This window comes from Adiantum capillus-veneris, chromosome 16 (assembly GCF_014529385.1).
Source record: "Adiantum capillus-veneris isolate H3 chromosome 16, ASM1452938v2, whole genome shotgun sequence".
Classification (NCBI taxonomy): Eukaryota; Viridiplantae; Streptophyta; class Polypodiopsida; order Polypodiales; family Pteridaceae; genus Adiantum; species Adiantum capillus-veneris.
The window spans coordinates 20,168,100-20,240,188 of NC_140946.1; the positions used below are offsets into that span (position 1 = coordinate 20,168,100).

The following is a 72,089-nucleotide window of genomic DNA, read 5'->3' on the forward strand; positions in this document are numbered from 1 at the left end:
CAAGGCTTGTAATACGGAGTCCCACTCAATTCTATCATAGGCTTTATCAAAGTCAACTTTGAAAAAAAGGAAATCTTGATCAGTTTCATTAGCATATTCCATACCTTCCCATAGAGAAATAATAGCATCCAGAATAAATCTCCCTTTAATGAACCCTTTTTGCTCTTTAAGAATGATAGTGTCCATTAGGGGGCTAAGTCTTCTGGCTAGAGCTAGAGCATAGATTTTATAAATAGAAGTCAGACATGTAATGGGTCTCCAATCGTTCAACCCCTCCTTGTTGCCTTTTTTATGGAGGATCTTGACCACCCCTGCATTAATACAGGATGGAAGAGATCCTTTCTTAACAGCTTCTTGCCACACCAACATCAGGTAAGGGGGTCACAAAATCTTTGTACATTTTAAAGAATTCATTTGGAACTCCATCTAGCCTAGGAGACTTACCAGCTTTCAAGTTATCAATGCATTCTTTGAGCTCCCCTTCAAAGATAGGTGCTTCAAGGGAGATGGCCATTTCAAAAGGAACAGTCTTCCCTGTTAGCAAGGCTATTTGTGGCCTTGCTTCCCGAGTCTTCTTGTCTCTTATGGGAGCTTCAGAGAATATTTTGATAAAGTGATCATGAGCTATGGTTAAGTTCTCCTTTTGGGTCTGGGCCAGGAGACCTCCCTGCCCCCTAAGGGGGGGAATGAATTCCTTAGCCTTTTGCTTTTTTAAAAGCTGAAACATATTTTTAGTAGACCTGTCTCTCTTACCAGCCCAGTATTCCCTAGTGAAAGCAAGGGCACTGTTGGCTTCAAGGATCTCTTCTAGCCTGAGTTCATTTCTGAGCTCAGTGCGTCTCTTGGAGGGATGGCCAGAACTGACTGAGCTTTTCTCCAACCTGGAGAGCTCCCCATGAATCATCATTCTTTTTTTAGCTCTAAGGTCTTTGGCCATTTTTTATACATGGTCAGAGTCTGTTGAATCTGATACAGAGCTACCTCCCAAGCTTTCCCAGGGGATCTATTAGTACTAAAAGCACAATGCATAATGATTTTGACCTTTTCCTTTATGCAGTTAATGCCTAGCAAGGATTGATCAAGGTGGGGCCAACCAACTCTATATGTAGTATCAGATCTTAACAGATCAAACATCACAGGCTTATGGTCAGACAGAGTTAGAGGCCTATGGTAACCAGTGATCCTGCAGCACATTGACAGACATGTAAACTTTGTCCCACCTAGCTGCCCTGAAGCATTCTCCTATCTGGTTGTTGTTCCAGGTAAACTCACAGTCTTTTGATACATCTATTACATTCAAAGCATCCAATAAATCTGTCCGACATAGCTTTTTAGACCCTGCTAAAGTTTGGCCAAGTAATCTTGATCTGTCAGAGATGTGTTCAACCATATTGAAATCACCTGCAAGAATGATATTTTTGGGCTAACTTGCAATCTCTTTCCAGCATAGGGAACGTTCAGAGATAGAGTTGGGAGCATAGACACTTACAATAGTGTAGTTGAAGGGATCTGCTAGGGTGACAACAATCCAAGTACCTTTTGTTGAGGACTGGGAGCTGGATATTAGTTTGGCTCACTTGGAAGCAACCCCAACAGCACAGACTCCCTTGCCACCACTGTGGTTAGTGTAGTACCAATTATATCCTGAGTTGATTCTGTTTAGATTCATTTCTAGTGTCTTCCCTGCTACTTTGAGTTCCTGTAGAAATAAAAAGTCAGGTTGCATAGATAAATCAGATAACCACTTCTTGATTACCATAGGCCTGACTGCATCTGTCAGCCCTTTACAGTTCAAAGTAAGGCCTTTAAGATTAGGACACTTCATTTTTTTGAATTCTTATTTGGTTTAACTAGGGACACAGAGGCTCTGTTAGGATCAATTGACTTTCCAAATTTTCTCTTATGTTTACGAACCTTGAAGTTGGGCAGACTCTCTTCTTCTGCTTGTGACATCAAGATGTCCATAGAGGGGTTAGGTGTACTGTCAAGATCCATAGAGGGGTTAGGTGTACTGTCAAGATGTCCATAGAGGGGTTAGGTGTACTGTCAAGATCCATTATTTTTTTTTTGGTCTTCCAAATCCAATTCCTTGGCAAATTTGAGCATTTCTTCTAAGGCCCCTGTCTAATACCTTGAGTACTCTGAACATACTCGCCATCACTTTCTGCTTCAGATGAACTTGATGAGTTGGTTAGAGGGATGGGGACAGGTACTTGTTGTACCTTTTTTCTGGGGCAGTGGGGAAGTGGTTGTCATTGTTAAGGGAGGCTCCAATGGCTTCTTTGCTTGGTTCTTCCTTAGGAAGCTCAGTAGGACCTGCAAAGGGTTCAAACACATCCTCAAGCAAGACATCAAAATAATTGCTATTAGTAGAGGGCTGATTCTTTTTCTTGGCAGTTTTATTCACTGGTTTTTTGACAACTTGGTTGGTCCCCTTTTGCTGCTGAGCTCTAGATTCTTTATCTGGTTGATGTGTAGCTTTTTCTTTGAACGGAATGGGACACTCCCTTATCAGGTGACCTTGCTGGAAGCAATGAAAGCATGAGTTAGGTAGGTTTCTGTAAAGAATTTTTTGCTCATGCAACACTAGCCCAGTACAGTCTTTGATCGGGATTTTGGTCGGAGGAGTTCTGCTCAGATCTACTTCAATTAGGAGTTGTGGGTCCCATTTAGGGTTAATGCCTCCCCTAGCCTTTTGCCCTAAAACATTTCCAATAGAATTTCCCAAATTACGTAGCCAGGGTAATATTCAACTGGCAAGTCAGGGAAATCGACCCAGACAGGCACCTTAGTAGGCTTTTCTCTTTTAGGGTTAAAGCCCTTATACCATTTGTAGAAGCATATGGGGGTGTTTTTAATGAGCCATTGGCCTTCAGAGATCACCTGCAGAGCACCGTTAGCATCTTCAAAGAAGAAAAGGTAGTAATTATTAGGGAGATATTGAATATGCTGAGGGTAGAGGTTTCTACTCTCCCAGTTGGAGGCAACCCAAGCTTTTAGGGAATCCAATGAAGGTCTAGGCCCATGACATAGCCCTATGACAACTCTATCAGACAGTAGGGAGAGCCAGGCTTGGAGGTCCTGCTGCTTAATGACGATCCCTTCTACTACTGCCTCTAGGGAGGTGTCATTTATAGTGGAATCTTGCCCTAAGCCCTGAGTGGCCTTTTTAATTGGTGATTTTGATTTATCCCCAATATCATTTCCTTCAGTTTCTGCACCTTTACCTGGGCCATGCCACTGAAGGTCATGGGGCAAAGTGGGGACAAAGGGGCCATTATGGTCTGGGAGGGGCTCTCTGTCTTCCAAAGGGAGACCTTCATGGATGTTCCATGTTGGGCTATGGTATTTGGCCGAGAGAGGGAACATACCTGAGTAACCTTGATGAAGCACGTTCGTGAATGTTTTGTCCTGGTGGCCTCAACATACGATTGCTTGGGGGAGCTTGCAAATGCTTGGAGAGGAGTTCTCTGCATGTGCTCCATGTTGCTAGTATAAGTTGGAGAGCTTCCCCACTGAGCCTGCGGGATTTCCCCTAGATGTTGGAGCTGTGAATGAGCCTTGGGGCTGCCTTGGGGCTTCCAACCCTCTGCTAGTTTGGCATGGAGTGATTGATGCAAGCTAGAGAGGAGGGACTGGGGAGCTCCATGATGCGTGAGGGACCATGAGTCCGTTTCTCAGTGCCTCATGCAAAGCCATGTCACAGCCCCCCCTCGGGGGGAGGGTGCGAGCCAGACAGGTGCAGAGGTGGAGGGCCTGGGAGGAAGACGATAGGAGGTGCAGAGGTTAGGTGCCAGCTAGGCTAGTGTGACATGCAAGCGGGAGCAGGGGTTCCTGCTACTCAGATTCTCATCGTTACCACAATGTAATTGGTTTTGCCTTTTCTTTTCAAAACTTGAGCTTTGCATACCAGAAGCCATTATTCGACATCGGTTGACCATGACGAACTCCCAAACATGTTCTCACCCAGCTTCCCGAGCTGGACCAAGTACATATCACACTCTCTTGTTGCCACATAATCCTATAACATTTTACCATGTTCTCCATGTGTGCTGGGCCCTCTAAAAACACCCCTATCGGGTCTATGTGCGTATCATCGAATGAAGGGAAAGGATATGGTATCATTGGCGTACCTAGTCGCTCCACGACTCTTAATCCTTGATGATGAGAGGGGCAGTAAATTTGCCGCCAGTATGTGGCACCCAATCCTAAAAATTCCAAAAATAATGGGATTAATTTGAAGTGGAAAAGCGAAGGGTTTACTTTGGAAGGAAAAAGGAAAGGGAGAGGGAGCGCATGGTGGCGAGTCAGCAAGGTGTGTGTTGTGGGGGAGGGGGGGGGGGGGGGGGGGGGGGTTGCAATGCAGGCAAGCAAGGCGGGAGGCAAGGTAGGCAAGCAAGGCGGGATAGGAGGGGATGGGTAGAGCCGATACAGCCTGCTGCATGCACATCTGAGGACATAGTTTTTTTTGTAATAAAAAAGTTACCTATGAGGGCAGCAACTGCGAGATGCTAAGGTGGTCAAGAAGTATTCTTCAGCTTGTGCGCACCAACGTTCAAGTTGCATTCTTGCACGATCACGTCAGTTTTGCTTGAGGGTCTATCGGATGATGCCATGAGGAGGAATCTAGAGAGATTTGGGCTGATAAGATTACGAAGCTGCCAGAGAGAGAGAGAGAGAGAGAGAGAGAGAGAGAGAGAGAGAGAGAGAGAGAGAGAGAGAGAGAGAGAGAGAGAGAGAGAGAGAGAGAGAGAGAGAGAGAGAGATCACTCTATAATTCATCCATGCTTTTGCGAGCAGCAATATTTGCAAGGTAGCATCTTGAAATGGCGATGGCGATTTTTCCATCCAGAAAACGGCTGCTATTTTTTTGTGGAACCCTTCTACTCACGAAATTATGTTTGAAAAACACACCTAGTGGGCCTAGCCTCAATCCCAAGATCTCATACACCTTCAAAGATGGTGAGAGCTAGCAAGGAATGATGAAAGATTGAGAGGAAGAAGATGTATCTTATGAGAAACAAGTGTTCTCCTCACATAATCACTCTAATAGAATAGATTAGCTTAGTAATTAGGATAGTAGAGGAGATGAGCATGCCATTGAAGCTTGGCTCTTGGTTGGATTTGCATTCCATAGCCAAGAGTTGTTGGTGTAGGCCTCTACTTCTCAATGCTTGGAGAAGGATATTGAGTTCTTGGCTCAACACATGATTAGTGTGTGTGTGTGTGTGTGTGTGTGTGTGTGTGTGTGTGTGTGTGTAGCAAAAATTGGTTAGTCTAAAACGCCAACCTCTCTCTCTTCTTGCTCGACCCTTCTTCCCAATTGCTCTTGCTCCCATTGGCTCCTACATAGCTTATCCAATAACAATTAAGAAGCATAGTTGATAGGCTTGTGACAAGTGTCTCCCTTTCCCCGTTTGTGAGAGATTTAAGGTATTTAAAATAATTTAAATAAACTCTCATTGGACCTTTTAGTCTTCTAGACAATAGGAATCGAGTAAGCCATTGGGTTGTTGGATGCTCATTGGACCCCATGGTAGACTGTGCAATATTCTTTTAGGGAGCTTAATTTCTATTGGTTCTTTTATCAAGAATTTTTAAATTGATTAGACTAATTTTACTTTAGCCTAATTCTCATTGGTCCACCTCTAGTTCCATCCAATAGGATTTAAGGGGAGCTTGGGGGCAAATGGGCTAGAAGCTTGCCATGTGTCCATTCTTCCCTTTGTCTAAGGGAGAGCTTGGGAGTGTGTGTGTGTGTGTGTGTGTTTCTCTCTCTTCCCCTACCATTAGGGCTTGCCCCCTCCTTCCTAGGGATGTGGGAAGACTTTTTAGTCTTCCCATGACCATCCAATTTTCCCCACTTTTGGCCAATGGACTTTTTAATCAATTTTTGGAATCTTAGCCTATGGAAGTCTTGATGGAGCTGAACCTTAGGTCTATTAAGCTCCTTGATGCACATTGCTCTTTTGTAGACTGTCCCTCTTTGGATCCCTATTTTCCCTCCTTTGTACCCCTGTTGAGACCAATCTAGCAGCCTTACCAATATTCTAGCTTTTACTCCCCTAGTACCTCCCCATATTTGATTAGATTAACATGAGAAAATCATTTGGGAGGATTAGATATTAGTTTTTATAACATAGAACAACACACCATTCACCTTGCATGCTGATGCAATGAAACATCCCTCCTCTTGCCCATGTCTACCATAAAGCCCTTCCCATTGTATGACAAGTTCTTCGGGCACTTGCATAGTTGCTACCCATGGGTTGCAATTGAAACTGTATGGTGCTCACATATTCGACGACCAACCAAGTAACCATCTTGACTCTCGGTGCCTCTAACATGCATTCTTGCTTGTGCACCATGGATTCTCTACCTTGCACTACCAATGCACTCTTAGGATTGTTGCACCTCTTATCTTGTTGGATAACCACTTTGCCAAGCCCAATTGCGTCCTCGCGACTATCTCCTCATGTATTAGTCAGGCCAACATCATACTACTCAAACTCTAACATAAAATCTAATATCCAGCCGACCTTAATGATTTTCTCAGATTAAACTGATCATTTAACGTGGGAGAATAAACGAGAACAAAAGTTAGAATATAGACACGTGCTTATGGATTTATCTCAACACGGGGCCAAGGTTAAAGGGGTCCAAATGACAAATGGTATGTCAAAGAGGAACGCTACGTAATGGAGCTTAAAGACCTTAGGGATAGCTTCAATAAAGACCTCCAAAGGTTAGTGTTAAAAGTCCTTTGACCTTAGGCAAGGTAGGGCTGTGCTTGAAGTGGGAACCCGGCCCAAGCTTGAGGTGCTTGCTGACTAAGGTGCTTGAGGTGCTTGTCGTGCGCGGCTGACTAAGGTACTTGAGGTGATCAATGACTAAGGTGCTAAGGTGCTCCATGACCAAGGTGCTTGAGGTAATCCATATTCCTACTCATGAGGGGGTGATCCCTCATTGTAGGAGCATGAGAAAGAACACACACACCCTCACACAATCAAAGCTTGGTCTAAAGAAGCAACTAGGACACTTGTCAAGTTCCTCTTCATCTTGCCCTCAAGGTGTGCCTAAAGCCTATTGGTTGGCCTCTCAAGGGGTCCAATGATAATTTAGTTAATTAAATTAATTGATTATGCATTTATCAAGTCCTCTCTCTCAAAGGGGAAAGGGGGACACTTGTTCCAAGGCTAGCATGCTTGCTTGATATGCACGTTGGATGCGATTGGCCAGGCTTGTAGGGGCCCAATGAGCTTCCATCTTGAGCTAGAAGAGGGGGCCGCCGACCAAAGAAAGGAGGGGGACTAGCTTTGGGGGGGTATACTCTTCCCCCCCCCCCCACACACACACCCCACACACACACACACACACACACACACACACACACACACACACACACACACTCACTGTGAAGTGCAAAGTGCAAGAGCTCCATCTCCTTCTCCAAGCTTCCTGAGAAGTTGAGAGTCTACACCAACACTCTTGGCTATAGAATGCAAATCCAAACAAGATCCATGCTCCAATGCTTAAGGCTTGCCATCTTCTCCATCTTTATGCTAACGAAGAAGAGTGATGATAAGTGATGAACTATTTATTTCTCATATGAATGCTTCTTCTTCCTCTACCCTACCCTCATTCCCCGCTAGTCTCTCCACCTTTGAAGGTGTTTGAGGCCTTGGGATTGAGGTCGGGGATGGTTAATGCTTTTTGCAAAGATTATGTTATGCTCGTGATGCATGAAGTTTCCCATCTTCATTGCATCAGCTAGGTCACAAGGAACACAAAGATTGTATTGTACCAAGTCTCTCTTGATGGGAGAATCTATAATACAAAAGCCTATTGGAGGGGGGACCGGCTGCACATAAATCCGGTCCTCAACTTTTTTCAAGTTCTCTAACTCTCTCTCTTGCAAAAGTATTGTTCATGCCAAGTTAATTAAGTATTATGGTTATGTTACTAATGCTAATTAAGTTCACCCTCTATGTTCTCAAAGTAGTCTCACAAAAATGCTCACTCTAATTCTCGTAATTCCGCTACTCTCAAAGTTCATAGGCCATTTCCATTACATTGGTATTAGAGCTATTGGTTTCTCTTTTTCTTGCTTATATGAAAGGTTGGGCATGTTTATTGCAATAGGGTAAGTGGGACAGGGATCTATTATCTTGATTGAGAAGGAAACTTGTCCCAAGGCTACCCTTGCTGCTTGATATGTACTAAGCCTATGATTGGCCAAGCTTGAGGAGGTGCAATCAGGGGCTAGATAATGCTAGAAGAGGGGGAACACAGCAAGGAGAGGGCAAGCTTGGGGGGTATACTCTCCCACTCTCTCTCTCTCTCTCTCTCATTGTGTGAAGTATAAAGTGCAAGAGCTCCATCTCCTTCTTCAAGCTAGTAGAGAAGTTGAGAGCCTACAACCACACTCTTGGCTATGGAATGCAAATCCAACCAAGAGCCATGCTTCAATGATTAAGCTTGCCATCTTCTTCATCTTCATTATTATGCTATTATTTATGCTAGCAAGAAGAGTAATGATAAGTGAGGAACTATTTCTTTCTCCTATGAATGTTTCTTCTTCCTCTCCCCTACCGTCATTCCCCCCTAGGTCTCTCCACCTTTGAAGGTGTTTGAGGCCTTGGGACTGAGACTGGGGATGGTTAATACTTTTTACAAAGTCTATGTTATGCTCGTGAAGCATAAAGCTTTCCATCTTCATTGCATCACCTAGATCACAAGGAACACAAAGATTGTATTGTACCAAGTGTCTATTGATGGGAGGATCTATAATACAAAAGCCTATTGAAGGGGAGACCGGCTCTACATAAATCCGGTCCTCAACTATTGTCACGTTCTCTAAACTCTCTCTCTTGCAAAAGTATTATTCATGCCAAGTTAATTAAGTATTATGATTAAGTTGCTACGGCTACATAAGTTCACCCTCTATGTTCTCAAAGTAGTCTCACAAATATGATCTCTTTAGTTCTCATAATTCTTCTATTCTCAAAGTTCATAGACCATTTCCATTACATTGGTATCTGAGCTATTGGTTTCTCTTTTCTTGCTTAAGAAGAGAGGTCCTTAAGGTGTCCATGAAAGGTTGGGCATGTTTATTGCAATAGGGTAAGTGGGACATGGATCTATTATCTTGGTTGAGAAGGATTTAGTTTGAGGTACACCGTTGGGAACTATAGTCTTAATAATGGAGCCTCTCAGGGCTTGACTTTGGCATAACCATTATTGAGCTACGAGCAAGCTCAACAGGAACCATGCTAATCAATCGAGCAATGTTAGAACCTCTCCACTAGTCTTTGCAATCAACAATGTCTAAACCATGGGTGTAGCTACTTGAGAACTAATTTTCAAAGGTAAAGAAGAGTAGCGACTAAGGTTTTTGAGGGTACCAAAGCACAAAGTAATCTATACATAAGTTTAATTAGCATGGATGTCAATAACCAAGAGAGTAGAATGAACATTGATAACTTCGATTTTGCACATGAAGGTGCTGATGATGATGCCCCCATGTTTCTCAATTATCTTGTTACTAAGTTTCAACAAGCTATGGGCAACCTTGCTTTGTAAGCCGAAGTTACTCAAAAGCTTCATGCTTATGGGATTTTCCTTCCTCTCCAAGAGGAGAGAGAGCTTAGGAGGCCTCTTGATGAGACTCATAAAAGAAGACTCTCTCCCATAAGAGAGAAGGAATCCAAAGAATGAGAAAGAAATGAACCCCTAAGTTCCTCTGAAGATGTGGCTCCATGAAGACGGCGGTCTAGACGATCGCCAACTCCTCCCAAGAGGAAACGGTCAACCCACAGTCCTTCTCCTTGTCACTACAAAAAGGGAAGAGAGAAAACAAAGGAAGAAAAGGGCAAGAAAGAGGTCACCCTCTTCTCCTTCTTCTTCACTTTCCTCCTCTTCCGACAAAAGAAATATCTATTCTTCTAGAGAATACAAGAGGAGAGGACATCACAAATTTTACCCTGCATGGGTCCCAAAAGCTCAAGAAGTTCAAAGAGGGAGGAAAGAGTATCTCTTTTCTCACCTATGATGGCACCTTTGGTGCTACCGACTAAGTATTGGCCTTCATCCAGCAATTTGATGCGGCCTTTGGAGACGAGGGCCTCACAGAGTCCTCTAAGCTACGTCATGTAGCTATGCACTTCCAGAAGTCTGCTCGTCAATGGTGGGCTAGCCTTTGTGGCAACAGTGAGGCCCCAAAGACATGGAAAACTCTACGAGTTTCCATCATGAAGCAATTTCTTGCAAGCGATGGAAAGGACAAAGTGCTTACCAAATGGTGGAGCTTGAAGCTACTCTCCAACGAGTCTATCCACAAATACGTGGACAAGTTTTGGGAATTACATCTCAAGGCTATTGTATTTCAAAAGATAGGATTTGCCGAGCAAAAAGAACAATTATGTTTGGGATTACCTAAAGAGATAGACGAGTACTTCAACTCCCATTAACCTGGTTCTATCACCGAATTAACTACCACACTATGGTTGATCTGCACATCAATTTCCAACAAGGGGCTAGAAGGAATGCCAAGCCCATGGAAAGCAAAGGCAAAAGTGATGCAAAGGGGAAAACCAATGCCCAAAATTCTCCCCACTGCAATTCCAACAACAACAACAACAACAATCGGTCCAAGGATAAGGGAGTTTATAAAGGTAAAAATAAAATCTCTTCTGAAGAGCTTGAAGCTTTTTGTAAGGACTGCAAATGTTTTAAGTGTGGGGAGCAAGGACATGGCTATTGTTCTTGCCCCAAGGGAAGTGCCTGGAATGAGACTCCTAGAGATTCCACGATCGAAGCTCCAAAAGAGGAGGCTCATTGCAAAGGGTCACCTCTCTCCTATGCTTGGGAAAAAGTAAGGGAGCATGATGCCTTCATCGTGTTTGACCCTGGGTCTACTCATAACTTCATATCAACGGAGTTGGCCACTAAGTTAGGCATTCAAGCTTTCGAGATGGGAGATACTGTAACTGCCGATGCATCTTTCAAGGGACAGTAAGCCTCCGTTACTCCCTTCATTGGGAAGTTGAGGCTTCATCTCCAAATTTATGTGGACAAAGAAGACTTTTTTATCTCTCCTCTCCAACATGAGGATGTTATCCTAGGGGCACCATGGTTCAACCGCAGGGTTGCCAACATCAAGTTCCCTGAAAGGAGAATCTACTTCACCTACAGGGAAAATAGCATGTATATTGCATTTATCAAGTCCTCTCTGTTAAAGGGAAAAGGGGGACACTTGTCCCAAGGCTAGCATGCTTGCTTGATATGCACTCTGCATGTGATTGGCCAGGCTTGCAGGGGTCCAATCGGAGCTTCCACCTTGAGCTAGAAGAGGGGGCCGACCAAAGCAAGGAGGGGGCTAGCTTGGGGGGTATACTCTCCTGCCCCCCTCCCCCCCCCACACACACTCTCATTGTGTGAAGTGCAAAGTGCAAGATCTCCATCTCCTTCTCCAAGCTTGTTAAGAAAGTTGAGAGCCTACACCAACACTCTTGGCTATAGAATGCAAATCCAACCAAGAGCCGTGCTCCAATGCTTAAGCTTGCCATCTTCTCCATCTTCATTACTATGCTTATGTATGCTAAGCAAGAAGATCAGTGATGATAAGTGAGAAACTATTTATATCTCCGACTATGAATGCTTCTTCTTCCTCTACTCTACCCTCATTCTCCGCTAGCTCTCTCCACCTTTGAAGGTGTTTAAGGCGTTGGGACTGAGGCCGGGGATGGTTAATGCTTTTTGCAAAGATTATGTTATGCTCGTGACGCATAAGGTTTTCCATCTTCATTGCATCACTTAGGTCACAAGGAACACAGAGATTGTATTGTACAAAGTCTCTCTTGATGGGAGAATTTATAATACAAAAGCCTATTAGAGGGGGACGACTCCACATAAATCCGGTCCTCAACTGTTGTCAAGTTCTCTAACTCTCTCTCTTGCAAAAGTATTGTTCATGCCAAGTTAATTAAGTAATATGATTATTATCCAACCTAAGCATGATGTACTTCCATATTGAGTTATTTGCATCTTTTCCAAACTTGAGCTTTGCATACCAAAAGCCATCTTTTGACATCGGTTGACCCATGACGAACTCCCAAGCATGTTCTCACCGAGCTTCCCGAGGTGGACCAAGTCCATATCGCAATCTCTTGTTGCCACAGAATTCTATAACATTTTACCATGTTCTCCATGTGTGCTGGGCCCTCTAAATACACCCCTTGAACTTTGAAGGTGCTCTTACGTATCATCGAACGAAGGGAAAGAATATGGTATCATTGGCGTACCTAGTCACTCCACCACTCTTAATCCTTGATGATGAGAGGGGCGGTAAATTTGTCGCCACAGAGAGAGAGAGAGAGAGAGAGAGAGAGAGAGAGAGAGAGAGATCGCTCTATAATTCATCCATGCTTGCATGATAGCATCTTGAAATGGCGATGGCGATTTTTCCATCCAGAAAACGGGTGCTACTGTCTTGAGGAACGTTAATCCTTCTGCCCACCGTAGTTTTCTGCAGCGCAGCTCACCCCAACGACGTCCCAAAAATTGTATGCTCAGGCTCTCTTCCAGATATCCATGTCCATGGCGACGATGCCCTGCACCAATATGCAGCTCATCTATCCTCCTGCCGGCCATGAGCCCCAGGTCGGCACCATCATCGTCACTCCCATTCAAAGTGGCACGTATCCTGTCATTCTCTTCAAACACGGTTTCAATCTTGCCACATGCTTCTACTCCCAACTCTTTCAGTACCTGGCTTTCTCTGGCTACATTGTTGTGGCACCGCAGGTCAATATGCACACACCTTCTCTTTCATTTGATTTCATTCAAATTGCAAGGGCAAGTCAATACTGTAATTGAATTAATGCACCTGCAATGTTACCCACATACATTAGTCTAATAATTGGCATGGAGATCAGTTCTCTGAAGTCATTTAATGCACATAGCAAGATATAACCATCTCATGCATAGACCAATCCTTTTGGTTCCCATGCTATGGTGCAGACCCTTGACGCTAAATCGAGGAGACAGCACGAGTGGTGACCTGGATCTTGGCAAGCTTGGCAGTAGTGTTGAATGCAGTGGTGCCAAATGTGGATCTTCTCCACGACGTGTCAAAGCTGGTGCTGGCCGGCCATGGCCGGGGAGGCAAAATCGCGTTTGCTATGGCACTAGGGAAGGCAACATCGATAGAGCTTCCAAGCTTCTCCACACTTGTGATGCTCGACCCTGTCGATGATATGAGATCGAACTTAGACCTCGTAGCCCACAAGGTTGGAGCGGCCGGATGCAATGCAACAGATAGTGTATTGTCAATTCCTGTTCTCATCCTTGACAGGGTATGGGAGCATGCGCAACGGTCCCTTTGCATTAATGCCTCCTTGCGCACCTGTATGTTGCAGCCATGAAAGCTACTTCAATTGCTCATCCTCTCCCCCGATGTACCATTTTTCTGCTTTGGATTACGGCCATCTAGACTTCTTGGATGACTCTGAGTATTGGACATCCATTATGTGTGCTTCAGGGAGCTCGAAACCACCGATGCGCAACTTCTCGAGGCGCCTCATGGTTGCGTTCCTGCGGGCTACATTGGACGGAAATGAGGAAGACATGGAGTATATGCTGAGAAACTGGGAGATTGGCTCTGTCAAATTAGACGAGCCTCAAATCTACAAAGGTGAGGAAGCCAGCCTCTCAAAGGTTCCCAAAGAAAAACTTAATCTGGGATGGGTGTATTATTTGTGTAGGTTTTTCCTACACAAATTTAGTAGTGTATTTTGTGCCTTTCCAGTTGTTTTAATATAGACAAACATTTCAGGTTCTTTGGGCTTTAGCTGCATGGTACGAGTCATTGCATTAAACCCTTTTTGTGTGTGTTTAAGTGAGGTAGTTGTATTTCGCTTTTAAATTAACTAGGTAGTTGTTACCTAGTTAACAAAAGCGATAAAAGGCCAACATTTTCTTGCATTTTTAGCTATTTTGAATCCTTTCGTTGGCTTGTTTCAATATAGTGGAGTAAAATGATGACATGGCCTACTCTTATATTTTAGTGATAGCTAACTTGATCATTTTAACATTAATCTCCTAATGGTTTTGAAGAATAAAAAATTCAATACATATAGGGCACGAAAACTCTTACGGAGAAAAATACAAAAAAGAAAAGATAAGGAAATACTATTAACGAGATGACGAGTCACAAAGACATAAGGAGCAATATATTATACATTGTATAAAGCCAGACCATGTTTCATCCATAATTTATAAGAAAATGTCAGTAGCTAAACAACACTTTGTTGATAACAATGTTAGGTTGTAAGTAGTCAAATGTTTGAATGGTAACTTCATAAGGTCAATTGCAACAATTTTTTGTTAGAGGGATACATCGCATTGGAAAAAAGTACAGGGAGGGAGAGAGAGAGATATATAGAAACAATAAGGACTCATAATCTTATACTAATGTGTTTGGAGTTTACTATAACCTGTCTCCTCTCTTCTTCTCTTTTCTCCATTACTATGCACGCGCATCCACACACACTCTTGCTTGCACACTTCAAGTGGTATCAGAGCTTGCGGATTGAAGAGCACCATTGGAGCTTGACATGGGAGCAGGCGGGGAAGTAGGCAAAACTTCAATACGTTTCTACAGATTTGTTTTGATCTGTCAAAATATTTTTGTTCAGGCCAATTTCTTTCCCGATTGGTTTTTTGTGCTCTTTAACTTTGCAGAAGAAGTTTTCTCAAAATTCTCATTGATTTTGGATACATTACTTAGATTGCGAATAGGTCATGTAGGACAGGTTGTAGATTTTGCAGATAAGATTTCTCTTGGTTAGAATCAATGTTTCAGGTCGATTCTCGTGATTTCTAACCATTTTTGCGTATTGTAAAACTTCGCAAAAGAAAATTTGTACGAATTTCGCACGGCTTGGAAGTTATCTATTTTAGACAGCAGGGTGGTCTACTTTGTTTCTTCTTCTACGTACAAGTTTTGTTTACAGACTCTTTCTCCAATCTCTATTACATTCATATTTGATGTAAGATCTTGAGGGTCTGTTAAGTCTGACAGACCATCGTAGCGATTTATAGAAAAAGGGTTTTCGTGGTTGATGTAAGATCTTATGCGGTTTATATATTGACGAAAATATGCAAAGCCTATTGTTGAAGATCGTAAAGTTTTGTTGAGCTAACGGATTCTCAAATATGGAGATCTTTTCGATGATACAGGATTTGAAGCGATTCTTCAACTTTCCCATAGTTTTAGCATTGACATAGAATGTATGTTTATGCAGTTAGTGTAATATTAGTGTGCATCTACAAATCCGTTATTGTTGACATTGCTGTTATTTTTATGTGTATGTGTTCAGTTGGCTAGAGACACTCTTTTAGAGTTGAAGACATTGACAGTGACAATTATTAGAGGTTTTATCTTGCAGTTCGGTCACTTTGATCAACATTTAAGTTATTATACACAATTATTCTTGATTCAAAAGTCAGTTTTGCACGGAAGACTATCAACGATTTTTAGATTTTCTATCTTGTTTAGTTCAACGGATCAATCACTTTTGTTCCTTGTCGAGTGATGGCTTTATCATCAGAGAACTCTTTGTTCAACATTAAGAAGTTAGATGGCACTAACTTCCCATTTTGGAAGGAATAGATTTATAATATATTAGTATATATATAAAAAATTGATCGATAAAGATGAAGAAGATAAAGCATAAGGATATGGATAATTATGATTGGCAAGAGTTGGATGAGCTTGCCAGATCTACTATTATACCGAGTTTGTCAAAGAATGTGTACTTCAATGTAAACATGGAAAATGCTAGGTATGAGTTGTGAAAAAAGTTATGTGACTTATATGAGAAGCAAAGTCTAATGTCACATGTTTATTGGCTGAAAAAGTTAGTTGAATTGAAGATTGATGAGGGCACATCCATCTGCAACCATCTCAATGAGTTCAACACAATTTTTAGTCAGCTTTCTACGTAGGGAGTTAATTTTGACGATTCGATCAAAACAATGTTTTTGCTAGTTACGTTGTCAGAAAGTTGGGATACTTTTTGCACAACGATAAGTAACTCAACACCTCCTAATGTTTTAACATGTGATGATATTGAGGAAAATTTGCTTACTGAAGATATTAGTAGAAAGAATCTTGATGCTTCTCGTGGCACTAGCAATACTCTCCTTGTTCGTGGTCGATCACAGGAAAGGCAATGCAGAATTAGAGAGGAAAATCTCGTAGCAAATCACGTGATTGAAAAGAAATTGAGTGCTATCATTGTCACAAAGAGGGTCACATGAAGAAAGACTATCTGAACTGAAAACAAGAGAAAGGTAAAAAGAAAAAGCAAGACTAAAGAAAGCAGTATGAAGATTAAGAGATTAATAATGTTTTTGTTGAAGATTCTGATGGAGATATCTATCTCACATCTACCATGGATTCAACATTTTTGGTTGCCACTGATGACTATACTTTACACGATTGGGTTCTTTACTCGAGTGCATATTTTCATGTGACTTCTCACAGCGAGTGATTCCGTACATATGATGCATTCCATAAAGGTCATATTCATCTTGGCAATGATTTTGCTTGTGACACAGTTGGTGTCGGTAATGTGCAACTAAAATTTCAGAATGGTTATTCTTTCATGCTCAAGAATGTGAGATATGTATTGAAGCTTACTAAAATCTTGATTAGTGCATGACAATTGGATGCCACAGGATATTACTGCCCATTTGGTGATAGTTTGTGAAAGATGAACAAAGGTTTTTTAGTGGTATTACATGGTTCAAAGTTTAGAACTTTGTATTTGCTATATGTATCCAATATTGAAAACCATGTAATATGTATAACCGAGCAACTAAGTGTTTCTTTGTGGCATTTCCGTTTAGGACATTTGTCTCAAAAGAGAATGAAAATTTATCTTGTTTTGGTGTTGTTCCTAGATTCAATTTCTTAAATTTTTCAGTTTGTAAACATTATCTTTATGGTAAAAAAACACAATCACCACACAAAAGGCCATCACTTGAAAAAGTGAGCCATTAGAGTTAGTACATAGTGATGTATATGGACCTATGCTTAACGTATGTATGAAAGGTTCATTGTACTTTGTTACATTCATCGATGACTTCTCAAGGAAAGTGTAGTTATATCCTCTCACAAAAAAGGATGAAGTTATTTCAAAATCTAAGAATTTTGTGGCATTAGTGGAGAATCAGTCTGGCAAGAAAGTCAAGTGCTTAAGATCATCAGACAATGGTGGTGAGTCTGTCACTAAAGCCTTTCAAAATTTTGTGATTCCAAAGGCATCAAAAGAGAGTTGATTGCTCCATATAACCGTCCACACAAAATGGTATTGCTAAGAGGATGAACCATACCATTTAAGAGAAGTTACGTAGCATGTTGTCTAATGTAGAGTTAACATTGCCTAATGGATTTTGGATGGAAGCAACTGTTGTCCATCTTATAAATAGATATCCTAACAAGGATTTGGATGAGAAGGTACCTGAAGAGCTTTGGTTTGGAAAGCCACCTTCTTACAAACATTTTAGGGTCTTTGGTTGTGAAGCATATTGCCATGTTTCAAAGGAGTTCTGAAGCAAGTTGGTTCCTAAGTTTAAGAAATACATATTTCTTGGCTATGGTAAGCCTGACAAGATGAGATTTTGGTTATGGGATCCATAAGCTAAGAAGATTGTTCGTAGCAATGACGTACATACTTCAATGAAGAGAAGATGCATAAGAATCCTGTACATACAGTGGAGGTCATGAGAGTTATCATCCAAGAAGATGGAGTTGTTCACAATAGGACTGAAGTGCCTAATTTTAGACAACAAGGCTAGAATCCTCCTGTAGTACAAGATGTCGTTGAGGGTTAACAAGCTCAACCACTTATTAGAAAGTCTACAAGAGTTTCAAGACCTCCTGATAGATTTACTCCCTCATTGGACTACATTATGCTTTTCCTTAAACTACCCTTCTTTTTTTATTTACTTATGTTTTCTTTATTTTTGAATTTTTTTTTTTTTTTTTTTTTGGCCAACAAGATAAAGTGTGGTTTTTGTGGCCTATGCGTGTTACATAAGTCCTATGCAAATATTTCATGCTATCTAGAATACAGAAAACAATGGACACACAAAACTTTGCAGATGCATATATTTTACAGAACTTACCCAGAATAGAGTGACACAGAAATTGAAAAGAAATGCAGAATTTAACAAAACTTGCCCAAAAAACAGAGGGACACAAAAATTGAACAAAAATGCAAAATTTAACAGAACTTGCCTAATGGTTCTTGACTACCTCTATCGGTTGTCTGTTCACACAAGCCAAAAGCAAAAAACAACAATGTAATTGCGGGAATGATACTCACCCAGCAGCCACACTTCAGTGGCAACATGTTGAGCACACACAGATCATGGTTCGACTTGTGCCGCCCGCGTTTTGCACTGAAAAGTGCCTTGTAACCTAGTTTTTCCAAGGAGGGAGGGAGGTGGTCGGCCAAGCAACGGTGGGTCTGGAGAAAACCTATGATTCTTTTGCTCGATCCGTGCGTGCCATGCAAGATGCACACACTTGTGCCTCTCTCTATCGTCGGCTCGTATAAACCTAGCCTGAGATTACAATTTGAAAGTTTTTAGATTCATCAAAGAAATTCGACATTGTAGTAAACTAGGATATGTGAAAAATGGCATACTCTCTCTCTCTCTCTCTCTCTCTCTCTCTCTCTCTAATTTGCACTAGCTTGGATGCATATTGAAACAATGATGACCAAGTTTAAATTCTAGATGTTGCAACCTTTTAATCTTATACGTTTAAATTTTGAACACTTAAAAAAAAACTAGTCTTGCTTGGTGGGCCTTGCTATATTACATCTATAGAATATAACAGGACATGCAAATTGACTTTTAACAGCTAGCACTGAAGGAACAAGAGCAAGGCTAATTTGGGAAGGGTGGCATTGCATGAAATCGATATACACTCCGATGACAAAGCGCCCAACAATAACACAGAAGTGAGGGAAAAAGGAGTGTATATTCACTACTATGATACACCACATGCATTCACTACTTGTGTATTCACTACTATAATACATCACATACATTTGGCAAGCAACCGTATGCAAAAATTTGTATGTAACTCATGTGCAGATGTTGGTCGACATTGAGTGTATAGTTTTGAAAATGAGATCCAATAAACCACAGTAAAGGAAGTAATGCAGAAAATTCTAAAACAAGCAAGCAGATAAAGCATGAATGAACTACAACAATAAATGAGGTACTTTACTCACCTGCAATGTTTTACTCCTGTTTTTTGATTGTCCAATCAACAGGCCGATATGTGAGTCAAGTTACAACAAAAGTAATGTGAATAGTTACATATCGTCTTGCAATGAAATGTCACACTGAAAGTACAAAGTATATTGTGCACATCATACAGAGGTGCCATACAAAAGTATGGTCGAGAGCTGGCACTATGGTCTCTCCAAAAAATTATAAGAAACGGAAGCAGTGCCCTGCCCCTTAGCATTTAAGTGTTGCACCAAGCAAACGCATGCGCATAGAAATTTGGATGCAAATAATGGACCTTGCAATGTTGTCCAACTCGATCGTGCTTGTGTAATTGGAACGTGCAGTGTTGTGAATATATGTCCTCCCTGCCATACACAAAACATGCAAATGTAACTTTATGCTATATGTCCTATAATCAATATTACCTTCTCTCTCTCTCTCTCTCTCTCTCTCTCTCTCTCTCTCTCTCTCTCTCTCTCTTTACAAGCCGCAATATTGGCCATATTGTCTGTAAAATTTCTGCTATCCCACCCAGATGTTGAATGGCCAACAGTGAACTACTGCTGGAGGCTAATAGGTGCTGACATATTGGTGTGTCTGTCTCTGGAAATGCCATTACTCTGTAGTCCTTGTTCTTCGGCTTCTCCAACATCAAAGCTCTTTGTGTGGAAAAAAGAACTAGCTTCCTCCTCTGCTCTTTTGACTATTCTTTTGATCCTGGTCGCCAACGTAGGCACCTGTATGATTGACTACTTGACTTCCACTGCAATGCTGCTACATCTCCTTGGAGCTACACATTAACCAACTCCCACGGACACCATATTCTGTGTTGAGTTGGTCATGAGAGATGTTTCTGTTTGTTTGCAGATCGTTCTGAAATGCTTGCCTCATCAAATTTTTAGATAGGCTATCAACAGAGTTGGACGAGGAGTGCGACTAAAGTAAACAACTCATCAGACCATGACTTGCACTAGTGGAAATATTCCCCAATGCCTTCCCCTCGACGTTAGGTTGTCTGCCGCTAATCCCCTCACACTCTTTGCTAATTAAAAGCGCAAGCAGCTAGCATTGAAGCTGCTGGCTTAATTACTTGAGGATAACCATCATAAGGTTTTCTGCCCATATGTCCACTTCGATGTTTATTCTTTCCATTTCTTCGGTCTCTTCCGTCTGCATCGCCAACACCCTGATAACAGCAACAGAAAAATGTGTTGAACGGGCATGCAAAGGCAATGAGCTTCGGTGGTTCGGGTGCGGATTAGGCCAACTGATCATTGATTGAAATTTGATTATCTTCTCTTTTAGTAGCACTAGAACAAACCTCTGCCATTTAATTGGTTGGTCGCACGAAATATATGATCTTTGAGAATGCTCATCACTTCGGCAAGCATCCGAAGTACTCTCCAGCTTGATGATCTACGAAATATAACAAGGGTTTGAAAGGTCTTTGGTACTCCTTTCCGATTCTGACTGGCTTACTGCTGCAAAGGCAAACCGCGTGGAAAAGAATTGGTGTGAATCTTGAGAATTAGGCATGGGGAAACGAGCTGAGTCATACTCAGTTAGCCATTGGGTCTTGTTGCACACAAAGCTGCTATGATCGCTATTGGCGAACCTGCGAACTGCTCGTGGAGAAGATCACTTGGTAGCTTTTTGCACGGAGTTTTATTTAGAGCGTTTCATGCTGCTTTTCTGTGTTGCAGACAGCGCATGGTGCTGCTTTACAAAGCTTTTTCATGGCACAGCTTTAGCTTTGCTCGTTTTTTTTTAATTTTAAAAAAATATTTTTCCCATGCCACGTGGTTGCCTGTGGCTACAGATAGGGGAAAAATAACCTTTGGCTCACCAAGTTTTTTTTAAAAAAATCTGTCTCTAGCCATCTGTGCCGGCGCGGACAGCTACAGATAGGTTTGTTTTCACTATAAAAGTGACGATGAAGCCCGCGCAGGCGAGCCTCATGGACAATCGCATCAATCGAATGGCATGGCCATGCATTGGCATGGTGACGGCCACAAGCGGAGTTGTGTGCTGCGGCCTCTCCTGCAGTCCAAGATGCTGCACCAGACGGGTACTCCCCAGCATCACTGTTACAATTGCTTCTTCTCTATCGCCTTCTTCTTGTTATCCCCCCTCTCTCTCTCTCTCTCTGTACTAACGCACATAGGAGAGAGAGAGAGAGAGAGAGAGAGAGAGAGAGAGAGAGAGAGAGAGAGAGAGAGAGAGAGAGAGAGAGAGAGAGAGAGAGAGAGAGAGAGAGAGAGCACGCGGCAGGCCCCTCGTGTTCCAACTTCCGTGTGCGAGGGTGGGGGGCGGCCGAGGGGGGCACAGTAGGGGCTAGAGGACTCTAGCCTATATGATATCAGTTCTGCCTGGAGACGCTGTGTCGACTCTGCACGCTGCCAACCCTTGATTCAGGCACCCTTGCACAGAGAGAAGCTTGATAGGACCAATACGTGACAGGTCTTATTACTACTTTAGGTTCAGGTAGAGATCGAGGGTATGCATGCTGCTGTGCAGGGTTGAAAAAAAAAAAGTCTCTAGCCATTTGCGCTGGTGCGGACCGCTACAGACTGTTTTTTTTTTCATTCATGCTCTTTGAAGGTGTTCAAAATCCCTCAGGCTTCTTTGCCTCTCTCTAGCCATCAGCGCCTGGAGAGAGAGAGAGAGAGAGAGAGAGAGAGAGAGAGAGAGAGAGGATAGAGAGAGATAGATAGAGAGAGAGAGAGAGAGAGAGAGAGAGAGAGAGAGAGAGAGAGAGAGAGAGAGAGAGGAGAGAGAGAGAGAGAGAGAGAGAGAGAGAGAGAGAGAGAGAGAGAGAGAGAGAGTTAGCAATAGCCTTTTCTCTCAGCTTCCAAAACACCGTGTGGATGCGCTACTCTGCTCCACTGGACGACTTCATAGAGCTCTTCGTGTTTGCTATGTCCTTTCGGAGTCAGACAACCGTCCTTCCAACCTAGTCCTAGTCTTCTTTCTTCAGAACCCTGGGAAGGTGCCAGCCTTTCCATTCTCCTGAGTCCCTCATGATCCTTGCCCCTTTCTAGTCTTAGCTTGAAAACCCCATTAGGGGTGCGTCCCCGCAAGTGGAGCTTCAATTTATATCACTCAGGCGCATCTTGATAGTATTCACCTGAGAGAGGGAGTCGAATCAACCAGATATTCCTACAGTGGCCGACTCTCAATCTTTGCCATTGGTTCTCGTTTTCCAAGCACAATAGTGCTACTGCATGCACTCCTTGGCCAACTCTACCTCTTGGACATGATGCCAACTCTAGCTGAGCTATGGATATGTCGCCTCTCTGTTGAGCATCACTTCTGAGCCGTGCAAGCAATTGTCGGCTCACCATGTCCCATGCAGCAAGCACATAAGACCACGGAATGTCTGCCGATGGTTGTCTTGTTGAGGAATCGGATGAAGTATGCCTTGACCTATCGTGAAGTGGTTGCCATTGTGATACAGCGACTCATCTCTATTGATGGGAAAGTAAGGACAGACAAGTGTTACCGTGTTGGGTTTATGGATGTTGTGTCCATTGCAAAAACCGGAGGGAACCTCCGGTTGCTTTAGGATAGCAAGGGAAGATTCACTTTGCACTCCATCAGCCTTGAAGAGTCTAAGTACAAGCTATGCAAGGTCTGAGCTGCTTGCTTCGATGAGAAGGGGATTCCCTACATCACTACATTTGATAGGTGCACCATTGGCTATCTAGATCCCCTTATCAAGGCCAATGACACCATTAAAATTGAAATTGAGTCTGGAAAGGTTGTAGAGTTCATCAAGTTTGACATTGGCAACATTGTTATGGTTACTGTGGTCGCAATAGAGGCAGGATTGGGATTATCAAGCACCGTGAAAAGCATAAGGGAAGTTTTGAAATTTTGCACGTACAAGATACTGCCGATCAAGAGTTTGCCACCCAGCTTGGCAATGTGTTTACTAATGGTAAGGAATAAAGCCTTGGGTGACACTACCAAGAGGCAAGGGTATTAAGCTGTCTATTGTTTAAGCGAAGAAAAGAAAAAAGCAGGAGCTCTAAAGGGAACTGTGGCTTGAGTTTCTTTTTTGAGCAGGCTTCTCTTTTGAAGATTGATGTTCCCTTTTGAGGTATATTACTAGGGTCTCTTGACACAAAGAGTCATTTGAATCAGGCTTGGCTTATGCTCATGTGAAATTTTTGAGCTCAAGCTAATTTTGAATGCTACGATTTCTTTTACTTTTGGGACATTTTAATATGAGTGTATCCAAGCTTGTTACTAGGATTAAGGTTGTGCTTTTGATATCTCAAATGAGGAATTTTGAAGAGGTGTATCTAAGTTTTATATTGTGCTATTATGGTGAGCAAGAGTCTTCAGAGCTGCTTTTTACTCCGAGAGAGAGAGAGAGAGAGAGAGAGAGAGAGAGAGAGAGAGAGAGAGAGAGAGAGAGAGAGAGAGAGAGAGAGAGAGAGAGAGAGAGAGAGAGAGAGAGAGAGAGAACATCTATGTGGGAAAGCAGTTAGTATCATAGAGAACAAGAAGTTGATTTCAACATGCAAGAATCTAACTACAAATGACCATAAATGAAGAGAAGTGCATGATGAGGCAGGTCGATGCAGGCGATGGTGATCAGATGCAGCTTCCGTTGTTGCCGAAGATGATGCAGGCGATCTTGATGTTGAGGCCAGGGCAGGTGGTGAGCGATAGGTTGGGCAAGGTAAGCTTCACACATAGAGACTCAGAGCCTAGCAGGCCGGCACCAGATTCAGTAGGGACGTGCAATGTAGTGCCGGAGGAGGCGGCTATGCTGCGGCACCACTCAGTCCGGACATCGCCACCATTAGCACCAGAAACACTGTGACCATGCGCTTGCCAGAAGCCATCTCTCTCTCTCTCTCTCTCTCTCTCTCTCTCTCTCTCTCTCTCTCTCTCTCTCTCTCTCTCTCTCTCTCTCCCCCCATCATGCTAGCTCGCTCATGTACTACTTTTTTTAGCAAATTTGCATTGACGCTTCCTTCTCATTTTAAAAGAGAGAGAGAGAGAGAGAGAGAGAGAGAGAGAGAGAGAGGAGAGTGAGGGTTTCTGTGTGTGTGTGTGTGTGTGTTGTTGCAGCCATCTCACTCATCATCACTTTTCTCTCTCGTCGGTAAGCTGTGTAAAGTTGCCTTGCTATCACCTCTACCTCTCTCTTCTTGTCCATCCAAGTGATTTTTGGTACAGGCTGTCCAATGCCCAACTGTATCGTGCAACTCTGTTTCTATAGTATGAGGTATTGTACGTGCAAGTGCCAGCTTTGATCGCTCAACCCTAGCCAATCCCAATCCGTATTCTTTACAAAAAAATTTACTCAAACATATGAAGCCCAAGCGAGAAAAATCCAAGCCAAAGAAGAGTAGAAGCAGAGGCGATTATAGTTAAATAAATAGAGATTAAGCCAGAAGATAATATTTTCAAATATTGTGTTACTTTTTTTAAAAGTAAACTTTGATCTTTTGGAATTCAGGAGGTAGTCTATCCATTAAAAAAACTTTTTGTTGTAGTGCATCAATATATAACAAGCAATAAATATTTTGTTGATGATAAAATTTACTAATTGCGTACAAGCACTTGCTCGGGTTTGTCTTTGCTCAGAAAAACTCGCTCGGTGCATGGTAAGACTCTTTTGCATGACATCTCTTTGTGTCTTATCAAGAGCTTCAAAAGGGTGTTTATGAATCATGGGAGATTCATCCTATATGATCAATGAAGTTATTTTGCATGAGACAAATACTTCCACACTTTTTGGAGCAATGTACTACCAACCATTTGTATGTTTCTCAATAATGACGATCCTAATCTCAAGAATATTGGAAGTTTGAACCATTGTAGAAAAATGCTTAGCAGCTTAAACATACCAATTTACTTGATGCATCATAGATTGAAAGCTCTTAAAAACATCTTGTTTGAGTTTAGAATCATGACGCATTCTATTTTGCAACTCATTCTCAATGTCAAAAAAATACAACTGAACAAAGCAAGGAATTCAATTTGATAGTTCTTCTAGCATCAATGGATCAATTTTATGACAAATAGACCCATGCACTTTGAAGATACATACTCTTTTTCTTTGATAGAGAGATTCATCTATATGAGCTCCCAAAGAAACAAATGCCAACACACTATTGGATGCTTTGATATGTTTCAAGAATATTTGCTTCTAGTATTATTTTTGTGCATTAATTCTCTTAATCTTAAAGGAGGTTCACTTTATGGCAACAAAGAAACATTTCCTGAGTTGCAAAAACTCTTTCCCACAAATGTGTGAATGGACTTTGCTTCTATCTTCCAAGCTAAAGCACCACATAAGAAACATGCAAAATCAAAACTGCCTATGTTGTGAAGTATACAATTTAATGAAAAAGTAATAGCACAAAGATATGCATCAAGGAAGTGGTTTCATGGTAGAATTAGGTGATAGATATGCAATGTGTCTCAGCTTTGGGGTAGTCTCCCTCTCTCTAGAAAATTATGGGCTCCTCATGAACATCTCTATTAATGGCTTCCAAATTGCTTCTCACTTCAATCTCTTCAAATTTTGTGTGAGCATTGGATCCATATCTACATCCATTGTAATCCTTCCTTGAGGAAATTTATTGCATCTATTCACAATTATCAAATTCTAGAAAGCATCTACGCAAGCTACATTAATCTCCCATGGAGAACGTCAAACTCTATCTCTCGTAGATTGAGATGCCTGAAAAATACCACTATGCTTTGCATGTCTAGGAGAAAACATCTTTGGTGCAATAGCCAAAAGAACTCTTATAAGTAATCACAAATGTATAGGTTAGTATGTGGAGAATTAAGAAGAGAGTATGGTCAAAGTTGTGGAAGAAGAGAGGATTTTCCAACTATGTCCATCTCTCTTTGATGATGGAAACTATGAGAGAGGGAGGGAGAATCTTGCCAACCCACATGGTAAATCTCTATATAATTATATATCTATTTATTTATATTATATTTTATCTTATCAAGTATATAATTGAGGGAGGGAGAGGCAGAGAGAGAGAGAGAGAGAAAGTGAGTACGGTCAAAATTGTGGAAGGAAACTATGAGGGAGAGGGAGGGAGATAAAGGGAGAATCAATGTAGATAGGGGCACATGTTAAAGAAAGAAAAAAATGTTGAAAACCCCACATAGAAAATGTCTCTAAGGTGTTTTGAGAGTGCACTATTATAAGATATATCTATATAATTTTATACTTATTATATATATATATATATATATATATATTTATATTACTTAGTATAATGGGAGAGCGAAAGAGGGGGGGGGGGGGGGGGGGGGGGGGGGGTTTTTGTGCACGCTTCCATCTTGAACCCTACTGTGTGTGTGTGTGTGTGTGTGTGTGTTGTGTGTGAGTGAGAGAGAGAGAGAGAGAGAGAGGAGAGAGAGAGAGAGAGAGAGAGAGAGAGAGAGAGAGAGTGAGTTTAGGTGCATAAGACAACTTTGGAGAGGAGTTCTTTCAACATGTTATATGGACTTAATTATTATGAGAGACAGAGGGGGATACAATAATCATGTACGTCACTTTGGAAAGAAGTTCCTTAAAAGGGTCTTGAAAAAATTATATTCACTACAACATAACCACATAGAGAGAGAGAGAGAGAGAGAGAGAGAGCGAGAGAGAGAGAGAGAGAGAGAGAGAGAGAGAGAGAGAGAGAGAGAGAGAGAGAGAGAGAGACTCAAAAGACATATTGGAAACAAAAACAACACAATTATGGATATCCTCTACTATATAATTATTTAATGCCTCAAAATGTAGTATCCAAAGATGAAAACCAAGAGTTGTGAGAAAATTGGTATCCAATACATACATGAGATGGATCAAAATGTGGTCAATATCCGCAAAGCCACCAAAATGTAGATCCACAAAGCCTATAAATGAGAAGAAGTGAGTATTACTATCCACTATATAATTCACTTCTTGCAAGGGTCACCTTGCTTTGAGCCGGATGGAACATCTCCAACCACATTAAGCCCCTTCTTGGGCCAATGGTCATTATCAATGCATTTAGCTTGTTTGCAATAAATTTGACTCCAAAGACACATGCACTATGTTCTATTGCTAATATAATTGATTTTTTTCTAGTGATTTGTAATTCAGGCACAATTCTTTTGAATCCATGCTATTTCAGGTTTGTTATCAACAAGAGACATCTCTAAGAGATTCTTCATTTTTGCCTGGTTACTTTCTATGCGAGAAAGTTGTTCTTGCATTGAGCTTTGCTACTATAATATATCATTGATCTATAGTTGAATCTGCTCCTCTAGACGATGAAGATAGACCTCTTGTTCATCTTGTGAATGACTCAATCTGTGAATGCTCTCTTTGTAGGAAACCTGTGATGCCTCCACTCTCTCACACGCTTAGCATTTCATACATTGTTGACTTGGTCTCTCTCTAGGGTACAAAAGAACACCTCCAAAGAATCTCCTCTTGACTTGCTCCATTACTATAAGATTAGCAATAGTCATATATGTTTTCCTCTCTATCTATTTCCCTCTCTCTCTATCTCTTTTTTTTCCTACCTATCTCTCTATCTCTCTCCCTCTCCCTACCTCTTTTTCTTCTATCTACCCCTTTCTCTCTCTCGCTCTCTCTCTCTCTCTCTCTCTCTCTCTCTCTCTCTCTCTAGATTTCCCTCTTATTTCCTTTTTCTTCTCTTTCTCTTTTCTCAATTTCACTCTCTCTCTAAACTAATTTTAATTTTAAGAATAAATTAAAATTTAAACTAAAATTAACTAATCAAAATCCCATTTATCTCTAGATATTTATTCTATTTTCCTCTCTCTTTCTCTATCCACCTATCTTCTCTCTCTCTCTCTCTCTCTCTATCCCTATATATTTATATTTACCTCTCTCAATTCCTTCATATTTCTCTCTCTATCCCTATCTATTTATATTTACCTCTCTCTCTCTCTCTCTCTCTCTCTCTCTCTCTCTCTCTTCCCCCACTTCCTTGCACATTGGCATCACTGGTTAAAGGAGAGCAAGAGGAAAAGATAGTGCCCTCATGAGTCACACGCCTTGTGTTCAAGACTCATCAGATAGATCTATGAGGTCACTTGAACTTGTTCCTAAGATGTTAAACGTTCTCTTCTTCCCCCCCCCCCCCCCCCCCCCCCCCCCCCCCCCTCCCCCCCCCCCCCCCCCCCCCCCCCCCCCCCCCCCCCCCTTCTCTCTCCCTCTCTCTCTCTCTCTCTCTCACTCACACACACACACACACACACACACACACACACACACAACACACACACACACACACACACACACACACACCTCTCAACTTGTACTTGTGTAATGACAATTAGGAGCAAGAGGAGAAAGGAAGTATTTTGCCTAAAATTTGAAGAAAATAAAGAACAAATTTGAAAATGCCAAACAAATGAATTATGACAATGGTTTTGATTGAACTTGAGCAACTTGGAGCTCCCAATTTTACTTGTTGGTCTAAGAGCATGCAAGCATGAGATGTTATTGAAAGCTGAATTTTCATAAGAGACGCTTGTGCATGGTAGCATGAGATCCCTCTCCAAACCATTCTTTTTGTCCACATTGTTCCAAGCCATGATTACAAGTGCCAGAGTCCCTACCAAGCTTAACCATCATAATTTTGAAGGCTTTTCTAACATGATGCAATCAACAACACGTACTTTGGCAGTCTTAGTTTGTAGTTGTTGGCAGCCACAAACACACTACATCACACCTTCTTACTCATCACAGGTCAAATCCTTTCCAAACCTTGGGGTCGACCTGCCTCTCTATATTCATTCAAACATGGTCTATAACGGAGTAGGCATGGTGTGTTTTCTCTCTCTTCTCCCTCAATCTCTTTTTCTCCTCCTCCACCTCTCTCTCTAACCCCTATCTACCTATGTGTGTGTGTGACAAATGTGTAATGGTAGTTAGGAGCAAAAGGAGAAAGGAAATATTCCATGTAAATTTGAAGAAAATAAAGTACAAAACTTGAAAGCGCTTCTAAAATTTTCTCCTTGGAAAAGCATGGAGAGGAATTTATATTTAGGGATATAATTTTCTCCCCAAGACACACACATGCTCTTTGGTAGACAAATGAATTGTGACAATGGCTTCGATGGAGCTTGAGAAACTTGAACTTGCCGATTTCCACTCACTGTTCTGAGGGCATGGAAGCATGAGACACTATTCAATGCTGAATTTTGCTGAGAGAAGTTTGTGCATGGCAGCATGAGATCCTTCTCCAACCCATTCTTTCTGTCCATATCATTCCAAGCCATAATTTTTGCATGGTTTCTTTCTATACAAGAAAGTTGTTCTCTTGGTTGTTCTTGCATTGAGCTCTATTGTTGCAAATTAATGTTGATTTGTAGTTGCATACTCTCCTCTAGATGACGAAGATAAACCCTTGCTCATCTTGTGAATGGCTCAACTTGCTCTATAGGAAACATTTGATGCCTCCACTATCTCACATGAGGCTTGGATGTTGGAGCATACTCTGTGGATGGTACATAGCCCACCGCGGCTGGTATAGTCATGTACAAGCTAGTTGCCTCTTTCTCGCTCCTGGCACAACGCCATAATTCAACACATACATTTGTGCTCCTCTTGGAAATCTTTATGATTGTATTCCATGGTGTGAATGTGCAAGCTCTAATCTCAATGAAACAAGCACGAGTGCTCTCTTCCTCACATAACATTTTCAAGTCCTCCATTGTATACAGTTTGAATAGCTTTCAGTTGGACGATGTTCGTTTTCCAACAACGCCACATTCATCAATTCCCAAAACATGATTTGTGCTTGTGTGTCTTCTTCTTTCATCTCACAGACGGCAATTGTTTGCATCTCTTGAATCTTGCAAAGATAAAAGATAAATCAATGCTACAAAGGAACAAAGAGGAGGGTATAAGATGTCTTCGTAGGCCTTACGCAAGATTGTAGACATGTGCTGCCATTGTTGTCTACCCCACTACTCTACACACGTGGTCAAAAGATACCCAACTTCTATGAAAGTCCCCATTCCCGTCTTGTCGCATTCTATTGACCAGCTTGACACCAGAACCGGGTCCATTGATGAACATTTTTCATACATGATGTCTTTTGTTGGGGTCTGTGGATTGTCCTGGGAATAGCATGTTGTGGAAAAACTTATATTTGCAACTGTTTTTTAGCTGAAGCAATTGAGACTCTGCCCCAAACCCAATCTGTGTAGTAGTTGATTCTCCCATCCAGTGTTTAAACTTGAGATTAAAATCAAATACAAGGATGTCAACCAGAAGAACAATTAACACATTCGTAGTCAAGAAGCCGAAACGACACCTTTGTGTATGGATCAATAGCCGCATTTCCTCCACTAAAGAGAGAAGTTCTTTGTTGTTTAGTTGCTCCCCATTTTCTCAAACCACTGATCCCATTACCATCTGCTTTGCAAGATTTAATTGCAAATGCCTAGGTCTAGTTGTTGGAGATTTGGACACCACATGAGACACAAGTTCTCTCGTTTGTTGTATTGCTAATCGTAAGACTCCCTTTGCAACGTGGGTGATAATGGCTTCCAATGTGGATGAACAACCGGGTCCAATTGTTCTCGACTAGTAAGTAGTAGACAGTTTAGGAGCACTCTTGAAGCAGAACTAGACTTTGACCAAATGGAAGCACCTTAGTGTTTTGTTTTCTGAGCTCAACATACCAACTTGCGTAATTGATGTAAGCAACTTCCTTGTCCGAGAAGTCTTGTTTGGCCGTCCGATTATTGCATTGATTGAGCACAAACTATTTTTGCAGGCAAGATGTTCTCCACATTTACATTTACTTTTCTTGATTAAAGTTGGCAGATACCTCATTTAGGAATGAACAAGCTTAACCCAACAATGGCCATCATACTTTTAATCCATCCCTAACATTTTAGGAACACCATCTGGCATAGGATCCAACTCATAAATGCAATCCCCACTCTACACCTGGGGAGCTTCAACAACCTTCTTCTTAAGCAAACACCTAGAAATCATACAGCTAAGCTTAGGGTACTTGTGTCTATTTAGCACAATGTGCTCCACTGTACTCTCTATTTTCTCTACCTGGTTTGAACCCGAAGATATGTTTTTGTCTTTCTTCTCCTCTTCAATCCAAACATCTTGCACTAATTCTTCACACACAAGAAATATATCATGAAGGTTCTTGGTTGAGGATAACAAAACCTTCTTCTTCATCAAAGGAGCTATCGAATAACTCAATCATTGCTACATTTGATCTTGAGGAACCACACCCATGTTGGTGAACAAAAGATATTTTGTAGTCAAGGTTGAATCCAATATAAATTGAGATTGGTCATCTAATGTTACACCATCTTTCACCTGAGCCTGAATGTCACCATCAGTGGAAATGACGGCAAACATCTCGCTGTTACTACTGCCCCCATAGTCTCTAGGATTGACCATGGAAAATCTTACAAGGCAATCAAGCAACAAAGGTTCACCACAAATAGTGTTCAAGAACAAACTTATCTTGTAGGATGAAGAGGAAGCTGTTACTAGGAGAAACTTCTTAACCTTAGTAGCTAGATATAATTTATTTGACACCTTGGCCTATATTTATAGACAAACAACACACTCAAATCCAAACATTAAGGCTCTCTTTATGTCACCATATATAGCATCAAGTATATCCTATGAGGTCTATATTAGCCCTCCCACCCTCTCTCTCTTCTCTCCACCTCCCAGTCACTCTATCTATACCACTATCTCTCTCTCTCTCTCTCTCTCTCTCTCTCTCTCTCCCCCCCCCTTCTCCCCTCTCTCCTCTCTCTCTCTCTCTTCTCTCTCTCCCCTCTCCCCTTTTATCTTCTCTCACTCTTTCTCTCTAACAACGCTCCCACCCTCTCTCTCTTCCCTCCACCTCCCAATCACTCTCTCTCTCTCTCTCTCTCTCTCTCTCTCTCTCTTTATATATATATATATATTTCCATCTCTCTCAATATCAATCTATATCTCTCTCTACCCCCTATCCTCTCTCTCTCTCTCTCTCTCTTCATTACTCCTCTCTCTATCTCTCTCTAAACCTCTTGCTCACTCTCTATCTCTCTCTCTATACCTGTGTGTGTGTGTGTGTGATCTCCCACTCTTTCTTTCTATTAGCCTTCCCACCCTCTCTCTTTTCCCTCTCTCTCTCTCTCTCTCTCCTCCTTTTCTCTTCTCTGACTCTTTGTCTCCAACAACCCTCCCACCCTCTCTCTCTTCCCTCCACCTCCCAATCTCTCTCTCTCTCTCTCTCTCTCTTCTCTCTCTCTCTCTCTCTCTATATATATATATATATATATATAATTTTTTTTTCTATCTCTCTCACTATCAATCTATATCTCTCTACCCCTATCCTCTCTCTCTCTCTTCATTCCTCCTCTCTATCTCTCTCTAAACCTCTTGCTCACTCTCTATCTCTCTCTCTATACCTGTGTGTGTGTCTGTGTCATCTCCCACTCTTTCTTTCTATTAGCCTTCCCACCCTCTCTCTCTTCCTCCACCTCCCAATCACTCACTCTATCTCTCTCTCTCTCTCTCTCTCTCTTCCCTTTCATTCTCTCTCTCCCTCTCTCTCTCTCTCTCTCTCTCTCTCTCTCTCTCTCTCTATATATATATATATATTTCTATCTCTCTCAATATCAATCTATATCTCTCTCTACCCCCTATCCTCTCTCTCTCTATACCTGTGTGTGTGTGTGTGTGTCATCTCCCACTCTTTCTTTCTATTAGCCTTCTCACCCTCTCTCTTTTCCCTCCACTTCCCAAACACACACTCTCTCTCTCTCTCTCTCTCTCTCTCTCTCTCTCTCTCTCTCTCTCTCTCTCTCTCTCTCTCTATCCTCTCTCTCCCTCCCGCCCACTCTCTCTTCCCTCCACCTCTCTCTCTCCACTTCCTCTCTCCCTATCTCTCTCTCACTCTCTCTCCCTATTTCTCTCACTCTCTCTCTCTCTCTCTCCTTCCCACGTTCTCCCTTCCTCTCCACCCAAACTCTCTCTCTCTCTCTCTCTCTCTCTCTCTCTCTCTCTCGTGATCTCTCTCCAGAGAGAGATCACGAGAGAGAGAGAGAGAGAGAGAGAGAGAGAGAGAGAGAGAGCACGTGATATACGTGGTTCATCGAATGTGGTTCTCTCTATGAAATAGGGCGTAGCTATGTAGATATTAGAGTAGTTTACTTAATGGAGAGAGATCACGAGAGAGAGATCACGAGAGAGAGAGAGAGAGAGAGAGAGAGAGAGAGAGAGAGAGAGAGAGAGCACGTGATATACGTGGTTCATCGAATGTGGGCTACGTTCACGGAAAAGCAGCCACTCAATGGATTTAGTACTTCAAACTAAAAGTAAGTTACAAAGGGATTATACCCTTAATGGAGCTACCGTATTACTTTACTCTCACCACCTTACATACACCTTGTTTCATCAACTTCGGAATGCAAAATGTGTGTAGAATAGGCCTTCTTTTATAGGCCAAAAGAGTTTCTTTCTCTCATGAGAGGCAACCGTGTGTGTAGCCGCCCTTGTGTAGAAAAGTCCAAGTTGGACACTCCAATGCACCCATGTGTGGCCACCCTTGAGAAGACAAGTCCGCCTAGAAATCGGCCATTGGCCATCGACTTCCATTGATCGGCCACAGGCCATTAACCACTGACCACCGGCCAATCGACCGACCATTTTTTGACTAGTTTTCGGACGTCGTCCGGCCATAATATTTCGACAAAAAGGGAATATTCCAGCAAATGATTTTTCTTATGCATGATGGATTCTCCTCATAATGGGGGCCTTACAATTGTGCATTTTAAAGACTAAAAATTACAAGGGCTAAATCAGGCTCCATACTTAAGAATCTCCCACTTGGAGACTGATCTCCACACCAAACCTGTGACTTCTTTTCATCTTGGCTTCTTGAATGCCGATTGAAGATGAGCAAAATCTCAACTTCTCCTTGTTGAGCACCTTTGTAAACATGTCTGCAGGAATTTCACTTGTGTGCACCTTTCCTAGTTTTAGTTGTTCCTCTTCCAAAAGAGTACGTATGAAGTGATATCTCACCTCAATGTGCTTTGTCCTTGAGTGAAATACTGAATTCTTTGCAAGATGAATGACGCTTTGAATGTCACTGTACAAGACACAATTGTCTTGCTTGTATCCAAGATCCTCCAAGAATCTGTGAAGCCACAGAATCTCTTTTCTTGCCTCCGTCATTGCTACATATTCTGATTCCGTGGTAGAGAGTGAGACCACTTTTTGCAGCTTTGAAGCCCAACATAATGGTGTGCCTCCAATCGTGAACACGTAGCCAATAGTGCTCCTTCGAGTGTCTTTGTCACCTGCCATATCTACATCAACATACCCTTGCAAGAAACAGACCCTTGCAAGAAAATGTGAGTGCCTCCAAAATACAAAGCATTCGTGGTTGTCCCCTTTAGATACCTAAATATCCACTTCACAACTTGCCAATGCTCGAGACTGGGTGTGAATGTTTGGTTTTTCAACAAATAATTTTTCTTACGCATGATGGATTCTCCTGAAAATGGGGGCCTTACTATTGTGCGTTTTAAATACTAAAAATTACAAGGGGTAAATCAGGATCCATACTTAACATCTCTCCCTCTCCCCTATCTCTCACTCTCTATCTCTCTCCCCCTATATCTCTCTCACTCTCTCTCTCCTTCCCGTGCTCTCCCTCTCTCTCCATCTACCTCTCCACCCAATATACCTTTCTCTCTCTCTCTCTCTCTCTCTCTCTCTCTCTCTCTCTCTCTCTCTCTCTCTCTCTCTAGGGCTCTATCCCCCCCCTCTCTCTCCCCTCTCCATCCTTGCTCTCCTTCCACCCTCTCTTTTTACACTTCCTAGATTTACTTTTGCGACATTGTTCCTACTTTATAAGGTACATCCTTGTTTCCATATCTCACTTCTCTCTCACTCTCTATCCTTTGCTCCTTCCCTCCCTCCCTCTCTCTCTCTCTCTCTCTCTCTTGCCCGTACTCTTTAGATGCGCAAGAGAGAAAGAGGGACAGAGAGAGATTGGGAGAGTGGGAGTAGGAGGGAAGGAGCAAAGAGAGAGAGAGAGAGAGAGAGAGAGAGAGAGAGAGAGAGAGAGAGGAGAGAGAGAGAGAGAGAGAGAGAGAGAGAGAGAGAGATAATATTAGTGGCAGAGATTGAGGGAGTGGAAGGTAAAGAGAGATAGGTTGAAGGAGATAGCAAGAGAGAGAGTGAGAGTAAAGAGATAAAGCGAGCGATATGTGAAGTGGGGGATGGGGGGGATGGAGAGGAGAGAGAGAGAGAGAGAGAGAGAGAGAGAGAGAGAGAGAGAGAGAGAGAGAGAGAGAGAGAGGAGAGAGAGAGAGAGAGAGAGAGAGAGAGAGAGAGAGAGAGAGAGTAATAGGTTGATATGGAGAGAGATAAAAAGAGAACAATGGGGGGAGAGAGAGCAGGACAAAGAGAGGCTGGTAGGGATAGACTGAAGGGAAAGAAGAAGAGAGACAAATAGAGGAAATAGAGATGAGAGAGATAGAGAGAGTGAGAGAGGAAGAAAGAAGACAGGGAAAGAATAAGTGGAGTGGCAAGGGGATACGTGCATTAGCAAAAGAGAGAATATGAGAGAAGGAAGGATTGAGAGAGGGACTGGGATTGGCAAGGGAGGGAATGGGAGCAAGGGTAAAAAAGAGTGGATCTTCCATAGAGAAAGAGAGAGAAATAGAGGTAAATCAAGAGAGAGGAGGGGGGTTGTAGAGCTCTGAGAGAGAGAGAGAGAGAGAGAGAGAGAGAGAGAGAGAGAAAACAGATAAACATTCTGCTTCTTTTTTGTAGATCAGAGCATTTGTGTTTCTCTTTAGTTAAGACTAAATATGTCCAAGAAATCTGATACTGGCACTGGTGTTGAGTTTATTTACAATGGAGAGGCGATTGGTGTTGGTCAAATAGAGAATACATAGAACTTGGCTAAACTTCATGGGAGCATATTGCCTTTTGGTTGCTTCTCTGTTGTAGTGTTAGAAGTATATATTGGCAAGAATGCTCCTCTCCCTCATGTTCTTTCCATGAACGAATAAATGACTATTCTGAAGAAGGCAAAAAAAGTCTTATTGCGTGGCCTAAAAGTGATCTGGTATTTTTTTGGGTTCATCTCGATAAAGGCTTTGAATTCACTTCTCTTTGAGTATATAAAGTGTTAAATGTCTACTGCAAGTTATTTGTTGAATGATCATTATTGTATTGTTTATTTGTTAGCAAGTTACCAGTACAACAAGGAAAGAACCACCACACATGTCTCCATCTGCTAGTGTCTCTCTACCCAAGAGCAAACCGATTTGTGATATGCATCTCCACCTATTGTGACATAAAAAAAATAAAAAAAAGGACCAAGAGGAAAAGAAAAAGTACAGGAAGGAGCAACATCTGGATTTGTGGCCGATGTTGACAACTTCGATGTGGAGAGATGACAGAGAAATGAAGGCATATATGATAGTGGGGCCAAATGCTGGAGGTGAATTTTCAATTAATGAAGATGTTATAGTTGGCCAAGGTATGTTATTGAAACATCTTGGAAATTTGAAGGTACATAAGAGTGTTTGAGTTTAAAGAAGCAATAATTGTTGCAATGTATGGGCTATAACATAATTTGGACAATGTAGCTAGAGCACAAAACTCCATTGTCTTGGGTTCCTCTTTGCCGTTTGGTAAAGCTAGAGAAAGCAAGACAAGCGGCGGGCAAAACGCTCTCCAACACCCTCTTAACAGAGAAGACCGCTGCAAACTCCACTTCAACATAATTCAAAGAGGGAAGAGAGGAAACAAGAGAAGAGAAAGACGAGAGAGAGGTCACCCTTTTCTCCATCTTCCTCATCCTCTTCCTCTTTTGAAGAAAGTAATGGTGAAGAAAAGGAGGAACAAGGGAAGAAGAAGGCAAGAAAGAGGTCACCCTCTTCTCCATCCTCCTCATCCTCTTTTGCTTCTAAAGAAAGTGATGGTGCAGCTCTTGAATCACCCAAGAGAAGAGGCCATAGGAAATCCTATGCCGCCTAGAAAACGTCATCGAAGCTCAAAAAGTTCAAAGAGGGAGGAAAGAACATCTCTTTCCTTACCTACGATGGCACCTTTGGTGCTACGGAAAAAGTCTTGGCCTTTATCCAACAATTCAATGCGACTTTTGGAGATGAGGGCTTCACAGAGTCCTCTAAGCTACGTCATGTAGCTATGCATTTTCAAAAGTCCACCAGGCAATGGTGGTCTAGCTTACGAGCAAACAGTGAAGCTCCACAAACATGGAAAGCTTTAAGAGCTTCCATCATGAAGCAATTTTTGGCTAGCGATGCCAAAGACAAAGTACTCACCGAAATGGCAAAGCTTGAAGCTCTCTCCCTATGAATCTATTCACAAATATGTAGACAAGTTTTGGGATTTACATCTCAAAGTCACTTTCTATAAAAAGATTGATTTTGGAGAGCAAAAACAACAATTTTGTGTGGGTTTATCTGAGGATATGGTGGAGTATGTTAACTCCCAAAGGCCTCGCACCATATCTGCAATCATACACCATACCATGGTGGCTTCAAGAATCAACTTCCAACAAGGGGCTAAGAGAAATCTTAAGCCCATGGAAAACAAGGACGGTAGTGAGCCTAAGGGGAAGGACGACGTCCAAAAGTCTCCCAAAGGCAACTCCAACAACAACAAATCCAAGGAGAGGGGAGTTTATAAAGGCAAAAACAAACTCTCTCTTGAAGATCTAGAGCATTATCAAAAAAGATAACCGTTGTTTCAAGTGCGGGGAGCAAGGGCATGCTTATCGTGCTTGCCCCACAAGAATACACGTAATGAGCCTCCTAGAGCTTCCATAGTTGAAATTCAAGAAAAGGATGGTCATTATAAAGGATCTCCTCTTTCATTCTCTTTGACCCTGGTTCTACTCACAATTTCATATCCACAAAGTTGACCACCAAGCTAGGCATCCAAGCCTATGAGATGGGACAAGTCCTACCTATGGATGGTGCTTTCAAGGGACAAGAAGCCTCAAGCATTCCCTTAATTGGGAAATTGAGGCTCCATGTCCAAAGCTATGTGGACAAGGAGGATTTCTTCATCTCTCCTCTCAAACATGAGGATGTAATCCTAGGGGCACCATGGTTTGATCGCATGGCTGCCAATGTTAAATTCCCTAAAAGACAAATCAAATTTAGGTACAGGGAAAAAGATATGTACATAGATGCTAAGGAGTCGGGTAGCACGGTACCCATTGTACATAAGCAAGCTTTCAATAAGTCAATAAAGAGATCCATTTTCGTGTACATGATTTTTGTTAAAGATTCTCAAATTGAACCTAATGTTTTAGCAAAAGAAGATATAGGCAATCAAAAGGAATTAGAGTTATCCAATTTTTGAAAGGGATTCCAAGATGTTTTTATTGACGACATCCCTTGTGAGCTACCTCCCAAACAAGGGGATGACGACCATGAAATTGAACTTCTTCCAGGAAGCTCACCGCCTAATAAACCTCCTTATTAAGTTTATCGAGCTCAACAAGAGGAGATTATGCGTCAAGTGCATGAGTTGGTTGAGAAAGGCATGGTTAGGCCTAGCTCATCTCCATTTTGCTCGCTAGTTTTATTAGTGCAAAAGAAAGATGGCACATATCGTATGTGTGTCGACTATAGAGCACTAAACAGGATCACTATCAAGAATAGGTTTCCTATTCCACGGGTAGAAGACCTATTTGATAAGCTACAGGGGTCGACCTAACTTCAATAGGATTGACCTAAAAAGTGGCTATCATCAAATAATGATAGTTGATCAAGACATTGTAAAGATCACATTTCGCACTACGTTTGGTCTTTACAAGTACATTGTCATGCCTTTTGGCTTGACCAATGCACCAGCCACATTCAACCGTCTATTGGAGAAGCTATTTAGGCCTCATTGAAGCTTTACTAGAGTGTTCTTTGATGATATAATCATCTACTCTAATTCATTAGACGAACACAAGCAACACCTCCAGGTAATATTTCAAGTTTTATGAGAGAATAAGCTTTATATAAATCAAAAGAAAAGTGAATTTTTTTACAAGAGATTCAGTATTTAGGTCACATTATCTCTCAAGATGGCATCCAAATGGATCCATCAAAGTTAGAGGTAATAAAAGGATGGCCTAATCCAAAGAATCTACATGAACTAAGAAGCTTTATAGGTATGTGTGCATACTATAGATGCTTCATAGAAAAATTCTCACAAATCGTGGGACCATTATATGACCTAACAAAGAAAAACATTAGGTATATATGGTCCACCAAGGAGAATAATGCTTTTGAAAAGCTTAAAGAGAAGCTTATCTCTCAATATGTGCTTACACTTCTGGATCTCTCAAAGCCATTTGAGGTCCAATATGACGCATGTGGTGATTGCCTTGGAGCTATTTTACTCCAAGAAGGGCATGCCATAGCCTATGAAAGTTGAAGGCTCGACCCTGTTGAGCAATCTCTAGGTATATATGAGTAGGAACTCTTAGCAGTTCTACATGCTCTAGACTCATGGAAGCACTATTTATTGGGGACTCCTTTCATTCTACAAACGGATCACCAAAGACTTAAGTACTTCATGACGCAGACCAATCTCTCCAACAAACAAATGCGGTGAGCAAATTTCCTTTTGCAATTCCATTTTCATATTGCTCACATTGTTGGCAAGCATAATCAAGTAGCCGATGCACTCTCAAGACAATCGAGAGTGAATGCAGTATCCATAGCAATTCAGAGTGATCTATCTTCTATGATAGATGAGTATGATATTGATCTTGATTTTAAAGATGTGATTTCAGCCCTTGCACTAGGGAAGAAGGAAGAACCATTTACCTTACAAGATGGTTATCTTCTCTATGGCAACAGGCTATGTGCTACTAACTCACTACATGAGAAAGTAATGTATGAATATTATGCTCCTCCTTATGCTAGGCATAGAGGAATTCAATCTACCCTAAAAGGAATAGAAACATACTTCTATTGGCCTGCCATAAAAGCCAACATACAAGATTATATTTCAAAATGTGTGGTATGCCAAAAGACGAATTTTGATAGAGGGAAGCAACCTGGATTGCTTCAACCTTTGCCAATCCCTGATTTACCATGGGAGAGCATATCCGTGGATTTTATCTTTGGATTGCCCAAGTCTATCCATGGGAATACAGGAATATAGACTATATTGGACAGGTTTAGCAAACAAGTGCATTTCATACCTATCAAAAAGACTATCAAGGCCCATCACATGGAAACCCTCTTTATATCACAAATATTCAAGTACCAAGGCTTACCAATGTCCATAGTGTCAGATAGAGATCCTAGAATGACCCGTAATTTTTGGAAGGGTTTCTTTGAGAATTTAGGTACAAGGCTAAACTTCTCTTCAACTTATCACCCGCAAACGGATGGCCAAAGTGAAATAGCTAACCTAACAATTCTTGATCTACTAAAAGCTTAGGTCCCTTTCAGATTCTTAGGCCGGTCAATGAGATAGCCTATCAACTCAAGTTTCCCAACCATTGGCTCATACACAATGCTTTCCACGTGAGCCTACTAAAGCCTTACAAAGGAGATCCACCTCAAGAAGCAACCATTGAAGACCCCCAGAGATCGAGGACCAAGAAGAGGTGCTACAGCCCGAGTCCGTTCTCCGACACAAAGACAAGGTATTGAGAGGCGGTAAGACTATCCAATGATATCTTATCAAATTAAAAATTATCCTTTTGAAGATGCTAGATGGATGCAAGGCATACAATTAAAGGATAACCTAAACCTTGTCAATGCTTACAATGATTCCCTAGAGTAAGCAAATGTAAATATGTATAAATGAACAAAGTTTTTGTCTTATAAGACTCTCTTTTTCTTTCTTGTGCACAAATGTTAATAAGTATGCATGCTTAGGATCATGTTTGTGGAGACAACGTCTCTCAAAACACCAAGTAGAGCTTGTCACTCTACTATGGAAGATTGATATGGACTAATGTGCAGACACGCTTGTAGCACCTAAGGCTCTCACACACCAGATGGACTAGTCATCCATTTTTGAACGGTTTTGCAGGGTAAAACACGGATCCTCTACCTACTAGCAAACGGACTAATGACTAGGCTTTATCTTCTCTATCTCATAGACGAGGAAGACTATGATTTAAAGAGAGAGATAATGTCATAAAAACTAATATCTAATTCTCCCAAATGATTTTCTCATGTTAAACTAATCATTTAATATGGAGAGGTACCCGAGGAGTAAAAGCTAGTATATTGGTAAGACTACTAGACCAATCTCAGCAGGGATCCAAAGGAGGGAAAATAGGGATCCAAAGGGGGACAGTCTGCAAAAGAGCAATGTGCATTGATGGAGCTTAAAAGACCTAAGGTTAGGCTAAAGTTCCAAAAATTAATTAAAAAGTCCAATGGCCAAAAGTGGGAAAATTGGATGGTCATGGGAAGACTAAAGTTTTCCCCATCCCTAGGAAGGAGGGGCCGAGAGCCCTTGTAACATTTAATGGCCTAGTAACTTGTGTGTAGCGGAAAATAGCATGAACATAGTGAGCATTTCGTTAGAATAGATTCCTAATGAGATTCACAAGAGTGCTTGGGTGGAGAAAGCAACAAAAAGCATAACGCCTAGTTAGATAGCATGAACAATACTTCAAAAGAGAGAGAAATTAAGCAATTGACAACATTTGAGGACCAGATTTGCATGGAGCCAGTCCCCCCTCCAAAAGGCTTTGTATTATGGTTTCTCCCATAAAGAGATACATTTTACAATACAATTTCTTATGTTCCTTCAATACTAGCTAGTGCAATGAAGATGGAAACTTCATGCACTAAGCAAAACACTTATCAAACACAACATCAATTCCCTGACGGTCTCAAACCCAAGACCTCACATACCTTCAAAGATGGTGAGAACTAGTGGGGTATGAGAGTAGATTGAGAGGAAGAAGGAGTATTCTTACGAGAAATATGTACATCTCCTCACATAATCACTCATAGTAGCATAGCTTAGCTTAGTAATTAAAATGGTACAGGGGATGAACATGCATTGAAGCTTGGCTCTTGGTTGGATTTGCATCACAAAGCCAAGAGTTGTTGGTGTAGGCCTCCCTTCTCACAAGCTTGGAGTAGGTGGTAAGATTTCCATTAAAGCTTGAGAAGGAGAGAGAGTCTTCTTTGCTTCACACATGAGATTGTGTGAGTGTGTGTGTGTGATAATGCCTTGCAAAAATCAGCCCCCTCTCTCTCTTGGTCGACCCCCCTTCCAATTTGCTCTTGTTACAGTCCTATTGAACCTCCCCATGCCTAGCCAATGGAAATTAAGCAGTATAAGTGATAGCCTTCTGACATGTGTTCCCCTTTCCCCTTTTGTGAGAGCTTTAGGTAATTATTTAGTTCAACTAAACTCTCATTGGACCCCTTTGCCTCCTGGCCAATAGGAATCAGGCAAGCCATTGGGCTGTTGAATCCTCATTGGTCCCCTTGGGAGACTGTCCAATAGTCTTCTAGAGAGCTTAATTCTTATTGGTTCTTTTATTAAGTGTTTTTAAATTAATTAAACTAGATTTACTCTAGCCTAATTCTCATTGGTCCACCTCCAAGGCCATCCAATAGAAATTGGACCTTGTGGGCATCTGGGCTAGGGAGCTTACATGTGTCCCTCATTCCCTTTGTGTAAAGGGAGCTTGTGTGTGTGTGTGTGTGTGTGTGTGTGTGTGTGTGTGTGTGAGAGAGAGAGAGAGAGAGAGAGAGAGAGAGAGAGAGAGAGAGAGAGAGAGAGAGAGAGAGAGAGAGAGAGAGAGAGAGAGTTTCTCTCTCATCCCCTGCTCTCCCCCTCCTATGTAGGGATTGATAAAGACTTTTTGTGACACACACTAAGCATCCAATTTCCCTAGTGTTTGGCCTTTGGACACAACCTTTGAATTTTGGAACCTTAGCATTTTGGAAGTCTTAATGGGTTGAACCTTAGGGTCTTTTAAGCCCATTGTTGCACATTGATCTTTTGCAGATGGCCCCCCCTTTGGATCCCTATTTTCCCTCCTTTGGATCCCTACTGTGGCCAGTCTGCTAGCTTAACCAATATTCTAGCTTTTTCTCCCCTGGCACTTCCCCGTATTAAATGATCAGTTTAACATGAGAAAATCATTTAGGAGAATTAGATATTGATTATTATGACAGTCCTTATGGTAGGGGAAGAGAGAGAAACACACACACACACACACACTCTCTCAAGCTCTCCCTTTGCACAAAGGGAAGAATGGACACATGGCAGGCTCCTAGCCCAGCTGCCCCCAATCTCCCCTCACTATTGGATGTCCATAGATGTTAGGTAAAGGCGATGTGCCTCACCGTGCCTTGCTCGTGTCCGTCGGCCATAGTGTCCGACCGCCCACATTTATCTCCTTATTCTTTATACAAACAAAGAATAAGGAGCTCTCACTCATTCTCACACCGTGCTCATACAGTGAGATATGGGAGCTCCACCCACATCCTGTATACTCTCTCTCTACCCTTCTCACTCTCTGCACACGCACCGCATTTGTGCACTCACAATTGGTATCAGAGCTACTAACAGTTGTGCAAAAGATATCCCAAGAGGGTGGCAACGAACAAAGCAAAAAGATTGCTTTCATCTCATCATCAATGGTCATGCGCTATGCACAAATCTTGGAAAAAAGAGAATCAAAATCATTGATATGGCTGGCAACACTAACTTGTAAGTACTGTATCCCAATACCTAAAGCCCCTAGCTTGCATCAATATCTATCTCCTTGATGCATACCCTCTATAAATCCCCAATTCTCTCCTAACAAGGGTTGTAATGCTTCAAAAGACATATTCTTGCATATAAATATAGTGGGTGTGACATTAAATGGCAGGGCCTTAAATAAATGCACAAAAACATGCATGAGACATCAACTTAGACCTACAAACCTAAAATCCTTCTCAAACTTCAACAAGGAAAGAATGTCAAAAACCATCTTCTCCTTTATGGATAAGATGGATGACAAACATCAGGCTGCAGCCACTCCATGCTAAGAAGTGATCGCATGTCAATTCTGTTGATCTTACCATAACAATGCTCAGAGGTGGGCACTATTGTGTGTGTGTAGAAGAAGATTCTGCTTTGCAGTAGCATCGTTGGTTGCACACTACGAAGCATCATGGCACCAATGTCAACATGAAATCTTGAAAGGTTCCAGAGAGACTTCTTAATTGTTGCTGCTCACCAAGTTTGATGGAAATATATCTACATAGACATCAAATGGCCCAAAATAAACATACTAGCATACTTGAACACATAGGTCAACTCAATGCATATGTCTATTGCAACAAGAAAGAGAAGAAGCTTACAATTAGGTGGAAAAAGTCTTGGATTAGTGTGCCCCAAATGCATATTAGGCATTGAATACACATGTTCAATAGAAATTACCGTCCCATTGATCCTATGTTCTTTGAACCCAAGTAGCCTCCCTTTCCAATGTTGATCCAAGTTGTCACAATCTCGAATACGATGAGTCTCGGTGGCTACAGGTTGCATGAAGACCCAAGAGCCTTTGCGGAACACTTGAGGCACCCGCTCCCCATTAGAATCTCTGGTGTTGTACAAGACAACCCTTTCTACCTCATCTTTTGGCTTTCTGTGAGTAGTAGAGTTTGACATTGCTACAGAGAGGAAGGGGATACAATAAGAGGGTTTGATGTTGGTTTTGAATGAGCTAGAGATGAAGGAAGAAGTAAATGTTTTTGGAGATAGGGAGATACACATGATCAAACCTTCAATGGAGAACCTTGGAGTGCAATGCTGCAACCATGGCAGGGAGACAAGAGGTGGTTGATAGAGTATTTGTAGGTGCTCCAACCATGGGAAGCTTGGAGATGATGAGCTAAGAAGGTGTACCTAAAAGGGTAAAAGAGGGTTAGAGAAGTCTACCCAATGTTGTAGCCATAGCCATAGATATCTTGTAGATGATGGGCTATGAAGTGGTAGAAGAAAGGCTAGAAGAGGTGCTTGGTAAAGTCTCCACAAGTGCTGCAGCCATGGAGACCTTGGGGAGAGAGGACAATGGAGGTGTAGATGAAAATGGAAAGCACGTAGAGAGTGTGTGTGTGTTTAGATTGTGAGCAGCTATGGAAAGCTTCAATATGTGTTGCAGCTATGGAAAGCTTCCATGTGTGCTGCAACCATAGCCATGGATAGCTTGTAGATGATGGGCTATGAAGTGGTAGAAGAAAGGTAAAAGAGGTGCTTGGTAAAGTCTCCACAAGTGCTGTAGCCATGGAGATCTTGGGGAGAGAGGATAGTGGAGGTGTAGATGAAAATGGGAAAGCATGTAGAGAGAGTGTGTGTGCGCTTAAATCGTGAGTAGCTATGTAAAGCTTCCATATGTGTTGCAGCTTTTGAAAGCTTCCATATCTGTTGTAGCTATGGAAAGCTTGGAGGGGAGAGAGAGAGAGAGAGAGAGAGAGAGAGAGAGAGAGAGAGAGAGAGAGAGGTAGAATGGAGGGTAATGGCTGAGAAAAGTAGAGTTTGGTGAAAGAAAATAGATTTTTGACCATGTATTTGGTTAGGGGAGCTTTTGGAGAGTGAAAAGTGAGATTTAGAGATTTTTGATTTTTTTGAATTTTAGGGTTACTTTATGGCCGCCCATGAAAATGGAGGGACCCCCCCCTCCCCCTTTTCTCTCTCTTTCTAGGGGACAAAGCTATAATGAGGGGAACAAATAGCCCCCGTGCCCCCTCCTACCCTAGTTTTTTGAGGCTATAGCTATGGCTACCACCCTCTTTCTATTGGTCCATGCTTAATCACTCCTTAAGCTAAAGGGCCCTTTTGGGGTTCATATTTTTCCTAATGCAACTGTGCACATTATGCTCACCATAAGTTTGAGAGTCTGAGTACCACACACTACTATAATTCTCAGCTTTTGGTCACATCTGAACTTGCTTCTCTCACATTTTCAGCCATGGCGTAGACCTACACACTTTTCTCTCTCTCCACTACGACTCTCATTACCACAATTTTGGAGCATCGAGAGTCACTCATCAACCATACACATACTACATCACATGTAACTTTGGTCCCATAGGTCATATTTGACCTCCGAGGACGATAATAAAATCTATCTCTCTCTCTCTCTCTCTCTCATGAGTACTATGGTTGTGCTTTAATGGTACTCTTTGCTATAACCTAAGCCTCATAACTGGCTCTACATGGAATCTCATGGTCAACAGAAAGGCAATACAGGTTTTGCATATCTTCCTCCATTGTCTATCACACAACACATCTCAAGGGAACTTCTACACGATCTATAAAACTATTGGGTTGCAAAGAAGAGGGAACAAAGAAGCTTTAAGAGTCAGAGTGGAGGCATGAGGATGGTGACAGATGAGGGAGAGGCAAAGAAAATCTGCAGGGTAGTTTCTTGATGTTGACTCAAACAAACAAACAGGCTCTTTGAGGGCCTTTAAATGAAGATTCTATAGCAACTCCTTTGTAATCCAACGTTCTCAATGTTGTAGCACACGTGAAGGATAGTTGAGAGAGTCATTTTCTCTAACATTTGTCATACATTATCTGAGTGGAAGACATCCCATTCAAATAATGAGTTAATTTTGAAGCGGGCTACTAACATGGCATGCCTCAATTGCACATATGGCACATGTGGTGGCAACAATGAAATGAGTGGTAGAGATGTTGCCAAAGCTTTAGGCCTATGCTCCCAATGTTTGATTGTGTCATGAAGCAGAGGAAGGGTCACTTCCCTTGGATGCTTTTGACCATCAAATGCACAAGGCAAGCAACATCACCAGCAAAATTAAGGAAATTGTGTTTCACTTCTGGTTGGCAAAAACTACATCTCCCTAGAGAAGAAAGATGTTGTTCAAAAGAGGATAGGCAAGAGTGCGCATGTGTTACATTAGTTCATCTACTTGGTTTGCCTCAAGTATATCCTCCTGAACATGTTGAGAGTGTGTAATAATTTTTTTTTAAGTGCTTCACTATGCTTCCAAATGTTTCCAAATGCTTGATAGTTCATTAGAGTGCTTTAGTGCTTTATATTGATTTTCAAGTGATTACAGATGCTTTTGAGTGCTCCATGGTGCTTCCAAGAAATTCCACGTCATTTTGAGTGCTCTATAAAGCTTAACAAACTTTTAAAGGTGATTACAAGTACAAGTGCTTCTGAGTGCTTCATAGTGATTCTAATCTTGAAATATGTCAGCATACTTTTCCTATGAGAGATGATGGTAAGCCAAGTAGACAACAATCATACATCTACAATGAGAAATTTTCTAAGAAGATCAAGGAAGAGGTTGAGAAGCTCAAGGAAGCCGAGTTCAAATACAAAATTGAACACACTGATTGGGTATCACCTATTGTTGTAGTACAAAAAAAGAATGGGAAACTCAGATTGTGTGTGAACCTCAAGAAGGTGAATGCAGCTACCATATGAGAGATAACTATCCTCTTCCTATCACGGATCACGAAAGGAGGCTTAAATCGTCTTGGATGGATTCTCAAGTTACAACCAGTTAGCCATAGATCCAAAAGATCAACACAAAATTACGTATGCAGTCATTGCAAAACCCATCTATGGACTCATTACTCATTTTGAATGGACAGAGGAGTGTGAAGAGTCCTATTAAAAGCTTAAACAAGCCTTGACATCAGCACCAATACTAAAGACTCTAAACTGGAACAAAGGTTTTCATGTGCATGTGGATGCTTCAAATTTTTCTATTGGTTGCATATTAGCTCAACCACGAGAGAAGACAATAGATTTTCCTATCTCTTATGCTAGTAGATAGCTAAATCTAGCAAAAAAGAACTACACCACCACTTAAAGAGAAGGCCTTGGAATGGTGTATGCAGTTAAGAAATTCCAACATTACTTGTTAGCCAATAAGTTTGTATTTTTCATAGACGACCAAGCCTTACTCTATTTGGTGAACAAGCCATACAATACAAAAAGGATAGTAAGATAGTTTATCATCCTACTAGAGTTTGATATTACTGTGGTAGTCATGAAAGACACCACACACCAAAGAGATTGTCACCTATCAAGGATCACTTCGGGGGAAGCACCGCAAGGAGTAGATGATGATTTTGCCAGATGCTTATCTGTTCTCATTGGAAATTATCCCTAGATGGTTAAAAGACCTTGTATCTTTAATGACAATAGCTCAAGTAGATTCACATATCCCACTTTGACTAATAGATCAATCTGCTCTATATCAACTGTTGGTTGGAAGGTTGTATATAAAAAAAAAAAGATGGGATTCTACTCTTGTGTATTAGCCTTGAGGAGCAAGAAAACTACTTGAATCAAGCTCATACAATGGTAGTAGGCATTCAATTTGCAAACCTTGCGATGATTGACATGGTTAGGAGTTTATTGGCCTACTATGAAGAGAGATGTTCATACTTATGTGAACAATTATTCCAAGTGTAAGAAAAAAGCATCCATTCCTCATACCACGTTATTCCAGGACTCTTCTACACCAAGATGGAGTAGATATATGACAAATAGGGCATTCCCTAAAGATATGAGTAAATGAAGACAGAGAAATCAAGATTGAACCAGACAACTACGTGATGATCAATCATCAACTCTATAGATCAGGAAAGGACCAACAGTTTAGACTATGTGCCAACGAGAATGAATATTATGACAAAACCTTGCGGTCAAATTGTTGGTCACTGGTCCAAAAATCTTTGTACGCCATGTGAAGAACCCGGTGGTGTAAAAAGCTTCATTGAATGTGAACATATTTCTCGATGGCAAAAACATGCATCTGGCATAGAAGTCGTAAAGAACTTCTACTAAAGGTTGACCACTTAAATCATAACACAAGCTTTGGTTACCTTCTAAAAAGGACATCCATGGGGCTCCTCCTTGTTCAGGCTCATGAAAAACTTGTATACATATGAGCAGCATTCTACAACTTTTTACAAGCATTGCACACGAGAGGTTAGGGAGGCTTTTGAAGAAGTTCATGGCACCCGTTAGGGTTTTCACCATTTATTCTTCAGTTGCCTGTCCTTGCTCTGGTGCTGGTAGTTTTGGGTAGTTGAGCCAAGTTGGCGTTTTATTTTTTAGTGCTTCATATGCTTGCCATGTCCTTACCCTTGGTATGGGACATAATGTTGGGTCCTTTTAAATTGATGCCGGTGCCCTTGTAATTAATAGGAGATACCTTGAGTTTTTGTTGAGCCAATTTTTCTACCATGTGGGGTGGAGAGCATTTGACCCCTGTTCTTGCATATCCTTGTAGAGTCTTTCTTTTACTTGCAATACCTCCACCTTTATCAAAGGATATGGCAAGGACTGTTGATGCCATTGAGTGTTGATTTTATTGGGATTGAGCTAAGTTACATTGACAGAGTAAAGGACCCTCAACTCCCAATCCATAGCCGGTGGAGGTATTGCAAGTAAAAGAAAGACTCTACAAGGATATGGCAAGGACTGTTGATGCCATTGAGTGTTGATTTTATTGGGAGTGAGCTAAGTTACATTGACAGAGTAAAGGAGCCTCAACTCCCAATCCATAGCCGCTTTCCATTCAGCATCCACTTCTTGAACAATCTACTCTTTAAGTGCATCTTCTTCAGCTTTAGAGAGCTAGACGATTGGCATTTGTTCCTCGTTTGTGATTAGTATCTGGAATTGAAAAATTTATGTATTCCTTTCAGTTGGTTGTGTTTCTAATTTTGCAAAGAAGATAGATGGTATCTCTAGATTCGACTGTTCAGATGTACCTACCTCCTGAGTTTCCACATTCCCTTCTCCCAGCAACTGATTGGCATTTTAATTCTTCTATCTATTTAAGCAATTGCTCTTCCCTTTGCATGCGCATTAGGACGAGGTCCCTTATTTGTTCTTGTTCCAGCTTCAACTCAAGTTCCAATTCTTTGTTTTTTCATTCTAAACTTTTGTAAACTTTATCAGCCCCCTTGAGAGAAGCTACTGCTGGGTTTTCCTCTATTTGCATTAGAAATGTCGCCTGGTTATTGATTCTCTTCTATGAGTATTGCAAATAAGCACTTACTACATTCAAATATATATGGAGCTTTTGTAATGATTGAGTAGTGCTCATAAGTTTATTTGTCACTTTAGCTAACTGCTACTCCTTGCTTTTACAGGCATCCGATAACTTTGTGAGGAGCTCCCCTAACTCTTCCATCTCCTTTTCTTGCTTTCTCTTAACATTTTGGTGTTGTTCTGCTTCATTCTTGAGCTCTTTGATTTTACCCTGAAGATTTTCAATAATACTCATTTTGTCTTCAAGCTCGTCTTGAAGTGCATCAATCACTTGTTCAAGTTCTTGAGCTTTAGCACTGCGGCTAAGAACTGTTTTTCGCATTTTCTCAGTCATCAACTGCATCTACTTTGCATATTCATTGACTTGGGTGATAAATTCATCCATTGTATCCCACTCTTTGGATTCTTCTTGAGGCTCTTTGGAAAGTCCAGCCTCATCTTTGGTTGTTTCTTTTGGTTGTTCTTGATTGGCTTCCTTCTCTTTCTTTGACCCATCTCCTTTTATTTCCCTGCCTTCATCTGATTGGTTAGTTGATGAAGAGCTTGGACTAGGAAAGGCCGATCCCCTTGTTCAGTATTGGGTGAGAATGGTCTTAGAGACATCACCTCCCATTCTTGCTGTGTTTCACTTGGTTTCCCAACTTCTGCTTGCTGTGGTTGTTGAGCAGTTGACTCTTCTTTGGATTTTCTTTGAGCTTCAGCTAATGCCTCTTGTATCTTTAGGGATTTAGCTTTTGCATACATTCTTTCTAGCATGTCCTTAGGATCTTGTTGGATCTTCTTCTCATGGTTTTTGGTTTTAGGACCCTTCACTTCCCTTGAATTCCATAGATCTGAAGTTTGTCCCGCAGCTTGTAGACTTTGCTCATAAGCTTCCTTTTCTCTTTTGAGCCTCGCCTTCTTTTGTGGAGGTTCTTCCTAATAGGCAGCCACTGCCTTTCTCCATCTCTTCCCTTCTTGCCCTTTTTTCTTCAATATCCAAACTTTCTTCACTACTATGGACTTCAGGTGAGCTTTTCATTGACTTTTCATCTGACTTATAAATCCCTTTCTTCTTTGATCTTGTGGCTCATGGAGAGGACTGAGCTTTCTCTGTGATTATCCATGTGTTTTGATTTGGGGCTGGTGGCAAGTTATTGGCCATTCCAATGGTATCGTATGCAATTCGGGTCAAGAATTTTGGAGCTTCTAAGTATGTGACTTTTCCTTCCTTCTTTGTGCTCTTGAGTGTTGTAAGCACATATTGAGCATGATCTATTGATTTTCTACTTGATGACTTCAATACCTGCGTGAAGGTGGTTGCAATAGCATGATTTGGGGTAGTATACCTTGGTGGTTTCTTGGAGAGGAAGTGAAAGAGTTGGTAGTATAGGCGGGCGGGATCCTCTACTTTCTTTAGCACATAAGATTGGAGAAGGTGGCGATAGCTTTACTCTTTGTGAATGTTTCAGCTATTTTTCTATCTCTGGCTCTCATTGTCATACCTTCAGTAGGGCAGTCTTAGTGATTTAGCCACTATATCTTTGTTGATAACTACCTCGACTTTCTGTCCTTGTTGATTTGTGATGTAGGCAGATCCATCCTCTTTAATTGTTGACAGTAGCTCGTAAGCCCTTTGAAAGTCTACTCCACATGGTCCTTGATCATAAAATTCTCGAAGTTCAAACCTCCTGTTGGCTTCTTTTGTAGCTGGTTTAGTTGCTACATCATAGATTTCTTTAGGTAGCATTTGCAACTCCACCTAACTTCCATCTTCACTTTTGAATTTGCCGGTGAAGACTGTGGTGTTGTGCTCCTCAAGCTGTTCTTTTGACAGGTAGGTGACTTTGGCCATTTTCATAGAATTGGGCTCCAATCGATATGGTGGCAACTCTTGCAGCTTTTCTTTTTGGGTCTTTATCTTTTTTGCTTTCTCAGTAACTTGCATTGCATCTATTAGGAGAATACAATTTCAAAGTTAGAAAATTCCACAAATTTCGCTCTAACATGCCCTGTGTTTGAATTGCTGGCAAATGATGTCCGTTTTGCGTCAAACAAATTTTGGAGCATGCATAGATGCATAAAAACATGTATAGATCAAAATCATTCAATCCAAGCAAAAATTGCAAGAAAAGTAAATAAATGCGATTATTTACAGCAGGGGATTTTTTCCATATTTTTGCACTTTTGACTTCATAGGCTTGAAGAACATGTGATTTAGATACTCTGAGTGAAGTGTGAGCTCATTTGAGTGTACAGGATGGAAATGGTGCCAGATTTAGTCTTCAGACTGTGAAAAAGTAAATATAAAGGGATTTTGGGTTTTTGAGATCTAATGTGATCAAACTTGATTGGTGGGCTTGTCACATCATCTACTTTGGTTGCATGAGGTCAAAGATGGGATTTGGACTCATTTGGACAAAAATGTAAATAATCGCGATTATCTACATTTTCATCAATTTGAGCATTTTTTCTTTCAGATTGATTCTAGACATGCTATAGACCCCCTGTGTGAGATATGGGAGGTTTTGGATCAAAAAATGTGACAAATAACTCAAAATTTGGACTAAAGAGCTTTTAGTGCGTTTTTTGACAAAATCTGAGAATTACTCGACATTTTGGGCTCATTTTTGACATGTCACATGAGATAGATGTGTACAAGTGATAGGTGAAGCATGTTGATGATTTTCAAGCCAATTTTGTAAAAAAGTAAATAATCGCAATTATTTACAGCAGTTGAATTTTATGCTTGAAATGACAATTTCATGACCTACACATCTTTACTACATCTAAAACAAAGTCCTAAAATGAGTTTGATAAGATTTTGTCGTGTCGGCATCACTTTGTGCTCTTGTCGACTCTAAAATCACCGATTTTTGTAACCACTTGGTGTGTAGAGATGTTTGGTCATTGTTGAAGCCACGGACTTGTCCATTACATAGTCCTGATGCTGCTCATTCAATTTGGGCTCATTCGGAGTCAGTTTGACTCCATATGTCAAAATTGACGCGTTGTAGTCTACGAGTTGTTTCTTGTTGTTAGAGGGATTTCCTTGACTGTTTTCTTGAAACCATCTAGGTACATTGTTTATAGACCTTGTCTATATGCAACTCGTGGAGTCATAATTCAATTTTGGCATATGGCAGAAACCTAGATTATTTACTTGGGACCCCTTCGACCCCTGCCAAGGTCATCTAATGATATCGAAGTGTTCTGCTATCTAAGGGTATGCTATAGTTCAAATCTTGTCCAATTCTATTGAACTGACAGGCCGCTATGGTCGTTTTTGTGTTCTAGGAATCTGTATATAACTAGGATTCTAGGGTTTTTTTCGAGACCTAGACCTACCACCCAACTGCATAGAAATGTTCTTTGATGAGTTTAGAACTTATCCCTCATGTCTAATGTGAAATAGCACTGAAAATGGGTGACTGTGGACTCCGGAAATCGCACGCGAAGAAGGTTGAGAGCTCTCTTCTCCAAGAGTGACTAGAAGAAATGAGGTGATTTTGGGCTAGTAATATATCTATACTCGGACTTCCCAAACTACTTTTTCCCATATTCCCCTGTTACTCCTAATCGGCAGTGAAATCTACGTTAGACTCAAAAAATTTCCTCAATCAGACTCCGTTAGCTCATTCTGCAAGAATTTACAAAAAAAGGCTCTAATGGCCTAATTTAGGCTTGCTGCTTCCGTTTGTCGTTTTGATCGAAAAATTTTGTGCCTGTCTGCCTTGTCCTCTTGATCATCAACGTATTTTTAATTTCTCCATCTGAGCTCATTTGTTATTTATTAATAACTTTTGACCTGTTTATTAAAAAAATTAAAGAAAATAATAAGATGCATTAAAAAAGCAAATTGAAAGATCAACAATTAAAAAAATCCATTGAAAGATACTATTTTATTACTTTTTGGTAGATTTCTTCATTTTTAAGCTCCAATACCAAGAAAAATTAATGAAAATAAAAGGGCTATTTTTTAATGTAATTTCTAATAGTATATACACTATTTACACTCATGGGGGAGATTTTATCATCTGAAATTCCCTTGTTGATGATTTTTAAGGGCATTATTAGGTACTTTTTTAAAAAAATCACACGTAAACATCCAACTTTTTTCTCCCTCTTCAAACATTTCCCTTAATTAACGGAGTTTCCTTCCACCCCTCCTAGATGGAGTACTCTGGGACAACTGTGTGCAAGGGTTGAACAATTGTGTCTATGCATGGCCGTGGTTGACTCTACCATGCTTTGAAGGTCAATGCAATTCAAATCAATATGCGGTGCAAGAGTTGGGTCTTGAGTAGTTAACTCAAGGGTTTCTGTGGTCGAGGTATCTTGGTGATGTTTTCCAAATAGAAAATTTTGTAATTTATGTGCTCTTTGCCTGATTGTATCGTCTGGATACTTTGGCACACTGATTTCCTAAGCTGTCGATAACAATAAGGACGGTTGCTGAGATTTAACTCTCCATTGGTATTTCGGTTTTCGGTTGATGAACTGTTGTGGTGGAGGTTTTTGAGATTTAACTTTCCAATTATTCATCGGCTGTACAATTTGTGGAGAAGATAAAGGCTCATTAGGTTTCCAAACCCATCTAGTGCTAGTTTCTCTTCTAAAAGATGTTTTTCTCTGAGTTGTTAGATGTGAAACTTCCTTCAGTATGGTAGATGAGTTTTTGGGCATCCAAATTTGAGACGGGTTGTCCTTGATTTGTGCTTTTGGTACCCAAATCTACCTAACTCCTTGCATGTTGGTGGTAGCATTTGCTCATCTAGAGTTTGACGTAGATTGATTATTTGCTAGTTTCTTTTGTGGACGACCTCTTTTCCATTCCTCTTTTCTAGGTGCAATTGGAACCAAGAGTTGTTCTCCTTCAAGTGATAGCTTGAGTTGATTGGTGTCCCGATCTGGTACAGCCTTGTATGTTCGCATACATGAGATTCCAAGAATCATCGTTTCATTCATATGTTCATTTGGTATGCATATAAATTGATGAGGGCATGAAAATCATTTACTATCACATTCAAGTTAATCACTCCCAATGCCGATGTTGGGTTTTTGTTGCATCCTTTGATAGCAGATACTTCTGATGCTAAAGATTGATTCGTAGCTTTTTTGTAAGTGGAATAACTGATTGCATTCATTCGAGCGTCAGTATCTACTAATGCATTTGTGCTATGGTTGTTCAACTGTAGTGTGATGCGGAGGTCAATTTCATCCAACCATTCATCATCCTTTGATACTGCATCATCTTGTGATTCCCATGGTCTCTTATCTGGTTCCAACGTGCTGATGGAAATAGGTGTTTGTTGATTTCTGAAAGCAACTTTTCTCTTGAGTACTTGAATTTGAGCTTCCTCTTGAGCTCCGTCGACAACCTGCTGTCGTTTAATCTTTCTATGCTTGGCTACATGCATTTTTTTTAGCAAATCATTGGTTAGTGGAAAATGGTACTTCTTTAAGTAGCATCCACTAATCTAGTTAGCCATTGGTTCACCATCTATACTGGACAATTTAACTGCTCCACTTGGAGATACATCTTCAATGACAAACGAACCATTTCCCTTTTTCTTGAATTTGGAAATGTGTTCCTTAAGGGAATAAACTAAAACTAGGTCTCCTTTTTTGAAGATTTTTGTGACTAGATCTGAATCAAAAAATTGTTTTTGCCTTTGTTTTTGTGCATAGATGTGAGCTACAGCTGTTAGTCTTTGTTCATCAAGCTTTTCTAAATCTTCAAGCCTCTCTGACAATTCATGTCCGGTCCACTCAAAATCTTTAGCTACCCTTAGTGTTGGCAATAGAAATTCGATCGTTAGTATGGCATCAAGACCATAAACAAGATTAAAGGATGTTGTATTTAAAGCTGTCTTGAATAAAACTCTATAAGCCCATAGAGCAGCATGTAGATTCATTTCCCAATCAGTTCGTCCTGAACTAACCACTTTAGTCAATACCGAGCTAATAACTTTATTCGTGTGCTCAACTTGTCCATTCGCTTGTGGATGATATGGAGCGGATTTATTATGGATGACCATAAATCCATTCAGTAGATACTCAATTACCTCATTGAGGAAATGAGTTCCCCTATCCCTGACAATTTCTATTGAAAGTCCATATCTTGTGAACATTCTCATACAAGAATGCGGTTGTGGTTCTAACATCATTCTTCCTAGTTGCCTTAGCCTCTGCCCACTTGGTCAAGTAGTCCGTAGCTATAATGATATACTGAGCTTGAGTTCTATAAGTAGGTGGTTGTATTGATCCGACAAAATCTATGCTCTATTTTGCAAAATCTCTAGCCCCCATCATTGGTCTTAAAGGCATTCTATCTACCCTTGTTGGAATTTTTTCTCGTTGGCATGGATCACATCTTTGAACATACTCTTTGGCATCTGCAAAAAGTGTTGGCCACCATATGCCTGCCATTAAAATTTCTCTAGCGGTGGTTTCACTAGAAAATGACCTCCAACTAATCCATTATTTGCTTGTTCTAAAGTGGGTATATATTCATCTTCATTTTTATAGAGATGTAAGTGTTGATCCTTTCCTCTCCGATACAATTGGCTTCCAATAAGAGCATAGTCTCTTGCTTTAGTTTCAATAGCTCTTTGGCGGCGTTTACTCATATCCTCAAAAAATGTTCTATTCGATAAGTAAGTAATTATATAGTTACTCCACTTAGGAACGAGTGAGATTTGAAATAATGTCACATGAGGTATGGGTGTTTGTTTCTGGCATTGAAGACAATTCACAAATGAGTGAACATCACTCCTCATGGTTGGCCAAAATACTCCAAGTCTCAGGATCCATTGCATAGTTTGGTCTTTCGCAAAGTGAAGTCCTACTATGGTAATGTGCGCCTAATTTAGGTATTGGGTTTTCTCCTCAAGATCAATACACAAAAGAAATATTCCATCTTGATTTATTTTGTATAGCCTTTCAGCTAGTAATTGATACATAGCCAATTGCCCAATTAATCCTGGTGTAATAGGAAGTGATATTTGAGAATCCACTTGAGCTATAGTCATCAATGAAACCGTATTTTTTTACCAACGGGGTATCATTTTCATAGAGAACAGATATGCATCTACTAGATCATCGTCTACCCCTTTTGGTGGTTCTCCTGAAATAATCCTTGATAAATGATCTGCTCTTTGGTATGTGGTGCCCTTTTTTACAACTACAGTGAAATCCAATTCCAAAAGAACAATGAACCATCTCAGTATTCTCCTTGCATTGCATGGCTTGTTGACCAAATACAATAAATCTTGGTGGTCCACAAAGAACACAAATTTGTTGGCTAATAGGTAATGTCTATACTTTTTTACGGCATAGATCATCCCTAATCCTTATCTTTCGATGGTTGTATAGTTTTTCTCTGCCACATTCAGTTGTCTACTAGCATAAGAAATGGGAAAATCAAATTTTTTGTCTCCTGGTTGAGCTAATATACTTTCAATGGCAAAATTGGAAGCATCAACATGTACATGGAATATCTTCTTTCAATGTGGTGCTTTCAATATTGGGGCTGTAGTGAGAGCTTGTTTAAGCTTCATGAAGGATTCTTCACACTCATTAGTCCATACAAAGAGTGTAATCAGGCCATACTGGGTTTTGCAATTATAGCATAGTAAATGAGTCATCTATAATATCCACAATGTCCCATGAAAGCCTGAACCCCTTTGACTGTTGTTGGTCTACACAATTCAGCAATAACATGAATTTTATCCATATCAGTCGCTATGCCGTTTTTAGATACTATATGTCCAAGAATTTTTCCTTGTCTGCCCATAAATGTGCACTTTCAAGATTTAAGCAAATTCTATAAAGTCTACATTTTTCAAAGACCTTTTTGAGATGTTCAAAGTGATCAGCCTAGATCGATGAATGTACACATAAATCATTCATATATACTTCTAAGAAATTCCTAAGATATTCTTTGAAAGCATGACTCATCAATCTTTGAAAGGTGGTAGGAGCATTAGTTAGCTCAAAAGGCATAACCCTATAAGAAAAAATACCCCATTCAGTTGCAAAGGTAGTTTTATGCTGATCTTTTGGATCAACCAAAAGTTGATTGTACCCCGAAAAGCTGTCTAAAAAGCTGTAAGCTTCTTTTCCTGCAACTTATTCTAAAACATGCTTGGTGATTGGAGGAGCGTAGTATTCTCTAATGGTGTCTGCATTCACTTTTTTGAGATTGACACATACTCTTAAGTTTCTATTTTTCTTGGATACCACCACAATTGGAGGCACCCAATCTATGTGTTCAATTTCATTAATGAATGCGTCTTTCTTTAGCTTCTCTATCTCTTCTTTGTTCTTTTTGGCAAATATTTCATTATAAGTATATGGCCGTTGTCTACTTGGTTTTGCATCATCTCTCATAGGTATGGTATGTTGACAAATTTCTGGATCAACACCCTTGAGATCTTTATAAGACCAAGCAAAGATATCTCAATATTCTTTTAGAGTAATCTTAGAAAAAGCTCTTCTTCTTCTTCAGTCAAGTCATCAGTCAAGTCATTTGCAATGTAGGCAGGTCTAGGCTCTTCTCTTGGTTCGGCTAAATCTATTGTCTTTGCATTTTCAGGTCCTTCATAAGACTCACTCTGCTTTCTTAGTTCCCTTACAGGTTGTTCCACTATGATCTTTCGGTCTTGGAGAGTATATTTCTTGTAATGGGATGGAACACTCATTACATCTTTATTCTCTTCCTTGGTTGTTTCCATTTCAGTGGTATACACCTCCTTTAGAGTTTTCTTCAACTCTTGATATTTTTTCTTTCGTTTAACCCGTGTCATAGATAATTCATCATCCTGGTGCTTAGGTTTTGATTGAGTTTCCTTTCTCATTTTCCTTGATGTTTTTTATGTTCCTTGCTTGTTGTCTGAAGTATATATATTCGTGATTTTGTCTTTGACACAATCATGTGCATCTATCTGCATCAGAAAATGGGTTCTGCTAGATATTGATGGCATAGGTCTAGATTTCAAGTTTTTTGTTTTCCTTTTCCTTCTATACCATTTCTGTCTTCTTGGTTTTTAGTTTGGAAAGTCAAAAAACTTTTTCTCTCCTCCTTTTAGGAGTAGTTGGGCTCTCACATGTTCTTTTTTTTATCCAGAATCATCGGATGTAGCTGAATGTTCTTCAAACTCATCAGTAACATCATAATAGAAGTCTAAAAAGACTTGTTGAGCTTTCAGTAATTCCTTAGGTTCCTAAACTTCATCTTCAATTTGAAGGTTTGAGATCATTTGTATGGGAAATATGTCACAACTATCCTCATTGCAAAATTGAGTAGGCATAGACGTATTCACACACACATTCATTGTTGTCAAAATTTGAGTCCATTTAAATGGCTCAAACAAATGCTCCGGAAAGGGTTCAGGTATATATGCTTCATCTGTGCAATCCCTTTCTAAAATACATTCTTCTCGTTTTAAACTCCTGTTTTTTGAGGCTCCACACATCCAGATAGGTGTATCTTTGTTTAACCAAGATGGAAACTTTGATTCAGCTGAAGAGACTGAGTCAAATTCTTGTATGGGTGTTTTCATTACATCTCTATAAGTGCGATCTTTCAAATTAACCCTTGTGATTGATCCCAATAGCTTCAAGTACAGGTAATTGTTTCCCCAATCTTGAATGAGCTGTACTTTTTGCATGAATAGCCTTCCAAAGATGATTTTGTAATTAAGTTTCTTTCCAAAGTCCACTATCACAAAAGTATGTTGATAATCAATTCCACAGGAACTAACTATCACTTTTTCAAGGAGACGTAGGGGTTTTTCTATGTGTCCATATGCCAATTGTAATTTCATTCGAGTTTGTCTAATGGATGGTTTTCCCCATGATTCTCATACTGCTTTTGTGGCTATGGCTATGCCAACCCCACTGTCTAGTATTTCCATGGTTTCTGCATCATTATATCTCATCGAAAGGGTTGTGTTTCCTTCTTCTCCCTCGTAGTATTCTCCGACTTTGTTCATAGGGACGGATCTAATCGCCTTGTTCTCCATGTTTCAATTTACCCAAATTTTTTGTGATTAGCCCTGTTATCCCCACCTTCTGTAGAGTTTTTTGTAAATCATTCCATAAATATGGTCTGATTTTTAATAGTATTCCCAAGGTAAGAGTATATTAAATGGGTGTTGACATCATTGAATGGATGTTCTCTACCTCCAGGGTCTGGTCCGCTCTTTTTACCTGAGTGGTTTTGCACACTATGGACTCATCTTCATTGTCTCCTAAGTAAGAGGGTAGAGTTTTTAGAGTCAATGGTTTAGACATTTCTGATGCTTCAGATTTACAATCCCCATACAAGGATTGTATATCCATGTCCATATTAGGAGGTGAATTGTCTAACCAAACTTCCTCTATAGGAGCTGATTTCAAAGTTATGCTCCCATCATTAATCTCTCTCACTTGTTTCCATAAATGTCCTGGCCAGTCTTCCTGCACAAACGAAATTCCATCTAAAGCATCTTCATTGTCAGGCACCATGAGTTTTGGCTCTTTAGTTTCAAGGTGGGGTTCTACCACCACTTTGGATTTCTTTTTATTGATTTCTACCACAAGCTCCTTGGGTTTTTTCATACTCTCAAGCTTGGTATTTTGTTTTTCTAGCATTTCTTGAGTAATTCTTACCAAATTTAAATAAGCTTCAAGCTTAGCTGCTTCCATATCTGGAGAAGGATAGTTTTTCCATTTGTTTTCCATATTTTGGCATGCTTTAAATCCCGCTTGGAAAGCTTCCAAGGCTGCATTGATTGGCTAAAAAATTTTGTCTACCAAAATTGATTCTCTAGATTTTACTGGTTTCCTTGATTTCACTCCCAATTTCTTTCACTTTTTCTCGGAATAGCTTTTTGGCTTTTTCCTCAATTTCCTCCTTTTATTTCTATTTTCTCATCTCATATCTTTGACGTCCTCTTTTTTTGGTCTTTTGCGAGGAATTTTTAGTATTCTCTGATTCATCATAGGAGTTATGTTTCTTTTTCTTAGCTTGGGCTCTAGTGATCACCTTGACTGGAACAATAGGTTCACTTTTTGAAGAGCTACTAGGTATCACTTGGACTACATTCACCACTGCTTTTCCTTTGTTTAATGGATTTTTTGGACAGTCTTCAGGGAAGTGTCTACCCTTCTTGCAACATTGTGTACAAAAAGCTTCAACTAGCTTAATGTTCTTGTCAAGTTCTGGGCATTCATTTTTCTAATGATCATCTGCATCACAATTATGGCAGTTTTCACTCTTTGGCTTAATCATGGGTCTTACCATTGGAGGTCTAACACCTTGATTAGCTACAAAGTACATCGATGTAAGCTCTGGTGCTCTTCCATTTAAGGCGGATGTGAATTATACCACTCTTCTTCTACCATTAATCTAGATGGACTAGGCTCAACATAAGGTGTAACAGGCACTAGTGGTTGTTCATCTTATGACTCCTTTTGAATGACAGACACTGCATTATGTCTAAGAAATGGAGGTTGTTGACCCAACACTAGTTATGGTCTTTCCATACCCATTGGTGGTCTTTGTGATGGGGCCATCTTAGGTTGATATCTGGACATGGGTTGTCCTTGTGGTCTCATAGGCACATATTGAAACATTTCCATCGTAGTTTGGTTGGTAATAGCACTCATTGGTCTCATGGTTTGTCCATTTACCCTCAATAACACACCATTTTTGCGGCCTAATTGGTTGTTCCTGTTGAGGTATCCCTTGCCCAGGTCCTCTCATAGGATCTTTCTGCATATTATTCATCATTTCGTTCATCCTTTTGAGCATGTCTTCTATGGGTGTAAGTGGTGCTGTAGCAGCTGTTCCCACTTGTGTTGGTTTTGTGGATGCTGTTTTCTCACTCTGAGTATCCTTAGGAACATCTCCTTCATTGAAAATATCACAATTGTCTCCCAAGTCAATTGCATATGATACACACTCTTCTAGGGTCGTATGCTTCTTGCTATACAGTATAGCATGAAGTTCTTTGTTGACAAGTCTTTCTAGAAATAATGACACTAATCTTTCTTCTGCAGGTATTTCTAATTATGGGCATCTTGCAATGTATTGCTTTATCCTAGTTGCACAATCCCTAACAGACTCACCTTGCTTTTGTTTGAAGCTATAGATTTGAGCTACCGTGTTATGTTTGATCCTAGTTTTGGAACATGCAGCTACAAATCCCTGAGCTAACGTATCTAAATCCATGATTGCCCTTGGTGGAATGTTTTGGAACCATGTCAAAGATTTTCCTTTTAAAGTCATTCCAAATCCTTCAAATTGAGTGTGGAAATCAAATATGTATTCTGCTCTTAGCACTTTCTTGAAGCTAGCTAAGTGGTCATATGGATCCCAAGATCCACTGTATTTTTTGACCCATTTTAAAAAATCAGCTGGTCTGACACGTCTGTTTGGCTTAGCTCCAACTGTTCTGTAGTTGGCCTGTCTCGAGTCCTTCAAACCAATCTGTTGGAAATAGTGACTCATGTAGCCTTGCACTGGCTCTAATGTCACTCGTTTTTCTCCTTGATGAGGTAGGTTCGGGTTTTTTAACATTTTTTCCAGAATATTTCTAGTGGAGTTCCTCTCTTGGATTAGGATCAGGTCCTTGCCCCAATATCCAATCTCTTATAGAGTACCCTTGGTATCTGGTCTGTTCTGCCTCCTCATAACTCATCATAACAATGTTATTGTTATAACAATCCCTAAATAGGTAACATGGTAGATCTCTTGAACCCTTGTCCTTGATCTTGAAGATATGGATGATCTTCATGGGTGTTAATTGCCCTGGCTTGGCATGAGAGGTCCATAAAAGTCCCTTGATGTTCCTATCCTGCCAACAATAACTCCAATCCTAGGATTATCAGTGCTAAGTCGTTTCAAAGGTTTCAGATCAACTTGATTGTATCCCTCGAATTCTAAAGTTGGTGGACCTTCAATTGCTGCCATATCCGGAATTATTGTATTCACTTCTAACCCCCATTTGTCTATCACATCAGGATTTTCAACTTTTACATAATGAGTCCCGTTTTTATCCATGTACATGCTTTCTTGTTTGTTTGCTCTTATTTCCTCTTCAAACTCTATGTCATGGTCATCAATGCAAATGGCATACTCTTTATTAGGATCCAGGTAAACCTGAGCTCCATGGACGTTAGTCTTATAAAAGGTGAGTATGTGCTTATATCGCACTGCTGTTCTGGTTCTTGACTGATTCGAATAGGAAGACATTTTAGATGTTGAGTCGGAATAAGTGTCTGGGACTTCTTCAAAGATAGTGCCCAATTGATCCCCTTGATTCACACTCTCTTCAGTGGATACCCTACTAGCGGTAAGGTTCATATAGACTTGTTAAGCCCGGTTGGATAGAGTACTTATCGGGTGGATTGGATTGTTATCCGTTTTTCCCTTGACTTGAATTCAACTCGTGTTAAGCTCCCAATTCTTTGCCTGCAACCTGGTTCCTATGTCAGTTTAACCAATTTAGCCGTTTTCTCTCAAAGACTGTATAATTTTTGCTAACTATTGTGATTGGTCTGTGTATATCACTTCAATCTGAGCTAAGTGAGTCATTAAATGAGACTTCTTGATTCTACCCTTGCAAAGAGATAAAGGACTAATTTGTAACCTGGAAACTAAGTTAATATGTATAAATTTGGATCCAATGGAATCCAAACTTGACCAATGACCTTGTATTATGTTGTTCTAACACTGTACAAGCTCAAAAGTCCAAAATCTTGTCTCTGGGCTCAAAAGTAAATTATCGTGATTATTTACTTTTCTCAGTTTTTACACTTTTTAGACTTTTCCCATATAAACACCTTGTTGTAGTCTCTGGACAAGTTTCACTGAGTTTAAACAAGATTTGTCCAAGTTATCAATTGTTTAGTGTCCGCAGACTCAGTTTTCAGGAATTTGGCTTAAGTCTTTTTTTTGTGATCCAAATTTCACCAAATTTGATATGAGTATTCTCCTTGATAAGCTTGACCCTGTGGTATATTCAATTGTGCAAAAACTCTCAAATATGGGCCAGATGTAAATAATTATAATTATTTACTTCTATGACTTTTTAGCATTTTTTTGTCAAGATGATGATACAAACATGTAAAGCAACTGAACTTAAGCTCCCTAGCAAAGTCTCACAAGGTTTGGATAAACCTTGCTCAATTTGTCAACAGTTTGGTGTCCGCGGATTGTCTTTACAAAATTGGCCACAATTTTCACTTTAAAGATCCAAAACTTACCAAATTTGATATGAGTGTTCAATACAACATGATAGAACCTATGTTATGCTTGGTTGGCCAAAAGTGCCTGAAAATTGGACAAAAGTAAATAATTGTGATTATTTATAATTATCAAATTTTAGCCTATTTTTGATCATCTGAGTATACACACATGTTAAACTCTTTAAAATAAGCCTCTGAGTCAAGTTTCACACAAATTGAAGCAAATTATTCAAGTCAAATACAATTTCTCGACAAAGAGTAGACTTCAGTTTTTTCCAAGTTTTTTGTCCGTTTTGTGATCCAAATTCTATGAGCCTTCACAAAAGATGTTTGTAATTATGCATAGAGTCTCTGGTATCAACCTTGATCAATTTGAGCCAAATGTAAATAATCACGATTATTTATTTTTGGCCTAAAATGAACAGTTTTTGCAATTTTTTCAATAGTTAGTCTTTTAGTGACATGTTTTAAGCCTCTGAGTCAAGTCAAAACAAAATTTAGCCTAAATTCTCAAGAAAATATAAATATTTGAGTTTTTGCCAACTCTTAAAAATTTACCTCAAATGCATCCTTATGCTTACCCACTGGTTCATACAACTTCCATGAGCATAATCTCCAGTCGGTTTCAGTGGTTGACAGTCTTTTGATGTTGTTTCAAAGCCGTAGACCTGAAATTCTGTAACTTCATATAAACAACTCATAGATGATTCTTTTGGAGATGAGTAATGATTTGAGATCCCACCTCAGATTCTACTTACCCTACTCCTAGGTTCTTCTACAATTGGGTTGTGGAAGGTATCCACAAACACTTGTTTTATTGTTTTTTATGGTTTCCTGAGCATTGATCTTAAGACTTGTCTTGTCCATCAATCATTGTCAAAATCCCAAACTAATCCTACAATCCTACAAGGTACTTAGAAAGTACAATTTACTCCCAAGCTACCTCTATACAGCAAAAGACGACACTCTTTAGCTATGCAATTTCAAAGAGAAAGTTTAACTCTAGGTGATCTTCGAGGAAGTTAAAGGACAACTACACTAGACGCTCTTATTTTCCCTATTTTAGGTCTACTCTTCCACGGGAACGGTGCCAAATGTGGATGGATTTCCTAACCTCACTCTTATCTTATTATAGACATAGCGAGAACCACGAACATAATTGTCAATCCATGGGACGAAGCTGACTCGACTAGTGCATGGAGGCTACGAGAGGTTGTCAATATCTTGAAAAACAACAGACAATTCGCATCTAACACAAGCTACACTCAAATGACCTAAGTCATCAAAAGCTAGTCGCTAATCGGCAAGCAAACCATATTCGTTACAGCATCAAACAACATCCGAATGTTATGAAACTTCTAGGGCAAGTATATAAGACCTAAGCACACATACTTATGGTCTCAAATCTCACTTTCAAATGAGTTGCAAAAAATCGATTATTAACAATAGTGAGATTTTGACCTAGTCGTTTTTGACCCCGAATGCATCTAAATGCTTAGTAATGATGCACCAATACCCCGCCTAACTTACTTTGTGATTTCCTAGCTTAAATGTCTACTTATGACAAAATTAGGCCGCGATTTGGCGACGTCAAAAGCTACGATTTATCATGATATGTTTATGTCAATGCGTAGAGCTCTTACCTGTGGTTGCAACGCAATAGACGAAACTGCAATGTGACAACCGACAAGGGAGATACAAGCAGGAGAAGGAGAGAGAAGAGCGCGGTAAGCTCACGATGTGTATTTCTTATCCAAAAACTTAACAATAACTTTACAAAATTGGCTTTTATATTTTAGCCAAAGTTTCTTAGGTAAAAAACTAATCATCTGGGAGCTCTAACCAATAATTAACTAATACAATATGGAAGCTTATAGCTCCGACTCATAGATTATAATATCCACTCGTCAAATAGGAGTTACAATATTCCCAATTTAATAAGTGTTTTTACAATAAAACTCTCGAAAAATGTTACATGGGTTAGCTTGCTGCTAACAAAAATCACTAATAATATTAATGCTAAAAAAAATTATTAGTTCTCCCCGACCCTTGAAACATTCACAACACATTGTACATAAATTTTCTTTGTCAGACTATCATATACCATCAAGATACACAATGATATACTACATCGCAAGTATTTTATAAGAATTATAACCTTGAAAGTGCCAAGTGGATACCAGAGAAGATACAAGTTTTTTTTCTTTACTTGAGGTTCATCCTTTGGCTGATTACTCTGGTATTTCATACTTGAGATTTGCTATTTGACAATTCATTCAATGGTAATTTGATGCTAAGAATCACTCTTTGACTATTAGTCTGTGGTATTTGATACTTGAGCTCCACTAACAAAGATCTCTTTCTAAGTTGCATTATATGTAAACGTTTAAACATATTATACACGTTTAATGGTCGTATAATACATTTGGCCCAAAAAAACGAACGTATAATACAATAACATGTCACTGAAATTGTTCTCCTATATTATTTCTCTGCACTTCGATCAAAGAAAACTTTGATTGAAGGATTCCTAGTATATAAAGTGCCACTGTTGCTCTCCCAGCACCATTTGACACAAACAAATATTATTTTATTTTGAAAGAGTGATCCTCTCTCTTTCAATTAGAAATTTGAAAAAATAAATTAAATTAGAAAAGAAGACTTAGGTTAATTATAGATTTTATATTTAAATTTTGCTTATTATAATTTATAGTAGAATTTGTTTTTTGTTTATAATTTTAAATCTAATAATTTTTGGATAATTTCAAAAACTAGAACTTTGCTCTTTTTGTGTTCGAGTTTTCTCACACTTAAAGAGGAGAAGATTAGGACTTGAAGCCGTTTATCAATGTGTTGAAGTATCACACTTGAAGATGGATATGTTTCATAAATAGACATATTTTCCTTTGTGCTAGAGTAAATATTAACTCGCACTTGCGATAATCATTTGTTTTACGTTTATTTCGAATGTTATTGCAAAAGACAAAGCTAATACTTTTAATGTAAAAATTATAGGCTTAAAGTTTTTGCTTGAGAGACTAGAAACTTTACTTGAGTATGCACATGCGCGGGATATAAATTAATGTTTATGGTTTCTATTTATTCAAATTTGAATTATAGGATTATACAGTCGATTATAGGTCTAATTCGATATTATTCGAGAATACAATGTATAATACCGTATAATACATATAATTTTCATTATACGACCGTATAAGTGCAACCTAAATCTCTTTCAATTTTGTAGATATTTGGATATGTTGCACTTACCTTTTTGGTTTCCTCTTTTCATGATATTATGATGAGCAGCGCGAAGTTTCCTTACTTGATTCAATATTTATTGTGTGGAGATCTGGTTCATCTCCACACAAATTTTAAAGATTCCCAGTTTTTTCCATTTTTTCCAACTGAGGGTAGTTACTTCCCTATCGAGGAGGACTGTTATTACTTTTGGATATCACTTTTGCTTATATTCTATTCTAAAAAACCATTCAAAAGAAGCAATGTAAATAGAACTCTCCTTTATGCAAAGAAACAATTGTTTTTCTATTGGGGAGGACTATTATCACTATTATTACTTTTAGAAAATTTATCAATTTCACTTATTTAATGAATTGAAGTTGTGTTGAAAGTGTTGGAAAATGATCAAGAAGCTAACACTTACACTTTTAGATTTTGATTTATGCTAATTAATTTAAATTTATGGACTCTCCTAGGGTATTAAACTTGGAATCACATTGTCAATTCTTATATAGAAAGGACATATCTATGACAGAACTAGTTGCTTAATTAAAGTAAAAAATCATCCTTGGATGTGAAGAAAGGGTGGGGAAAGGTGATAGATAGCTAATACTTAATATAATAGATATTTGATGAAGCATGATAGAAAAATGAGATAAAGCATTATCCCAAAAGGTCCCATTTGTGGATATATGCTATTTTCTATCTACTATCCTTCTATCTTTTTTGAAAACCTTCACAATTGCATTGATGAAATTTTGAGAAGAAAATTCAATAGTTCTATTATTGTGCCTATATCGCTCTATGCTAACAAAGATGATCGAAAAAGATTTATTGCATAGAACTATGGTCTCATACATGATTTCACACCTACCCTTCCCTTTCTCTATGTTATTAGAAAATTCCTACGTGGTTTTACATTATATTCTTTCTATCCCTACACTCTAGGTGGTATCCCATTAGGGGCTTTTTTTATTGTGCTATTAATTCCCATGCAGCTTATGCCCATCAGCAATGGGAAGCACATACATCCAATATCAACAATTTAAATGATGGCTAGCCAATAGTAAAATATGTTTGGGCATTATTGTAATGCATTCAATTGCTTATACATGGTGGTAGCAAGCTATACTACTAAAACCTTAATGCATCAACACCATCACAAAATAATATCTCATTTGGATTTTCCATGGGTTTTGTTTTATTGATACATTTTGTCCCCACACGCGCACGCACACACACACACACACACACAAAGGTACAAGTACCAATCTCTGGTATTGGTTTGGACCCTTCAAATAGCAAGGAAACTCCACTTCTTTCGTGGATGCTCTCCCTAAAATTGATAGCTGGCCTTGGGATTTAGGCCTCATAAAATTCCCCTCTTAGGGGGGGCCGTGAATATTTTCTCCTCCTTGAGAAGCAGACCATGCAATAAGTCCTTTTCTCTCCCCCACTCTCTGCGCAACACTCGTCTCGGTCGCTATACTCTACTCTCGACCATTCTCAAGAGCGCGCGCGTGCGCACACACCCACCACACCACACAAACAACCCCCCCCCCCCCCTCTCCTTGGATTAATGTTGGCGGCTGTCGATGGAGTATACTCTCATGATAACGGATTGGTCACAATTCTCTGTGAATATGGCTCCTCAAAACATGTACCAAACCCAATATTTATAACCAGGTGAGGGGTTAACCCCTCACTTAGCCTTGGTGCTTGCGTTTTTTGTGTGGGTAACTGATCTATGGGTTGCTTGGGGGATTATGACACCTGGATCATAAGGGGTGGTGGCCTTCTGATCAATAATCATATATATGCTATTTCCTTTTAAAAAAATGGGTCTATATCTATAAATACTTTCATAAATATTTGGGATGAACAAACTTCTCAAAACAATAAAGAACCAGAATACATAAACACTTTGGATAGTAGTTTTAAGTTGAAAAAATTGTAAGTTGGACATGGATAACAACTGATATAGTCCATTGACACCTGTAAAACACATCCAAGGCTAACATATCTGTTGTTTTGTTTGGATGGATGCAGGTGAGGACTCTATCCTTTCTTGGAGTTTTTTTTGGCTTGAATCAAATGACTGTCCATGACATTGGTGGCTCTTACTACTGTTTAAGACATAGTTCTTTGATCAGTTATTGTATTTTTACACTAGAATGAGATCTCATTTTTATAGCCATGTACATAAATAATTCTAAGACTGAGTTGTTTTTGTACTAATTATTGTCACTTTTCTAAATCCAGTTGTCTTTTGAGCTGAAAAGTTCTTTTATGTATTATTATATAAGTAAAACAGCTACATACGTGTCCTATACATAAGGTTTTTCCAACTCTTTGGGAAAACCGAGACACTGGCTTTGGAAACTAGCTCAAATCATAGTTCTAAGTTGGACCCACTTGTTGGGATTCAGGCCAACTGGCCGGACATCCCACTTACTAGTTGGCCTGAATCCCACTTACTACTAACCCATCTACTAACTTAACCATATATACACTTATTCTTTAATAAAAAGAGAATAAGGAGCTGAACATGATAACGTTGCTCTGCGCTCTACCCATCAGCAGGTCTCTCTCTCCCTGCCCTTGCACTTGCACTCGCACACGCTTCCCACGACACCTTCCACTGGTATCAGAGCAAGGTTTGTGCTTGCCATTTTCGCATCCGCGCGCGCGCACTTTCAAAAGTGCAAACAGGTTTTCGATTTCAGCATCAGCAAATTCAACGTTCCGGGAGCGTTTCACGTAGGTTTCCTGTAGTTTTACCCCCCTTTTGAAGTTGTTCGTGTAGTTGAAAGCTTCATCCGAGCTACGCTTCAGGAGTTGTATTTTTCAACTCCACTTTTGCTACAGGTACAGGTACATGACACATGTGCAGGTTGTTCAGAGACTATTTTGGGATTGTATATAGCCGTTTTATGGCTATTATGTGCTATTGAGACGATGTTTATGGGCTGATTAGGAGCACTTTTCGGCATCGACATTGTCTCGAGTTTTTCACGCATCCATCTCCTGACAGGTTCTTGCATACATACAGGAGATCCAGGTTTCTTACAAGTTGCAGTGTCTTGCATCAACACATATTTTCAGTGGGAGTACTTGATGCACATATGCATTGTTTTGGCACTTTTGATAGTGCTTGAGCTCTTTTGAGAGCGGTTTTACTCCCTGCAGGGATTTATTTACTGCGTGCACATTTTGTTTGGCGCCTGTTTGAGCGCGTATACTGCACCTTGCAGTATTGTTGACAGTGGATGTACGTTGAGTTGCGAAAAGTGTCATATGTACCTTTTGTGGAGCTGATTCGGCTTGTTTCTGGTAGTCCTGACTGTTTCTAAGACTCGGTTCAGAGGCCCTTTCTGAGACTGGGTTGGTTTCTTGTCTGCATAACCTTTTGTGAGGGTCGATAGCGTGAGGTTTTCTTGAGCTGGGGGATTCTCGAATGTTGAGATCCTTTCAATGATACAGGCTGCTGAAGTACCCCTTTTTTCGTGGTCTCGCCTTAGAACATGTACAGAGAGGGCTAGGTGTATTTGACGCCGTGTTTGCAGTTTTGGGTCAGCTTTTGACTTTTTTATGCACAATTAGTGGTTGATGTGTGTGTCTTATGCTTTGAGAGCATACTTTTGATGCGTTACTGATCTCTTGTGACAGTTTTGGATTAAGCGTCTGTCAGTTTTTTTGGGAAAATTGCCGAATTTTTCCCAGAATTACTAGTGTTTATTGCCATATTATCTTTAGCTTGCAGCTATGTCATCTAGCAGTGAACATGATATTTACATTATCCGGAAATTTGATGGGACGAATTTTTCTATCTAGAAAGAGTAGATTCAAGATGTTCTCATACAAAAAGGCCAGCTGGATCCTATCATGGAGCGCCCAGAGGGCGAGTATACATATGTTGAGTGGGAGAGACTTTATGCTAAGGCCAAATCTACCCTCCATTTGCATTTGTCCGAATTTGTGTACTTTACTATAGTTGGAGAAAGAACTGCTAGAGATGTATGGGATAAGTTGTGTTCCAGTTATGAGAACAAAAGTGCCACTAATAAGGTTTTCTTGATGAAGCTGTTTGACCTTCGTATGAAGGAAGAGGGCACTATTTCTACTCACATTAATGAGTTACAATATCATTTTCACTCAGTTGACCACTCAGGGTTTGGTCTTCGATGAGAAAATCAGATGTATCTTCTTGCTATGCACTTTACCCTCTTCTTGGGATACGTTTTGTACTGTGATTAGCAACTC

The 72,089-nt window shown here is 40.2% G+C and overlaps 1 protein-coding gene and 1 pseudogene across 1 annotated transcript; both read left to right on the top strand.

Annotated features, from left to right (window-relative positions):
* The first annotated feature begins 12,431 nt into the window (after window positions 1-12,431).
* Window positions 12,432-21,065, top strand: LOC147438676 (chlorophyllase-2-like; annotated as a pseudogene).
* A 1,634-nt stretch (window positions 21,066-22,699) lies between these two features.
* Window positions 22,700-24,148, top strand: LOC147438677 (uncharacterized). Its single transcript, XM_086484175.1, has 3 exons — window positions 22,700-22,795; window positions 22,973-23,254; window positions 23,897-24,148. The coding sequence occupies exons 1-3, from the start codon at window positions 22,700-22,702 to the stop codon at window positions 24,146-24,148; spliced, it is 630 nt and encodes a 209-aa protein (XP_086340301.1).
* Window positions 24,149-72,089: the final 47,941 nt, after the last annotated feature.

Bases quoted from the DNA above. Each gene is read 5' to 3' on its own strand.
- LOC147438677 (XM_086484175.1), top strand. From the start codon at position 22,700: ATGGTTGTCTTGTTGAGGAATCGGATGAAGTATGCCTTGACCTATCGT. The intron at 22,796-22,972 runs GTAAGGACAGAC...TTCGATGAGAAG, and splicing joins TCATCTCTATTGATGGGAAA to GGGATTCCCTACATCACTAC. The intron at 23,255-23,896 runs GTAAGGAATAAA...ATGATGAGGCAG, and splicing joins TGGCAATGTGTTTACTAATG to GTCGATGCAGGCGATGGTGA.